Below are 62,825 nucleotides of genomic sequence, written 5' to 3' on the forward strand. Positions count from 1 at the left end.
GTGTCCAGCCTGAGTGAGAGCAAGCCAGCATTTTTTAACCTTGCCGCGGCAGCAAGCTAGACAAGAGGCGTGCACGCCGTGGCCGGGACATCTCGGGCGACCAGCTTAGTTAACCTCCTCGGCTAAGGTTGCGGTGAACCTGCCGAGAGGGTAGCTAGCAACTTGCCCAAGCTTGTGGCGTGCTCTTCTTCCGCGCGAAAATCTGTATAAGTTGCTGCTCCCGTGAGCCGGCCATGTCGGTGTCCTCTGCCCTGTCGTCCTTCCTGTTCTGCTGCTTCTACCCCACCGGCGGCCATCGCCATGGTCACCGCGCCGGCGCGTACTACTACAGCAGCCACCCGACGAGCACCAACACCTTCTACTACCACGACGGGGGCCTCGCCGGCCGCAGGATGGGTCGGAGCAGACCGCTGTCGTTGCAGGTACGTACCGCCGTACCGGCTGTTTGCTCTGTTTCTTCAACGTGCTCTGTTCTTTCGTCAGACATGCATGTGAAAGACAGGGCAGAGTATATGCAAGTACAGCAACTTGGTTATGCGACTACGACTAGACATGTTCAGATTTATTCTCTGCCCACCACTAATGTTTTCGCAGTTTTCCTAACGCTAATCAGTAAGCATGCATTAGACAGCAGTAGTAATCTGCATGTGTAGTCGCAGTCGCATAACAAGTTTGTTGCAGTAGTAAACTACTATTATATCCTTCTTCTAGATGAATAAATATCTTTATTTCGGCGTCTGCATAAAGTATGCACCGAAGCATTCGTTATTACAATGTTTGAGCCTGTTGGCATATCCTACTGTTAATAGTGTTAAACATGATTGAAACAAACTGCTGGTATATCCTACCGATGAACTTTTATGTGAGCCTTTTCATTTCATCCCTTGTTTGTTTTTTCTCTCAAATATAATAAAGACATAAACTGAATCGTATGGATCGATCTGCATGCTCGTCAGACGGTGGAGCTGAAGGTCCGGATGTGCTGCTCGGGGTGCGAGCGGGTGGTGAAGCACGCGCTGACGAAGCTGCGGGGCGTGGACTCGGTGGAGGTGGAGGTGGAGATGGAGAAGGTGACGGTGACGGGGTACGTGGACCGGCACCGGGTGCTCAAGGAGGTGCGTCGCGCGGGGAAGAAGGCGGAGTTCTGGCCCAACCCTGACCTGCCGCTGCACTTCACGTCGGCCAAGGACTACTTCCGCGACGAGGAGTCCTACCGCCGCACCTACAACTACTACCGCCACGGCTACAACGGCGACAAGCACGGCCACCTCCCGGAGCCCCACCGCGGCGCCGACCCCGTCAGCAACATGTTCAACGACGACGACGTCAACGCCTGCTCCATCATGTAATGTAATCCAACGACCGATCGATCGATCGACATGCCATGGCAATGGCATGGCGTGCCTCCTCAAGAATCGATCGATCTAGCGTGCGTGGAGACTGGAGACCACCACGCGCGGGCGACGAGCTGGCTGGAGACCAGTGTGATCATTGTGTGTTCTTTCTAGTGCTCATCGGTGCCTGCCGGCAGCCGGCACTGCCCGGCCCAGGTTGTAGTAGTAGTAGCAGGTCAAGTCACAACAAGTATGCTCATGCATATTATGTAACAGTGGATGCTAAAGTTGCAATATGGAATGAGTAGCTGTGCCCTTTACGGGTTACACGAAGCCAGGGGTCTCTCTATCCACTCAATGGCCCGAGAGCCATGCGTGCCCTTATTCCTCCATTGTTCAGACAAGCCACAAGCCAATTGGATGCCATTATGCCAAGGCATCTCGCTGGCCGCCATAGCCAGACAGCCAGCTACTGCGAAAGGCGCTCGGCTTTTGCTACTTCTCTATAACTTTCGCGCGCGAGAGGGAGCTGAGAGGGTGCACTAGCTACTAGGTAGGTTTGGTCGTTGGCAATTGTGGCTGCTAGTCTGCTACTACACCAGTTAAATATATATGGTCGATAGTGCAGAGTCACAGAGTGCAGACTAGCTGCTCGAAAAGCCTGAGAACTGGGAAGGGTAGTGTTCTTGAAGTCTGTGGTAACTGCACCACTAACTTAGCGAAAATGCAGCCGGCAGCAATAGTAGGCTAGAATACTCTAATGCAGAATAGGGATCAGGTTTCTGGATTGATAGTTACAGTCATACGAACAGAGTTCATCTCCCAAAACAAAAGCAACTTTAAACTTGCTTATTATACAAAAAGAAGTCAAACACGTCCAGAATTCGCCAAATCAAAGTAATTTGCCAACATTTTTTCCGTTGATTCAAGACGTGTTGCTTTCAATATTTTTTCCACATTCAATTTTTTTTCAGTAGTGGTTCTCAACATTTTTAGTTGAGTCAACAATCAGATTCAACATTTTTTGGAAAAAGTGGATCCAACATTTCTTACACGGTACACCAACATTTCTTTTTTTTTCTTATTCTTTTCTTCCCTTTTGTGAGATCATGTGGGTTGAAAATTTGGTTTGGTGATAAAATTAGCAAAGCAAAGTGATTTAGTATTATGGCATATGTGGTGTGCATGTGTTGATTGGTATGCTCGTGGTAGCATAATAATATTTGCGATTTTAATATTTACAATACACTCGTGTGAGTGATGTTGTATGAATTGACATGAGTCAAGCTGGATAAACTTGTTCTCGAAATTGGTTATTTATTTTGTCCATACGTAGATGTGTCCTGAGGACTAATATGACAGTGATAGGGATTAAGTTTAGAGAGAAATCAAGGTAAAGACAGTTAAAAGATCACACGGGACGTTGCAACTGGAATAATGCATGTGAAGATGATCGCACATAAAAGTTAAAGGTTGGCATGGCCCATTGGAGTATGCTGTGCAGAGTGCTAGCCGTGGGCCAGCGGACAAAAGCGGAGCGACGGCCCATGGAGCTATGGCACAAGCGAGACCGAGTGGGCCGAGGTGCATGCGGGCGAGGCCAAGGCCAACGGCAAGCCCTGGTGGCCGACGGGAGGCTCAGGCGGGCTGCATCCGAGTAGGGCTCAGTTTGTGAAGCCGAGTCGACTACGGACAGGCCGAGTCTGGACTATGAAAAGAGCCATTGGTGCTGTTGGCCGAGCAGTAGGGAGTACGGACAGACGGAGACAAAATGCAGATAGAAAGGGTAGTAGCTATTGATCTAGATATCTGATTAAACTGAATTTTGTTGGATTAATTCTATAATTTTATCCAGTTTTTACTGTTAAAATTTTAAAACAATCGGACCTACAGATCTTTTTATACATCATTTTAGTGGCTTGACAGTAGCATGTATAGAATGTAATACATGATTAATTTGTATTTTTATTTAGGTAAATTAAATTTGAATTTAACTATCGTAATCATTTTTTAGGGCAAACATTCATCTCCTCTTATTGCATAATAGAGAGTAATCGATCCTAAATCTTTTCTTTTTTTCCCAACAATCAAATGTTCCTCATTTCCGTTCAATCTTATTGTTTCCCGGTGCGGGCACATAAAAACAATTAACTCAATTTGAATTTGTTTGCTTTGATTAACTTAGCTCTATTTTTCAACTAGCATGCCTATTTATTTTTTAACAGGGGCGGATAGAGTAAGGTCTCGGGATGTGCTCTAGTAGAAAAATAAAGAGAAAATAAACTATTTGATATTTAATAGCGACTGGTTCTACGAATCGCCATCGAATATATCTGATTTTCTTTTATGCTATCTACTCCCTCCATTTAGAAATAGTATGCGTATTTTTTTGAAAAAACATTTTTTTTATTCTTTAACTAAAATTAATCAAATTATAAGAATGTCTAGTATATAAAATTATAAAACTAGATTTATAATTCAAAATGATTTCACACTATATAAGTTTTGTAGCTATAAATAATATATTTTGTAAAAAAACCTTTATCAAAATCTAACTTCAAAGATTGAACCTAAAAAATATATACCTACTATTTATGAACAAATAGAATAATAGTGAGTTTCCTTTCTTTTATGTCATTGTCTTCGTTAGGCAACCTGTGGAACTCCATTAGACATTGTAAAATGACCATTTTGTTACTATTTTAGTATGTGAGTAATTTTCCTCAGTGCCAGTACTGACTAAATTTATGTTGCTATTATGCGGTAAACAAAACTACGAGAAATTGTCTTTCAACGCTTAGTTTAAAGTTTACATGAAATTGTCTCTCAACACTTAGTTTAAAATTTAAACTTGCTGTTTGAATGTATAATATATATTCAATTTATTTTCTCAACTTTAAGCTAAGCTTTGAAAGATAATTTTTTTAGTTTTTGTTTGTCACAAACTAACAACAGAAAATTGGTTAGTAATTCGTAATGGTACGAGGGAATTTACCCACATATTGAAATACGGGCAAAATGATCTCTACGTAACGTAGGTCTACATGCTGCCTAATGGATTCTATGGCATGGAAGGAAAAAAACTCGTTATTGATGGTATTTGATAGCGAATCGTAGAAGCAGCCGTTATTTACTAGTAGATAGTTCATTTTCTTATAAAAAAACAGAAGTACCTCCTTATCGTGGTCTCCGTCTGTCACCGAGTCATATGACACCTGCGACCTGCTCGTCGCCTCGTCGGTGCCTCCCTTTGAGTCGCCATCGCTGGAGATCCCTCTGCTAGGCTGCCGTAGGCACGATGTGAGTGAGACCCGTCGCCGCCTGCATCGTCCTTAGCGGCCCTCATGACCGCACACGACGCTCGCTGGAAAAGCGCCGACACCCGGAACTACGCCTCGATTGACCACATGCACCAGCGTTCCTCGACTGACCTGTCACTGCCCGCGCTCCGCCATACAACCACAAGCGTGGCCACCAGAGGCGCAGTTGCCACCACTGCCACCAGAGGTCCCTAACCGCCCTCGGTGCTGCATCAGATGAGCTTTTTTATTTTTATATTTTTCTATTAAATATTTAAATAAATAGATTTGATGGTAAAATTTACAAAAATAAATATTTAACGTCCTCTGAAAGGGCTATCACGATGGCACTACCATTCCTTATCGTCCTTTCAGAGAGCGAGTGGGGTCCACCTCGGCGCCCGCTGCCCGCCACCCTAACTGCTCTCTCAGAGAGTGGGTAGTGACTAACCGCCTTATGAGAGGGCGGGTAGCCTTTGCTCTGCCCACTGATAGGGCAGATAGTCTTGGTGAAATTTGTTTTTTTAATTTAACGTTTGTATAGTGTAATTTGAAAAATAATGCACATTTATTCGGTGAAAAATATTGAAAATTGATATTTTGGAAATTTTGAATGGAAACGGTAAAAAAGTAGACAAAACGGTATCACGGAGTAGTGATATTTTAGAAATGGTGGATCGCTGTAAATTTGTTGATATTTGTTTATGTATTTGATGTAAAATTGTATCAGTAATTTTTTAGTGACGTGTTGTTGTGAGGATACAACATCTTATTTTGTGAACAATTATAGATGTGAAGCACTCTTAGCATATTACCCGATATGAAGGTTACATACGGTGACAAACATTACATGAGATCCTAACCATGAAGACATAACGACAAAAAATAGTGATATGTACAGTGCGACTAAGATCAACCTAATAGCATACCGCTGCTAATCCTAACATATCTTAGGGAGTGAAAATATGACGAGTTACATTAGATGGTCTCTACTAAGTGCATCTAGGATATTTGTCATTTCTCAGGGCATCAAGGCCAGCCGCCTTAGCACGACATGCCCTCTCCTTCTTCCTTGCCCTCTCAGCTTTGCGGGCTTGAGCCACAGTATGGTCATACGCTGCATTCCTCATACGCTCCTCTTCCTGCCGCTTCAGCCATAGTTCCTCCTGCTATTGCTCGTACTCCCGGTGTGCGTACGCTTCTCTCCTCCACCGTATGCTCATGTCGACCCACCGCTTATGGTCTTCATTTTGCTTAATGTCGAGCCATTCAATGAAGTCACAAATAGATGGAGGAAACTGAAAAAATAAAACAAGATGATGAGATTAGTAAAACAGTGCGTGAAATTAGGAACAAAATGTGGAAAGTGCCACATGATTGATCTATATCGTTATACTGGTGGTACTCATACGGTCCATGTTGAGGCTTGTCGTATTTGTAGTTGGTACACATGAAGAAGCGTAGGTCATAGGTATAGGAGATGTCCTGGGACTCGCGAAGTCTACAAAGGTCGGCACAGAAGCACATCGGTTGTTCGACCCCCTGGGGATGAAAATCCCCCAATGTTTCTTGGGTGGGTTTGGTGGAGCTGAGAAAGATATTGCAGTTGAGAGAGCTGAGGAATGAGTGGTGTATCCATAGATAAAGGTGTGATTATTTATGGTGGCTAAGGGCTAGTGCATGGACCGAGTGCATGTGCTTGGTGAGGGGCTGGAGCATTGGATTCCCTGCTCAAAAATGGAAAAGTTGTAGCATTGATGCTGAGCAGAGATTCATGTGTCAACATACATGTGTTGTCATTTAATTTATGGTTAAAACTCTCCCGTGTGGTCACTTCTTGTTTATAGCCTTCGTCAGGACAGATGTGTTGTCATTTCATGGTTAAAGTTGAGTCGTGTAGTCACTTTGTGTCTACAGATTACGTCAGGATAGAGGTGTTGTCATTTCATGGTTAAAACTGATCGTGTGGTCATTTCGTGTCTAAAGCTAGACTCCCGAAAGATATGTCGTGTGGTCACTTCGTGTATAAGTAGCTTTGTAAGAAATGCTTTTCTAGCTCTATTGTGAACGGTTCATACAATACCGAGGACGATAGAAAGTAGCATGTGGTCACGTTGAATTAAGAAATGCAACTAGTGTGCGGTCACGTTGGATTAAAAAATACAGTTATGACATGATAAGTAGACCATAGAAAGTACACACGTCTGAATATGTAAGACTAGGTCGCTAATCGAAGATGCATCATGAAATGACAGCAGAAGGCCCAGCTCAACTGGGGGACATCATCAGGCTCCGTATCTACGATCCACTTCACGTACGGAACAAGGGTCCTCGACACCAGGTGGCCTTAGCCGCTGGTGAACATAACCTAGCCGAATAACCAAAGCAGGTAGGCCTCCAAGTGCCTCGATACCGAGTACAAGCTAGCCTCCGGGTGCATGTATGCAGGCTACAAGTAATGCAAATGACGATGAGTAAAATATCTTAAAACCCATAAAATAATTGGGAAGGTAAATTGTAAGGTACCTGAAATTGGAGGATCTACTTCTTCGTGGGCCTACGCGGATCCGACAAGAACTTGGGCATGTAGGCGGGTGTGTCGTCAGTCCGCTGAACAGGGGCGAACCGCTAATGCATGACGCTCATCCAGTCTCCATCCATGTCGATGACTCCAACGGCAGCTCCGCCGCAAGGTAAGCCTAACAGATAGGCTACGTCCTGCAACGTCGGAGCCATCTCGCCGCAGGGGAGGTAGAAAGTATGGGTCTCAGACCTCTATCGGTCAACCAGTGCAGCGATCAGCGAGCGGTCGAAATAGAATCGCCTCACCGCTGCCTCAGGGTTCTCTGTCGCTCGGGCCTCCACCAAACGACACAGTGGTAGGAGTCCAGATGCTGCCAACCTGCACCATTTGGAATATAAAGTAAATGTGGGGCATGCAATAAATAAATAAATTGGCACATATATAGTTAATTAGCGACATACAGGTGCTTTCAACGATCGTCAATCGTAAGTAGATCCCCAGGGTCACGTGGTCGGAAAGAAACCCCCTAACTCCGCTGGTGAACGGCAAACAAGAAGTTGTGATGCTTCTTATCCACTGCAGGGTCAAGAAACTCGGGGGTCGATAGGTGTATCATATCTTCATTAAAACTAAATATATATGAATATATTACAACATTAGACAAAAATAATATAAATTGGAACCAAATATACATTACAACCAAATACTTAAAAAAGTCATACGAGCTGACTTCTTGTCTCTTACCATTTTTTTTAACCATGTGAAATAGTTATCTTTCATGGTACTAGTTAGAAGCCATGTGAAAAAAGCTATGCGGCTATAACCGTGAGAAAAAGCAAGTATTCCTATGATTCCAAGTAGGAACGGAGCATAATATCCCATATGGTTCCAAACATGAGTAATATTTTTATAAGTGATATTCTTAGTTTCAAGTTTGGAGCTTGTCTTCGAAAATTCATAATATTTTTATACAAAGTTGGATGGAGACAATTTTTATATGAAAATGGTATCTCTCGATGATATCTATAACTTTGTAATTCATAATATTTTATTCGAAGTCATCTAAGTATCCAAATATAGCTCACAACTAATTTGGCATTCATAACTTATTGGCTCAACTCTTTTCATCGTGGTTCACTCATGGGGCTACCTAGCACTCCTATACTACATGAAAAAGGATAAAACTAGTAATGTAGTGAAATGATAATATGTATAATATTTAGGTACTAAAATATCATTAACATGTTGTATATATGAAACATTTAAGCTCTTCTCTGACTCAACTCGCACTAGAACAAAATAGGTCACCCGTGCCGCCCTATCTTTGCCGGTTAGGAACAAACCGGTACCGACAAAGTATCAATGTCGATTCATAACATTCTGAGCTCGTTCAACAATCGAGCCGAGTTGAACCAACACTGATACTCATTATCATTGCCGGTTCTAGTTACGAACCGGCACTGATACTTCAGTGCCGATTTGTAAACATGAATCATCACTGATATAGGGTTCAGACCCGAAATTTTATTTCAATGAACTTTTAGCTCGCAAGCCCTCACGTTCGCTCTCTACTATCTCCTATGTGTCGTGCACCTCTCTCTCTCTCTCTCTCTCTCTCTCTCTCTCTCTCTCTCTCTCTCTCTCTCTTTGATCCCCTTTCTCTCCTCCCTCTCTAGAACTCTCCTCCTCTCTCATCTTGTGCCCCTCTCTTCTCACTCTCTCGCTGCCAGGCTGAGCACGCCGCCGCCAAGGCCAAGCTGGCAATGCTGTAGGAGCCACCGCTAGATCTCAAGCTGTATGCGCTCGCCAACCTCAACTCCCTCGTCCACACCTTCTGGCTAGAGATCTCCACCAGTGTCCATGCCTTCTGTTGTTGATCCATGACAGGGCCACGATTCACTCAAATTTGGTAAAGGATTCGAGTTCTTGGAGGATCAAAGATGGGTTCTTTGGGTGGGATTTGTTGTTCTTAGGATGGAAATGTGGGATCTTGGCGCTAATTTAGGCGTTTCTTGGCACATGATTTAGGGTTTTGGATGTGGTCGTGGTGGTGGGTTTGTGCCATCGGGAGGTATGGCGGCTGTGGCGTGTGTGGAGAGGTCGACGAATGACATGCTAATTGACCCGAATTGGACTATGAACATCGAACTCTGCGACATCATGAACATGGATCCCAGGTCTGACCAAACTCTCTCTAACTTGTCTATGATGTTTTTGTTCTTTAATATGTATGGATCAGTGTTGATGTTGCATCGATTCAAAATTATTGCTGATTTGCTACTATATTCATCTTGGGAGATTAAGCAGGGTTCCGATGGCATTTTTAGCACATTGCCTTGGTTCCAGTGATTTAGTTGTGATTTCATTCATTATCCGTGGTGATGGAGGGGGAGCTCAGCGAGACGGTGGTGGAGATGGTGAACCAGCCCGGCACCACCACGCTCGTCGTCGGCCTGCATGACAAAAGCTTCCTCTACAATTGAGCGATCAGATTCGATAGAAGCAACCATTCGTTCTATGAATCCAATTTAGAGTTTAGACTTGTGTTTTGAGCCCTGAGCCTGCAAAGTGGTTCCTTCTGAATTATCCGCTTCGACAATGTCAGGCAAGTGCAGTGCATGAGCTTCATCACCTACAAGCCATCGGATTGCGAGTAGTCCGGTAGTGCCTAAGCACAACAACCAGCCTCAGTTTAAGTTGCTTCACCACAGTGAAGTAGCTAATGTCCATTACTCAATGGAGTACATAGGTCCAGTTTGTTTAGAGAGCTTTGGAGACTTTGATTTTCTTGTATATGTTTGTTTCTTTGTCCATCAGAGTGTTGTGTATGTGCTACATATGTGATGTCCCTTTTGTAGACAGTGTGCTAAGACTACTACAACTACAGTTATTGGGTGAACATGCCAGTGCAAGTGTTGGCTATACACAGAAATATTGTATCATGTAAATACATGTATCAAATAATGTAAATGCTATAAGCAAGCTGCATATGTATTGAAATCATTTTTATTTCTAAAATGCAAGTTTTTTAGCTCTATGATATGTATCAATGTCGGTTGGTATTAGGAACCGGCACTGATACTACCAGTTCTTAATACCAACTGGCACTGATGGTGCCAGTATCAATGACGGTTATCAGTGTCGAGTAATCAGTGCAAATCTATTGTCTAGAAAAAGGATCAGCTCTAATGCTAATAATTACATTATGAACAGGCACTAATGACCATTTATGTACTAGTGTCAGTTTCAATTTGGATGAAACATGAAATGATACAAACCTATTGGCTAGATAAAGGATCAGCTCTAATACAGTAATTACATTGTGAAATTATAATATATATATATGTATATATATATATATATATATATATATATATATATATATATATATATATAATAGTTAAGTTAGTTCAAGGTGAAATGATGAAGCATCGATTTGCTTGTTTGTAGTGAGATATTTAGAAATTCATAATATCACTACAGCAAAAACTCCCTTTAGAGGCACTTTGCTTAAGGCATTTTTATGGCATTTGCCACTGTAAATTAACATATTATATTATAGAGATATTTATGGCACTTTAGAACGTGTATCAAATGTAGAGACACTATTTGAGACGTTATGAACAAAGATTGTCTAGAATGGATTGTAGAGGCATTATTCAAGGCATTTTTAAAATTATCAATACAAAAATGGCGTATATGTTTTTTTTTTGATATTTTGTAATTGGTTGTATTTTATAGAGACGTTGTTTGATGCATTCTTTATTCTCTAGAGGCATATTTTTGACGTTTGACGCATCTTAAAAATAACTCATAAGAATAATACTCTGAATATATGCAAGTAGTAATGTGAGGCTGAGTTGGTTAGTAGAACATGTCTAGTGATTATTTATGCACGAGGTCTTGAGTTCGAGGATTGATTACTTCGAAACCATTGTATTATGAGAATATATTTTACACTACAATAAAAATTGTCTATAGCATTGCATAACTCCTATATACAAATGCCACTAATTTTTATAGAGATTATTTTGGAAGTACCACTACTATCCTAGAGTCGACGCATGGGATGATATTTATGTGGTAGTTTAGAAAATGAATATATAATCTCGATGATATCTAAAACTTTATAGTTGACAATCTTTTTATTTGAGATCATCTAGATGTTTAAATAATTATTGAAAAATTCGTGCAACAACAGTAAAGGAATACAATACCCCATCGCAATCAACAATATGTGTTGGGTGAGTTGTTTAGGTTAGTCCACACGGAACCAAAGAGGTAAAATGTTTGAGTCCTTGAAATCACATCAACGCGAAAAATTGTGTCACCATATAGATAGTTGACATGGGCTTCCTAGATGATTTTCCCTTCAATTTTTCAGCATTAAAATATTGATTTTTCTGGAAATAGTATCTCATGATTCCAGAATGGAACCGTTTTAGCTAAGTGTTATCACACGGCTCTCAACCCGTCAGAGATAATCAAGTGATTACCTGTGACCAACTATCTTTTACGGCTTCAAAATCATATGAGATAAGGATTTTCAAATCGTGTGAGATGAGTCTATGTGTGGTAATGCAAATTTAGAACCATGCGTTTGCAAGAATGGAGATGCGGCCTGCCTTCATTGACCACGAATAACTAATGCTAGCCCATCTTCTGAAATTACTTACTCGCTACTCCCTTTCAATTTTGAATTCGGCCGGCATGGATCGAGCTCAAATTAGCTCTCGCAGGTCGTAGTCGGTGGCACATGGCCTCATTATCCGTGTGTCTTTAGCTTCCTTGATTGATGGAGCCATACTGACCCCAGCTTGGAGCAATGGAATCCCCAGTAGAATTTGAGCCGGCTAATCAGTTTTTGTTTTTGTTTTCTTGTCGAATGAAACAACCAGCCCACACATACGACACACAAGAAGGTACTACACGAGTACATAGCCTTGTATTTGCACGTTAGCGTAGAAGCTACTGTTGATTAATCAGATCGCACCTAATTTAATTTGTTCTCTTGCATTGGCAGCCGCTAATTGGATAGCTAGTGATTATTCCTTAGCTTTCCCCTGTCCGGTTGATGCGCCAACGAAGTGGATTGCCACAGTTACACCTTTTCTAATCGACCAACCAGGCAATGCGACAATCTACACACCCATAGATTGTTGGCATGATTACATGAGTAAGTAATGCCACACTGCTGGTCAAAGTCGTATATACATAGAGTGGATCATTGCGTGATTGCATAATTACATGAACCTAACCCACTAATAATAGTAAGGGATAAGAATGATCAGAAGAAATGCAAGTTGGCCATTGAGCATTCTCTGCGTGCTTCGCGCCAACGAATTATTCGGCATCTTTGCCGGAGCAGCTATGTTTAGGCTGTGTTTGCATGCATCTTGTTGTCCGTTCAAAGGAGAGAGAGCAAAAGAAAGCTGATCGTGGAAATGTCTTTTTTGAAATTAAAAAAAAACCAATGTCATGTCTTTTGACTATCAGCAAACCAGGATAGGGCCCTGTGTTCCTGAACCTTGTTTCCTTTCACTTTTATACAAAACAATGTTTTTTTCTATATAACTAAAGTATAACTTCTACCTCACCAACTAAGTATGCACATGGTTATATTCATATCCACAAAACTCAAATGTAAGTGATCTAAACATACATCTATATTCTCAATCAACTGAGCTAAACTCAGTTACTAAACATTAGGAGATTCTTTTTAGGGCTCCAGCACGTTTGAACACATAGATTTCACATGAATTACTACGCGAATTCAAGGAAATTCCCGCGTTATCACTAGTCCTGACACGAACAAACTTGAGATCATTCTCTGAGGCAGTGACAAGCCGGGGGCAAAAATAAGGCATTTGCTTGCCTCGGGCATGATTCATTGATACTGGAGTACTGGACCAAAGAAGGCAGGAACCATTTTGATACATGTGTGGCTCTGCCTACTGGCCCATTCTTAACACATGTGTGTGCCGCTTTGGTTCTCCTGTCACGTCTCGTTAGGTCACCACTCGCTGCCTGTGCCTGACACGAATAATTTGTCCACCTCTCCAAGTTTTTCCTAGTACTAAATAGCCCATTGCTCAGGTTCAGATTCTACTCTCCACACGTGCATTTCCTGTCACACAGCTTGCACAATTGGCTGGATAAGTAAATATTTTCAGATACTATTTAACCACTAAGTACAGTGCAATAGTTATTTTATATCTGCAGGGGATCGATTCAGTAAATTTTGGTAAAAAAAAGGAAGTTTTGAATTTGCTTCGTTTGGCGAACCGGAAAGAGCAGTAACAGCAGAGATACGCTAGCCGACTTGCTGTGCTTCAGAAGTTCAGGTCATCTGCTGCGTGCAGACCGCGGCGCACGTAATCTGTTGCGTTTGCTTGCTGCAGTGGTAAAGGTGAACGTCTCGAGATGTAAATTTAACCTTCTTTTCTCTGCTTCCCTGCATGGAGACATTGGAGCAGGTAGATGCAGTTACATGATCAGTTGATCACCTGATAAAATTTTATTACTGTCGTTGATCAGCTATTTCCATTCTAGGAGAGGAGCAGCATTTTTGTACGCACTACAAATGAATGTTCGAGAGCTGCTAATTGTATTAATAAAACTAGTTTGATGGACAGACATGTTCGGTTAGTTAAAGAAAAACTGAGCAAAAATCACATACACAACAAGCAAATTGCTAAGCTAATTTAGACCCAAAGCACCACAGCAACGACCTAAACACATGACCAACCACTTAGCTAAAACTAGATCAGAAGTGGTCCACAACGCTGTAGAGCACAAGAAAGTCAGATCGAATCCCAGACAGCACCTTAAAGGAGGGTATAACGTCAAAGACGTCGCCATCACCAATTCAAAAATTAGAATTGGGTTTTCACCCAAATAACCTCTCAGAGTAGGTAGGGAACAACACAACACTACCTTCAAGGAGAATATAACGCTTAAGGGCATCGGCATCAACGACCGGAAGCTAAACAAGGCTTTCGCTTGGTGCTCCCTCACCTACCACGATCAAAGGGGACAAAATTCAGTCGTGCCAAAAGCACATCGCGGGCGCTAGTGATGCGCCGCCAATGACACAACCGTCTAACCCTTGAGTTATGCATAGTCCAAGAAGACATCGTCAAGTCGAAGAGCTCCCTGCATGCTAGATCTGGGGAATGACAGATTTGGCAAGGGGAGGAGCAAGTAAGATGTTGGAGAGGCCTAGACAAGGATGAGCGTTGCAAGAAGAGGACCGAAGTGCCAATGCCACCATCACCAAGCTGTCAAGCTCGTGGGCCAGATCAGGGAGAAAAGACCGATCTAGCAAAGGGGGAAGCTAAAGGGCATAGGGAGACCCGAACGACGACGAGCACCGTGCACTGAACACGCCACAACCGCCAAAGGCCACCTGCAGTGGCTACACTGACACTACATACACCAAATTGGCGAACGCTAGACCCAAGCCATCTAACACGCTGACGCATCAAGCATGGGCTAGACAATGCGAAGGATCACCATCGCATGAAACTTGAGAGAGAATAATAGAAGCAGTGGCACAATGAATCACAAGCTACACCATGATCGAAAGAAACCACAATGAGCATAAAATGCTAGGACCTCTGACTATCTAACATCTAAATGGAAAATGTGAGAGGCAGACCCGCATCTTGGCAATGATGAAGAATGAGTAGATCTGACCAACCACAAGCTTCACCATAGCATCACCACAAGCAGACTGCCATCAAGTGGAATCGACCAAACCGCCTCGAAGATCCCGTGAGTCTCCATCACGTGGATATTGATGGCCACAAGAAACATATGGTCGTCCCAAAGAAGAAAGTGGCTGCTCACCTGCGCGATCGCACTGAAACCTAATGGTGGCATGAAGAAATGGCCGCCATGCAGGGGTCTGCCCGTCTAATTCGTAAAATCACCCCCAAGCACAAGCAATGTGCCATAGCATGCACATGCACGACGACAAAAGTGCTCGCCCTCGAGATACTACCGTCACACCTACTCAGTGCATCCATGGCGCCCACCTCTTCAACATATTTAGTCAACAATAGGCCCACCCACGGCAACCATCGATGTCATGACAACTAAGGGTCAGGAGGAGAAGCTAGCGTTGCTCGTCAAGCATGTCAGCAACGACGACAACATCATGGATAAGGACCTCAAGGAGAACAAGCATGTCAGCAACGACGACAACATCATGGATAAGGACCTCAAGGAGAAGGGATTCAATGAGTTCCTTCTAAAGAAGCAGACATGCGGCGCCAATTGGAGTCTTGACACCCCCAAGCCTCACAAGGGCCTCTTGGCCAACCGCCTCACCACTAACAAGTCGGAGAAACCGGACGCCACACAGTCATTTACTGCGGTGGGCACCCAGGCCACGCCACAACTAACAATTTGTAAGATGCCCAACAAATACATTGATCTGCCCAATGCTTCTTGTTGTGTCCGTGAGCTAGGCGCATGGCTACAAGCCTGCAGAGCTGGCCTAGGGACTAGCAGCAACTCTTGAAGGCGTCCATATGGTGGCTGAAGAGTGGGACATAGACATCCAGGCTCCCGTCCCCGAAGAAGGACGACTATAAGGAACAGTGATATCCTAAGATGGGGGTGAATTAGGACACTTAAAATTAATAGTTCCAAAAATTTCACAAGATAAATATATATCAATTTCTATCTAAATATGATATAAGTTTATCTATTGTGTCTACTCTACCGCTCAAGAGGATTATAACATACTCTAGCAAGGTAAATTGTAAGTATATAAATGCAGAAACGCAAATAAGGTAGAGAGACAAGCTCAACATAAGATATTTTTATCCCGTGATATCGGTGGTACACAAGCCACCCCTAGTCCATATTGTAGCTCCACAAAGGATATGCTCTTGGTCATCAAGTCTCTTCCGATCACAACTCTTGAGCTACAAAAATCAAGATAAGATCTCAAGCACGATAAGCCACCGAGCCACCAAGGCAAGATCTCACCACTAATTTCTCTTCCGGTCACTTGTATGTCGTCTTTATTTTGAAGCTTTAGTCGCAAAGACAAGGGCCTCTATATCCCGACACAATTTTTTTCCTATTACTCCACACCAAGTTAGAGGGTCAACAAGTTAACGGCGAGTCACCACGGCTCCAAGGCGTCGGTGTACCTCTCGGTACATGGTTGGATCACTCCTTGATCTACTCTCTAGGTTGTCACACCTAGCAACACTTCTCTCTAGGTCTATAAGCACTAATCACTCTCTAATAGTGTACTTAATCGTCTTAGATGAACACTGTAAGCACTTTGATGGTTTGGATGCTTCTCAAGTGTATATAAACTTATCTGGACTCTAGCACCTTTAAATGACTGAGTGGGTGGGTACTTATAGCCTCAAACCCGCCAGCTAGTTGTTGCTCTAACAGCTCAACTTTGCTATGAGCATCGAATAGTCCGGTGTAGATATTTTGTACGAGCACCGGAACATCTGATGTGTACAACCTCAGAAACTAGCTATTAGAATTCCACTCAAAACCACTATGAACACCGAACATTCCGATGTAACTACATCTCCATCACCGGGCTATCCCGTGAGCTGTCTCGAGCCAACCAAGCCACTTCTCTTTTTCTCTGCAAGAAATACTCCGGTGTGTTCAACTCAAAGCGCCGGACTTTTCAGTCTATTGATCTTCAACTCACTTGAAAAAAAAATCTAATGTTCTATTAAACGCTCTGGTGTTTTTACTCTTCTAACATCGGACCATCCGGCGAGATGATCCTCACCCCCCGTTAGAAATACACCAGTGTGTTCACTGGGGCATCACTGGACCTTCCGATGAGTGCAATTTCACTAAACTCCACCGACAGAATACTCCAGCGTTGCCAAAGCTTTTATCATCGGATCATCCAATGAGTTCAATAGCATCTGAATAAAATACTCCGGTGAGTGAAAACTCCTCAGCATCGGACTATCCGATGAGAACAATTTCTCTAGAATTTCTCCAATTCAATTAAACTTTGTCCCTAGCTACTATGATTTTTTCATATATTGTATCTGTGAGACCTACTAACATATATTCTTGACAAATATGCTAGTTCTGATGACTATATTATTATAAATCACTAAAATCACAATCATAACTTAATAAAGACATATTCGCGACAATGACATGAGGATGAGGCCTTCCACTAGCAGGTAGGAGAGCATGCAGAGGAATGGACGCCTGCTGCCGAAGTCAAGCGAAACTGGCCATGGAGCCTCGGATCTAAGGGATAAAAATGGGAGAAAAGAGAAAGGAGAAAGGAAGGACGCGGGGAAGCCAGCTTTGACTCCCCCATTGGCCGTCGTCGTTGTCAACGTTCGGAGATGACTGGTCGTAGGAGGGTGGTTTGGTGGCTGACAGGGTCACCCTCGGGTTGCCCATAGAGGCGACGCCAAGGCCTTGAAGTTGATCCCTGGTAGAGGTTTAAGTCCCCACCCTATCCGTCGGGTCTCTATTCGTCATGTCTCGGTTGGGGCAAGACAGGGCGGGGCACCAGCTAGGATGGGGCAAGACTAGGCGGGGCGGGTCAGCCCTGTCTCGTCTCGGAGTATATGTTACATACATATTTAGCGGGTTTATTAAGAAGTTTATTATTCTTTTGTAATGAAAATTTTAGTAAATTAATACATATATGTAACTATTGTCATGTTATGTTAGATCTCGTGAATCTTAGATGCAGTTTTTTTTATTGATTTGTATGTTGTGTTAGCTATTATCTCCTAATTAAACTTGATCTAAAGCTTTTAATAATTTTAATCGAAGCGGGTCAAGTCAAAATCGGGACTCCATGGGATGAGATGGGACAAGAAAAAATTTACCGATCTCGAGTCAGGACAGAACGTTACAGGACAAGAGACATGCAAGTAAGAACAGATACAGGCAAAACCCACATCCATTTACCTCCACCCTCCCGCATTCAGCTCCATCGAGATCTGTAATCCCGGTCATCCAGAGTGAGTTTTCACCGGACCAAAGGACTATCGGTTCTTCATAAGACCATCTCCAACCATATTCCCTTCTTTTCGTTCTCTTCCTAATTTTCTTCTCCGTTCTCATTCCCTTTATTTCCTCTCATCTTCAATAGCTTCCTTTCGAGAGAAATCGCGAAGGGAAAGTAGAGAGAATCCCGTCCTGAAGGGAATAACCTTGTGAATTTCTTCGTGACGAGAACCGTGAAGGGAAACCGTTAGAGCACTGAAGGGAACGAAAATCTCGTCGTGAAGGGATTCTGGACCCTGAATGAAAATCGTTAGAGATGATTAAAAAAGTCAAACAAATGTACTGAAATTCGGACTAAGTTAACCATTAACAGTCAGGTGCATATTTTATTTTCTCTGATATTTGCAGAACAAAACTGAATTTATGCACCCATCCAAACACGATAGAGCAGTAGAGCACACAAAGATTTCTTTTGTCTCACGAAATAGGGGGAAGGATCTAACCAAATCTCTACTTGCAATTGCTAACGCACAAACTCCTGCCGCTCAAATGAGCATTAATTAATCCCATCACCACTAAGCGCACTACCACTATAATAATACTGGTAAATGCAATTAGACATCACGAAATCACAACTCCACGAACTCCCAATCCCCACTTCTTAAGCTTCCTGTCTCGGCGGCCTTCTCTCCTCCTCATCCAACCTCCCCTACTCCCACTCCACCTGGCCTCTTCGCCACCGATTCAGAGCTTGCCATTGATGGACTACGAGCGCATCCACGAGCCGCTCCCTCGTCAGGTCCCCATCTCGCCGCGATCCCCGTCTGAATTTGCTTTCTGAGTGCTCCATTTTTGGATCTTGCTTGGGTGCTCCTCTTGATGTGGTGTTGGGTGCTTGCAAGATCAAGTGGAACTTGGCATTGGCACCGATGATCTCGTTCGGATTTGTTAAGTTTCGCGCCTTCTCGCTCGTCTTGGATTCGTTATGTTCTTGGACAAAAGATTGAGGCTTTCCGTACTGTGTGTGCCTCTTGAGGTGTGACTTTTTAATGGTGAGTTCTTGGAAAGGAGGCACGCCTGTCGTCGCTGAACTCGATGATAGTTCAAGATTTTTGCCGTTTGGACAGATTCCTTGCAGAGCTCTTTTCCTTTTCCTCCATTCTTCTTTCGAATTCGGCTGGCGCTTTGGTACTTGTGTGGCTAAATTCGACGCGCATTTCGCTGAAAAGTTGCAGCTTTGTCCTGCAAACTGATGCTACTCGGCCACTGTTCTTAAATTTGATGGTGATTCGGTGCCGTAGCTTTCAATGACTGGCGGTGGTAAAGATGGGATTGGGATGTGTCGGACATTTTGGTGCACGCTTCACTAGAAAGCTGGGATCTTTTTTGTCCGTTCCGGTGTGATTCCAGCTTTGTTCGGTTCCAATTTGGCAATTTGTTGGACCATTTTACCATTTCGATTCGTCGTCCGCCACATTTCACCCTTTCTTGCGGCCTCATTAAATCTTTTCGGTATTCTCTTTGCCCCAGTCGGCTGGATTCTCCCCAGCTAAGCTACGAGCGATGCTTCGCGGGCTAGAGAAGCATCAGCGCAACGGCGAGGACACATCGCCTGAGGCCAACGACTCCGGCGAGCTCGACGACCGGAGTAAGTCCATCGCCTGACCAATCATCAAACTGTTGCATGATTCAGCCTTTACCATTTGCTGAACACTAGTTATCTGATACTGGATACTGATTGCGTCGACAGGGAGCTTGGAGTGCTCCACCTCCACTGAGATGTCGAGCAACAGTTGCAACAGATCAAGAAACCGAGCTCCGGACGACGACAGCTTCGACTCCGAGAGCAGCTCATCGGGTGCGCCAACGGTGAAGAGGTCGGCGGCGGTGGCTGCGTTGCTGCCGCCGTTCTCTCGGCCAACTCCGTCTAAGTGGGACGACGCTGAGAAGTGGATTTCCAGCCCGACATCAAACCGTACTGGCCGTGTGGGCGCTTCCACTGGAACTGTGCCGAAGAAGTCAGCATTGGCATTTCCCGAGCATGGAGGCCGCCCACCAGCCGTTGCTAAGGTGGTCGACGAGGTGCCCACCAACACTAGAGCCTTGGTTAAGAATTCAGATGGTAAGCAAGAACTCCTCCATGCTTACTATTTTTTATTCTACACATAGCTGTGATAGATTTTGTTCTCTAAAATGATGCGGTGATGAATTTTGCCTTGCTGAGTTGTGATTTTTTATTCTACACATACTTGTGATAGATTTTGTTCTCTAAAATGATGCGGTGATGAATTTTGCCTTGCTGAGTTGTGACTTGCGAGAGACATATTAATTTCTGGTTGGTGTGATTGGAATTTCAGCCTATTTTGTGTTTCTGCACTTTGGAGGTTGAATTAGCAGTCTGTTTATAATTTACCATGCAGGGTTGAACTAAGGATCATTTATAATTTCTTTTAACAATTATTTAGAATATTTGGTTGGCAAATTTGAAGTGGTGGGCGCGGGGTGAATTTGGGACAAGTAAAGCGTAACATCATAAGTTGCTGGTGCAGAAAAGTCTGACTTTGATGTTCAGCTGTTCTTTTCATCATGGCATGCTCTTCCGCTCTTAAAAAGTAGCCTGTAATTCGTTCACCAACCCATCATTTTTAAAAATGCATAAATATGACAGCTTAATTTAGCTAAATCCGCCCACAAACTAAATGCTTTACTTATATACTATCTTTAGAAAAATGACTACTAGGATAAATACTTTTTCAGACCAGTATAAATTTGCATATTAGTTGTCAGCTGCTACAATTTAAATATGTCAAGTTTACAGAGTACAGAATAATGTATCATCAGTGCGTTTCTATATTATTGGAATATTGGTAAATTTCATTGCACTTTTCGATTAAAATTCTTGCTGTACTCTATTTGCAGGTCTCACTCAGTCCGATTTATTTAAACCTGCACAGAGTGCTTCAATCGTTGACGAACCAGCACCCGCTGTTAGGTCTGTCTCAATGAGAGACATGGGAACAGAAATGACTCCAATTGCTAGCCAGGAGCCTTCTCGGACTGGGACACCTATAATTGCATCTAGTCCAACTTCCTCTCGGACACCAACTCCACAATGTACCGGAGAATTTTGTATCAGTAAAATTGACTCTAACAAGAAGGAGATGTCTGAGGAGGAGCTACAAATGAATACCAGACAGGAAATTATGGATCTTGGCCAGAGGCTAGGCAAGACAACTATAGCCGCATGGGCAAGCAAGGAAGAGAAAGCTACTGCAAATTTCACTAATACTATAGCGGATAAGTCTGTCGATATCAACAGGGAGACTCGAGCTGCAGATTGGCAGGAGGCAGAGAAGGCAAAGTATCTCGCGAGGTATATATTTATCCTTGTGCTAAATGTTGATGGGTACTGGTTTAATTGTAATGTCATAATCTGATCATCATCAGAGTACCATTTATTTCTAGAACACAGAGAAGATTTGCATGCTTTTCCATGAGAAGATTAGGGGGTTTGATACAGAAACGCTGACCAGGAAGGGCATGAAAAAGTACAATAACACAATAATAGCAAAATTAATCTTCAGATCAGTGGTGATATAGAACTGCAGATTCTATGGATTACAAGCTAGGTGAAATCGAAGGTTGCAAAGTTATGGAGGTTCATAATTCATTGTTTCTCCAATCTTTAACTTATGTAGGTTCCAGGGGGAGGAAGTAAAGATCCAAGCTTGGGAAAATCTCCAGAAAGCCAAAATTGAATCTGAAATGAAGAGGATAGAGGTAAACCTTCCAATTTTCTGCTATTTATTTCATGATCTAATACCCAAGAAGCCATAGATACTTTTCACTTGAAACCTATGTCTGCAGTTTTCTAGTTTTAAATAATTAGTAAAGTACCATCACTCCAAGCAAAATCAGACTTTTCTGCGGTCAGGTTGAATTGGAGGCTACGAAAATACCTGATTTCTCCAGCTCCAGTTACTTAATGTTGTATGCCATGCCTGAATCAAAACAATTTTGAAGGAATAGTTAGGCTTCCTAGTGCCCACTGTATGTCTGTATTGGCACTTCCATTGTCTTCTGGATAGGAAAGAACATATTAGCTCATGAATTTGATACGTTGCCTCAAGAGAGTCGAATAGAAACTCAGTTTGCAGTATCTGATGGAACCTTCCTCTGAATTCAGGCCAAGATAGAACGTAAACGGGCGCGCCAGCAAGACAGGCTCGCTAACAAGTTGGCAGCAGTAAGCCACAGAGCAGAGGCGATGAGGGAGGCAGCTGAGGTAAGGAGGAGCCAAGAAGCAGTAAGAACAGAAGAGCAGGCAGCACAGATCCGAAAAACCGGGCATATGCCTTCTTCATTCTCCTGCTGGTGCTGGTGCCTGTGATCACCTGCCTATAACATGATCCATGATCTTTGGGCAAGGTAGATATATTGTTCATTGACGACCTTGTAATGTAATGCCATTGGCTCATCTTCTCGTCAAGGGAATGCAGAGTGTCTCGCCATTTTTGTCATCTCTATGCCCCAGATCGGAGTATATCGACGTGCATAACTACATGTTTTCACCACGATTTAAATCCAACCAGGAACACCCGGTACAAACGTTCGCTGTCTCCGTGGGCGAGAGGCGGCGGCCTCCCCTGTGGCCTCGGCCCGCCATGCTAAAATCTTTGTGCCACATGCGACTGCGATCTTTCTGCCTGCGACAAGCTCTTGCTCTGGAAGGAGGCGGTGGCGGCGGGCCGCGGACATTAGCCATGGCCCTGCCTAGTTTGCTGGTAGCCCGGCCGAACCTCAACTCAATGTGACTTCACCGGACAGAAAAAGTCCAATTTACCTCTCTCAACTCTTTTCGTGGTCTGCTTTTTTCCCTCTCAAGTCGAAAACTGAATTTCCTTGCTCCCGTAACTTTCAAAACCAGTCGTTTCGATTTCCCACGACGTTTTTTAAGCAGTACTCATGTCACCTACACTTCTAACTCAGCCATGTTTTGGGTGCACAGAGCGATTGCTAGGGCTGATTTGAGTATCTCCTGCAAGTTTAGATCTGGCGCGTTAGTTTTCACAAATGATATAGGGGCATTTGGTTTCATATCAGATCAACAAAAGATATGCAAATGCTAACATTTTATTGTCCCAAGGACTTCTAGTTAATGTACAGAAATGAGCTCCTAAAACTGAACATAAAAATTGTGCCAGACAAATATATGCAAATTGAAATAAACAATTCAGGAACAAGGAATGACAGAAGAAGTGGTGGAAGTGTGTTAATGCACCTTGCACCATGTTGTTCAACTTGGTCAGTGTAAAATTGGCTAGAGAAACCAGAGAAGGAGCTCAAGTAATAATAAATACTCACCCTCAATATTAGAGCAGAGCTTGATTCATGTTAGACTCTAACTGTGACTCAGTAGATAACAACATGTGTGAGTTATTCAACAAATGGATCATTGAGGCTAGGTTATTCCCAAGCATCACCATGCTAGAGACAATTAGAAGGAAAGTGATGGTTATGATTCAAGAGAATAGGAGTAAATCAGAAAGATGGATCACAAAAATATGCTCCAACATATATAAGAGTCAGGCTTCTGTCATGCAATTCATAATGGTGCTAGGCAATTTGAAGTTAAACATCATGAAAATAAGTTCACTGTGAACTTGGACAAAAGAGAATGTTCATGCAGGTACTGGTCACTATCAGGGTTGCTATGCCCTTATGCAATCTCTGCCATATTTTTCAGGACCAACACCCTGGACGATTACGTTGCCAACTGTTATTCAGTAGAACAATTCCTCAGCACTTATAGTCACTGCCTACAACCAGTAGAGGACATGAACAGTTAGCTAGTATCTGACAGGGAACCACTCAAAGCTCCTAAGTATGTAAGGATGTCAGATAGGTCTAAGAAAGAGAAGAGAATGGAACAAGGTGAGGGTCCCAAAGCCATTAAAATGTCAAAGGTAGGAACAATGATCAAATGTAGAAAATGCAAATGTATTAGTCACAATGTATCAACATGTGAGAAGAGAAGTAGTGATGCTCAGTCAATTGCTGCTCCAAGTGCCCCTCACGTTAAGGTTATTGCTGGTCCAAGTGCTACACATGGCTAGTCTGTTGCTTCTGAAAGTGCCATGCCTGCTAATTCGGTAGTTGCTCCAATTGTCATGATACTTCTGTCAAACACACAACAAAGCTCAATCAACACAAGGAAGAGGAAGGCAAGTTCAGTTACAAGCTTGCAATATGAAAAAAAAAACCAGTACTTCTAGGAAACAACTAATTATTGTCACTTTGATTAATTTCTATTTAACAACTTGTTCATTATGGTAATCCTTTTTTTTTTGCTACAGACAACCAAGAAGATGTTGTCCAGCTGTGCTACAACTAAAGTTGCAACATGATCTGGTGGCTTAGCTTCTATGAGCCTAAATGCCTTTGTGACTATGTCACAAACTAGTTCCAGTATAACCATCAAGATCAATTCTAGCAAAAGCAAGTGCTTAAGTTTTAACTCATGAGCTAGCTGGGCATAAACCAAATAAGACCAGGACTGGACCACTCCTTATGTTTCCTCCATGGGAGTCTGTAAAACTATGACATATGTTGTGATGCCTCCATTTCAATAAATTTGTGAACTGTGATATAGGATTCTACTACAACAAGCTATATTCCTAAGCTGTGATATACAGTTAGGACTTATGTGTCAAGAAGTTGTATTTCGTTCTTATGTTATTGCCAGACTTGTGGCCACTGTGTGATGTGTTATGTGACATTGCCAGATGATATGTTATGTGACAATATTTGGTGTATCAGATCTGAATGTGTGATATGTTATTTACTCATGCCATGATTACTTTCCAGGGATAACCATGCTTTTTATATCTCTTTTGGATTGGTCAGATTTGAAGTTGCCCCTCATTTTGCCAACATTTGAATGATTAAGGGATTTATTTTGTATTATAATTGATCATAAGACTAGTCATTAACATTTGTGTGATACAGGATGATGAGGCTCAGCTATTACCAAAATCTGAATGAAAACATAATATTTTGCACATTCCACCTGTCAAAATTTCCAAACCAAATATTCACGAAGCTATTGTCACGTAACACACCATCTGACAATGTATACTGGCCTATTACCAGGACAATTACAACAAGATATGCTAACATCACTCCTAAGAACACAAATATCTCTTTCTCTAACTTACGGATCCTAGCACTGAGCAGTGCATTCTCAGCTTCCTTCTCCCTTGCGTAGCGTCTAACTTTAGCCATCTCCCTCAATGCGTCTACGTCACTCCATTGCTCATTTAGCTTCAATGTCGCATCACCAAGTGCCGATCTCAATTCATTCCTCTCCCTTTTTAGTACCCTGATGGTGTCGTGTAGATCAATAAGAACCTGGCACAGGAAATTAGTCGTCCCCTGGTCGTACCAGACAAAGAAATTGCATCCTCATGCGTGCACTTCAAAACAAAGAAATCAAGCCGAGCGCGAACCAAAGACAAATCCATCCACAACAGATGGAAAATTCATCGATATCACTCACCCATGCTCGCTCACACTTCAGGTACCTCCGGGCAGGGTTCTTATTGCTCCACGAGATCCATCTCGTCGCCTTCTTCTTGCACTGACACACCACCGGCGGCTCGTATTGCAAGGGTCCCTCCCTGTATGGGATGAGGGACGATGAGCTCACAAGATTACAGCTCCAACCAGACGACGAGTCCGAGCTCCAGGTGGGGGTCACCATCTGTACCGGTGATCCACCGGTGAGCCCTAGGTTATGGGTGTAGAATGGGGAATGGGGGAAGAAGATGCGAAATCAATTTGAGACCGGCAATTTAATTTCAGTGTTGTGTTGACATGGCGATTTTGCAACGTCACTTTGTCCATATCGCCCAAAACACGGCTGAGTCAGGAGGGTGGGTGATATGTCGGACAAAACCGCTCTAAAAACCGTCGCGGGGAGTTGAAACGACTGGTTTCAAAAGTTGCAGGAGAAAAAAAAAATCCGGTTTTTCACTTAAGGGGAAAAAAGCAGACCACAGCAAAAGTTAAGGAAGGTAAATTGGACCTTTTCCTAACCAGACTTTTCCTGTATCTGCTCCCGCTCACACTGCATCCATGCATGCATGGGCTGGAGCCGCTCGTCCTCCCCTCCCCGCGCACTATAAATGGCTACGAAATCTCAACGCACAGCCCCCAAACCCCAACGACTCGCTCCTCCCGTTCCATTCCATTCCATCCCCTTTAGCCGGCCCGATCGATCGATGGAGACATCGGCGGCGATGGACCACTGCACGGTGCCGTCGCTGTCGGCGGAGGAGAAGCGGCGGATCGAGCGGGTGGCGCGGTGCGTGGCGCGGGACCGGGACAGGGACCTGACCGAGAAGCTGCTGTTGCGGCTGCTCCGCATCACGCGCAACGGGCGCCGGTGGGGGTTCCTCGCGCCGGACCACCCGCTGCACCCCTACTACCTCCAGCAGAAGGTATCCGAGCGCTGCCGCATCCTCCGCCCGCGGCCGCCCACCGCCGCAGACCGGTGATCCGTCTCCTAGCCATCTCCCATGCATTGCATGCGGACGTGCAGAGCAACCATTAGTCCCAGACGCCTTGTCTTCTTCTCTTCTTCTTCTTGTTGTTCTTCTTCTGGTATATGCACAGATTAGACAGCATCTTGGACTAATTCTTGGCATGATATGAGGTCGGAAGAAACATGCAACCGTGAATTCAGAACGACATTGCTGTGCTGAATTGCGGCAACGATGCCAGCGCTGAATCATTTTTCAGATTTGGGACGAAGATACGTGTGTGAAATAATCAGAGGTGCGGAAGTTTGGATGGAAACGCCGTGCCTTCTCCTGGCAGGCGTGTACGTGTTAATATAGGCGAGGAAACTCCCCTCGCATGGATTACAATTGGTTTGCATGTCTTGCGGTGATCACAACTAACTCTATCTAGAGTACAACAGATCTAACTAATAGCTGATCAACCTTGCACGTCATACAAACACAAACTCTGAATTACATTTGTTTATCTAACACTCCTCCTCAATCACAACCGCGTGAGAGGTTGAGATTGTGCTTGAAGTTCTCCAGCTGTCGAACAGTCATTGCTTTGGTGAATCCATCTGCCACCTGATCACCGGAGGGAACAAAGTCTATCTGCAAAAGATTTCTAGAAACTCTTTCCCTAACAAAGTGATAATCAACCTCAATATGTTTAGTTCTAGCATGAAACACTGGATTAGACGAGAGGTACTTAGCTCCTAGATTATCACACCACAATTTGGCAGCCGGTGGAGTATAAATACCAACTTCTTTTAATAATGTCTGAATCCACATTATCTCTGCTGTTGCATTTGCAATGGCTTTATATTCTGCTTCGGTGCTTGATCTGGAGACTGTGGCTTGTTTGCGTGCACTCCAGGATATTAAATTTGTTCCAAGAAAAATAGCAAACCCTCCAGTAGACCTTCTGTCATCTAGAGAACCTGCCCAATCTGCATCTGTAAAACCACTGATCATCATTGAATTAGACCGACTAATCTTGAGACCTACCCTCGTATTCTGTCTCAAATACCTTAATATTCTTTTTACTGCTGTCCAATGAACCTCAGTAGGTGCATGTAGAAATTGACATACTTTGTTAACAGGGAATGCTATATCAGGTCTGGTGAGAGTTAGATATTGCAGAGCACCAACTATACTTCTGTAGTTTGTAGCATCTTTAGTACCCAAAGGAGATCCTTCAAACGCAGATAACTTCTCACTAGTAGAAAGTGGTGTGCTAACAGGTTTACATTCTGACATATTTACTCTTTTAAGTAAATCAGATGCATACTTATCCTGTGTTAAAACTATACCATCACGTACCTTGCTCACTTCAATTCCAAGGAAATAACGCAATTCTCCTAGATCTTTCAATGCAAAGTCCTGTCTCAGATCATGTAACAGACTTGTAGTGGCTTCTGTAGTTGAACTGACTACTATAATATCATCAACATAGATCAACACAAATACTGTTACTCCTCCTTTGTTAAAATAAAACAAAGAAGTATCTGCCTTTGATGCACTAAAGCCAAGTTTAATCAATTTAGAACTGAGTCTAGCATACCATGCTCGTGGTGCTTGCTTCAAGCCATAAAGAGCCTTGTCCAATTTGCATACAAAGTTGGGCATTGTGATGTCTACATAACCAGGAGGCTGTTTCATGTATACTTCTTCTTCTAGTATCCCATGGAGAAAAGCATTTTCTACATCTAGTTGCCTCAAACTCCAACCTTTTGAAACAGCAATAGATAAAATAGTCCGAATTGTAGTCATTTTCACAACTGGACTAAACGTATCTTCGTAATCTATGCCATATCTTTGTTTGAAGCCTTTAGCTACCAACCGAGCCTTATATCTGTCTAGACTCCCATCAGCTTTAAGTTTCGTTTTATATACCCATTTGCAATCTATGACGTTGCTGCCTTTCTTAGGTGGAACCAAGTGCCAAGTTTTATTCTTCATTAATGCATTGTACTCTATATCCATAGCTTCTTTCCAATGTTTGCTAATTAGAGCTTCTTCTACACTGTGTGGTTCATCACTAATAGCAGCAAGACCATAGCGAATACGACCATCAGTAAATACCTTAGGTTTCGTGATTCCATCCTGGAGTCTGGTTCGTGGCCGTCCTTGTGAAGCTTGTACCGGTTCTGGAGCTGCATCCGATATAGGATCCGAAGCCTCCGGCGTAGAAGATCCGGCTTCAGGCGGCGACGCAGAGACTCCAGAAGGCGACGCAGAGACTCCAGAATCAGGCTGGGCAGATCGGACAGATCCCGAGTGGGATTCTATCGGAGTAGCACGGTCCCCCCCTGGCGCCGGACTCCGCGTGGCGTCCGCACGTGGAGACGAGCCCGGATTGGCCCATGTGTCGCCGGAAGAGGTGCCTGCCGATCCCGGAGCTGCTTGGCGCGGGAAAAAGGACGGACTCGTGCCTGTGCCATCTCCGGATGTTGTGCCCTGTGTATCATCTGTTTCTCCACAAAAATTATTAGAGTTTTCACCATTAAACATATGATCAACTACAAATTCTCCCCCTATTGATGGATTAAGCAAGGAAGGAGGAAGAAGAAGAATTTCAGAGCGAATTCGAGCGCCTGCATTGGCATGTAGTTTAGCAAAAGGAAAAATATTCTCATCGAATATTACATCGCGAGAAATATAAATACGTCCTGACGTGATATCCAGACACTTAAAACCCTTGTGGAGATTGCTGTAGCCAAGGAAGGCACATTCCTTAGACCGAAAGGCAAGTTTATGCTTGTTATATGGGCGCAAATTCGGCCAACAAGCACATCCAAAGACGCGCAAAGCTGAGTAGTCAGGTTGGGTATGGAACAGGCGCTCGAGAGGGGTCTCAAAATTGATGACTTTGCTGGGTGTTCGATTGATGAGGAATGTAGCCGCAAGGAAGGCTTCATCCCAAAATTTGAGAGGCATATGTGCATGAGCTAAAAGAGACAACCCTACTTCCACAATGTGTCGGTGTTTTCGCTCAGCGGTGCCATTTTGTTGGTGAGCATGAGGACAGGAAACTAGGTGAGAGACCCCAATTTTTGTAAAAAAGGAGTTCAGTCTCTCATATTCGCCTCCCCAGTCGGTTTGAACAGCAATAATTTTTCGACCAAAAAGCCTTTCAACAAGATTTTGGAAATCTTTAAATTTGTCAAACACCTCAGATTTGAATCTTAAAAGATAAATCCAGGTAAATTTGCTATAATCGTCAATAAAACTCACATAGTATTTGTACTTGCCCACAGAATCTGGCGCAGCACCCCAAACATCAGAGAATATGAGCTCAAGAGGATAGGTGGAAGTACTCGTAGATGTAGGATACGGGAGCTGATGACTTTTTGCTTGTTGACAAGCATCACACACAGAACCTTTGCTTGAATCAAAAGAATATGGAAATTTATATGTTTTAAGAATCCTTTCAACAATAGGAAATGCAGGATGTCCTAAGCGACTATGCCATCTATCAAGTGGCACTTTATTGATTCCAAAGACTTGCTTGGGCGTAGGTGCAGGAGGAAGGGGATACAGCCCCTTTCGACAGGGTCCCTTAAGAAGAGTGCTCCTCGTGTCCCGATCCTTTATAAGAAAGAAATTGGGGTGAAATTCAAAGAAGACATTATTGTCGGATGCAAGGCGATGAACAGAAATAAGGTTCTTTTTGGTAGAAGGAACATGTAAGATGTCATGAAGATGTAGATTACGATCTGGGGTAAGAATTGTAGATTGACCAATATGTTTAATGTTCATACCTGCACCACTAGCGGTGTGGATCTGATCAGCACCATTGTATCTGTCACGGATAGCCAGCTTCTCAAGCTCTCCTGTGATGTGGTCGGTAGCACCTGTATCGGTGTACCAACTGTTGTCGATGGTGTAGGAGTTCATTGCAGCCGCCACATGTCTCTCTTCTGGAACGTAGCTTTCATCAAACCGGTGCCAACACCGATCTGCAGTGTGGCCGGTTTTGAAGCAAACTTGACACTGTGGTCTGGAGTTGCTACTGTTGGAGCCACCACGGTTGGAATTACCGCGGCCAGTACCTGCGCTGTTGCCTTGTCGTTGATTGGTGTTGACGCTGTTGGTGTTGATTCGTCCGCGTCCACCAGAGCCCCGGCCACGGTTGGTACTGCGGCCACGGCCAAAGCCTCCTCCACGACCACCTCGGTTGGCCATATTGACCGAAGATGCAGAGTGACCATTGCCTAAAATCTCCATGCGAGTCTCAAAAGCAAGAAGTTGAGTATAAGCATCTCTTACCGACACAGATTCCTTGCTTGCAAGAAGGGCAGAGACTATGGGATTGAAATCTAAGTCAAGCCCGGTGAGGATGTATGTCAAGAGCTCTTCATCTTCAATTGGCCTGCCGGCAGCCGCCATCTCTTCTCCAAGGGTACGCATCTTGCCGACGTACTCCGTGATGGTCTGGTTTCCCTTCTGCGCCGTGGCCAATGCGAGCCGTGTGTTCACAGCCCGAGCTCTATTCTGCGACGAGTACATTGCCCCGATCGCAGACCAGAGATTCGCCGCCGTTTCTTGAGCAGCGACTTGGGAGAGAACATCTCGTCCTAGGGAGCCGAGGACGAAACTCAGGACCTGTTGATCCTTGGCATACCATTCATCGTATGCTGGGTTGGGGATGAGAATTTCCTTGCCGGCGGCATCCTTGCCATTAATCTCTTCAGCAGGAATTGGTGTTGCCCCGGTAAGGTGTCCCTCCAAGCGCGATCCTCGGACGGCAGCGAGTATCTGCGCCTTCCACATTGCGTGGTTGGATTTGCTGAGTTTTTCGGTGATGGCGACTCCCACCAGAGGATTGACAATGGCGGAGGAGGAAGCCATGGTGGTGGTAGATGGATTTCAGTTTGTGGTATTGGCTCTGATAACCATGTGAAATAATCAGAGGTGCGGAAGTTTGGATGGAAACGCCGTGCCTTCTCCTGGCAGGCGTGTACGTGTTAATATAGGCGAGGAAACTCCCCTCGCATGGATTACAATTGGTTTGCATGTCTTGCGGTGATCACAACTAACTCTATCTAGAGTACAACAGATCTAACTAATAGCTGATCAACCTTGCACGTCATACAAACACAAACTCTGAATTACATTTGTTTATCTAACAACGTGCGCTTAATCCGCACCAGATATGGGAAGTGTCCCCGTATGAATCGAGGAGCCCACTGTCTTCAAACCTTGGCTATACGTTGTATATACCGTGAAGCTATGGGGTAATACTTTCCGTATCGATATTCATATATACGAGATCTGGAGTTGTATATACCGTGAAGGTATGGAGTAAATACTTTCCGTATTGATATTCATATGAGTTATGGAGTAGTGCGAAGTACCAGCTGTTGAGATCATTTTGTTCGAAGTGCAAGAGCAAAATAAAACAAGCCCTATGTGGTCAACGTCTGCTGGATCCTTGTCTGGATCCAGCGAACACTGCTCTCAACATTTTCTAAAACCATCAAATAATTTTCAAAAGTAGTTCAGCAATTTAAAAACATGACAACAATTTTAGAACCTATTTCAACATTTTCCGAAACCTGTCAACAGTTTTGGAAATCCAGTTCACCATCTTTTGGAGCCAAGTTAAACAATTTTTGAAACCTAGCTCAACAACTTACTAGACCGGTGTGAAGCATGAAAGGGAAAGTGTACCGGAGGTAGAAGCAGTGGCGAAGCTAGTCATTGCTATTGGGGTAACGTGACCCTGATTAAATTCTATAAATTATATGAAAAATTAATGTTTCTTGCTGATTATTTATGTTGTTGATCTTGTCGCGAAAAGATGATAATCTTGACGATCTTCCCGGCTAGCTCTGCACCGAGAAGAGCATTGGAATTTTGTTGACCGTTAGATTTGTAAGATCTCAGTCACCTTAATCTAGCAGTTCTTGTAAAATTAACCACTGGATTGATGGCAAGAGTAATAGATTGTATATTGCCATACAAACGCTGCAGAGATCAATACGAGCCGAGCTCGTCGGTGTGTAGGCCTGAGATGCATGCCATGGCACCCGGGATAGGACACAAGTCGGAGCCTGCGTGAGAGCGGAGAGCGCGCGGCAGCGTGAGGAAGCTGAGGAGGGCGTCGACGAAGTCGGAGCCTGCGTCAGCACAGAACGCGGTGACGCGACCTGTCCACGACGAGCTTGATCTTGATGGCGGTGGCCATGGACGTGCAGCAATGGTTGCAGAATCTAGTCCTGGCAACGGAGCAAGCCGGGGTCGTATACAGTAAGAATGTATCCGATCTAAACCTGAATTAAAAATTCCGATCCGAACCTAAACCACAATGGGTGCAAAATTTTCCTCGTTCCGAACTCAACGGGGACATAAAATCCGACAGAGATCTACGGGTGTGACCCTTAATATGAAAAATACTCAACTATACAAAGTCTAATACTCCCATTCATTTACTTTTAGACGCGCGGATTTGAAATATTTGGCTAAGCCTATGTTTATTTCAGCTCATAATTATAATAAGCTAGCTTATTTGTTCGGAGCTGAAACAAACAGCTAGTTTATTTGTTCAGATTATTATAAACTGAAGCTCAAATTATAATAATCCCATAAGCTATGTAAATGAGCTTATTTCAATTTATTTTGATCTTTTACTGTACTGTCCATCAAATTTAAGGAAAATTATTCGTTAATATCACTCCCACACCATACACTTGAATTCCCCGCCCCCTATTAAGGGTATTACAGACTTTTATCAATAATCCAGATTTTAATAATTTAGGTTGCCAAACACCTCACAGCTTATTTCTCTCTAATTTATTATAATATAACTTATTATAATTCATCATCTATAAGCTAGTTATTATAATCGTGAGCTGAAATAAACAGAATCTAAATAGCAGCGAGAGCGAGGAGCAGTAACAAGCGGACGGGTGCCAAGGTGGCAGGAGCCGGAGGCATCGAGGCTGGCGAGAGCCGGGGAGCGAAAGGCGGCTGCAACTATGACGGAACGGTGGAGAAAGTGGAGGATCATGTGGAGCATTTTAGCTAGGTTAGCTACTTAGCCAATTAATATTGTGCTAGGCTGGATTGGCTAGATCCATTTTCGAACACCTTGTAAATGAAAATTGACCCTATCTCTACCCGAGTTTTTTTTATTTTTATATTTTTTCGAGTTTAAATTTAAATAAATAGATTCCCGGTGAAAAGATTTACAAAAGTAGGCGCCCACTGCCTTCTCAGAGGGTTGCAGCCCTCTCAGAGGGCGGGTACGGGTGCTAACCGCCCCCTGAGAGGGCGGTAGGCCTAACCGCCCCCTTAGAGGGCGGCAAGAGGGGCTAACCACCCTCTCAGGGGGCGGTTAGGCCCTGGGGGGCGGTAAGCCCCTAGCCGCCCTCTGAGAGGGCGGTTAGGGGCTTTTTTCATGTGAAATTAATTTTTTCCATTTTATCCTATAAAAATGTATTATTTTTGTAATTGAAGAAAAAAAAGAAGGGGTGTAAGAAAATTAAGAAATTAAATTTGGAGTAGGTTATGTAATAACGGGAGGAAAAAATCAGTAATTAGCAGTTGCAGCATTTTACGTGGGTATGGGGTGCGAACGAGGACAAACATAGTATTGAACACATGGTGAAAACATTACAATACACTGTAACCGCGACGACATGATGAGGAAACAAAGGTGGCATGTACGGTTCACACTAAGACCTTATTAGTGCGCCGATCCTAATCATAACATGCCTTAGGGAAGGAAAGTATGTCGGGTTACATTAGGTACTCTCTACTGCATGCATCTAGGATACTTTCCCTTTCGGAGGGCATCGGGACCTGCCGCCTTAGCATGGCGGGCTCTCTCCCGCTTCCGTTCCCTCTCAGCCTCTCGAGCCTGAGCCACGGTACGGTTGTGCACCGCCTTCCTCATGCGCTCTTCTTCCTCCCGCTTGAGACGAAGTTCCTCTTGCTGTTGCTCGTACTCCCGACGTGCGTACGCTTCCTTTCTACAGCTCATGTTCATGTCGACCCACAGCTTCTGTGAGTCATTTTGCTTATTGTCGAGCCACTGAATAAAATCACAGAGCGGTGGAGGGGACTAAACAAATGGAACAAGATGAGCGGTTAGTAAAAGAGGGTGCGTAATCGGAAGAGATGAGGCGGACATCTGTTACCGTACCGGTCGATAACCAGTTGTTGCATTGCGAGGCTTGTCATACTCGTAGTTGGCACACATGAAGAAGCGTAGTCCATAGGTGTATGAGATGTCCTGCGACTCGCGGAGCTTACAAAGGTCACTACATAAGCACATTGGTGGTTCGAGACCTTCAGGTACGGTAGTCCCCCAATGTTTCTTTGGTGGGCTCGATGGAGCTGAGGAAGACATTGCACTTGAGAGATATGAGAAATGAGCGATGCTTCTCCGTAAGGAGGTTTGGCTACTTATAGTTGGGGGAGGCAGGAGCATTGGATTCGCTCTTAAAGAAAGGAATTAGGGCATGGGCGTAGCTGGCGGGAGGAGCATCGGATTCCATCTTGAAGAATGTGACAGTTTTGTCGTTGCCCATGGTCAGAGATTCCACGTTTATTGGTACCCATGTTGTCATTTACTGATTTGAAAAAGCTGGATAGTGTTGTCACATCTTGTTTAAAGCCTGCGGCAGGAGGCATGTGTTGTCAAGTCATGGTTAAAGTTTAGTGGTGTGGTCACTTGTTCATTGAACGTGTCTGAATATGAAATGCATTTACGAAATGCTAAGTTGACCATACAAAGTGAACGTGTCTTAATACATATGAGCACATCACGAAGCGAATACGCATATGTTAGTTACAAAAAATGTAAAATGCTACTCATGCCTCCCTCGTTGCCGTCGTCCGTGCGCCCCATCGTGGTCCCGATGCCGCTGGTTAACCCTCACGTGACCCCTGAAGTAGGTGAGGGGGTCAGGTGGGCCGACGTGTCTGGTAGGCCTAGTAGGGACCACCGGTGTCGAGGGCTCGTGGTGCGTGGGCTGAGTCCGAAGCGGTGCATTGGAAACCTGGGACCGCTGAAGGACGTCGTAGTCAGGTGTGCCCCCGAAGAAGTCACGGACGATGTCGTATGCGGTGTCGGGGCCAGCCTCATCCTCCTGACTAGGGTAGAAGGACTGTGAAGGCTCGGCAGGCGTCCATGTGTACTGGCTGGAGGGGCCTGTGAACAAATAATCACGTTAGATACGAACAATATGGTATTGAAAGTAGTAGTAAAAAATGTATAATTGTACCTGCGTGGTATGACGGTGCAGCAGAAGAAGGCCACACTGACGTGTCGTGGTACGTTGCAGGGGGGTAGGGTGTGGGGCCGCCGAAGACTGAGCCATCTCTACATTTGAAAGACATGTACATTAATACATTGAGAAATAAATACAAGAACAACATACTTCGAATGCAAATTAACCGTACGCGAAATTAACACATATTAAAATGGTACAAAACTAGCTGACCTAGACAACATGTGCATCACCGCCTGCACTTTTGGGACAATATTTGTAAGTGTGACCTACTTCATTGCACTGACTGCATCGCTTAATCCTAGGGCCAGCCTCAGATTCATCCATATCGTTACGAATCCGTCGAGATTGTCTTTGGCCCGGTGCGCTCTTCATCTTTCCCAAATCAGGCACATATATTCTTGAAGGCCCTGGGTTACTTGTAAAAGTGTCAACAATATCGTAACCATACAGCTCCTGGTTCCAGGTGTTCAGTACTTGATCTTTCATGAAATATTATGACACATATTGCCTTGGAAGCATATGGTGCTCCGCGCACGCAGCTATGACATGTGTACAAGGTTTGTGGAGTAATTGTGGCTTCTGACAACTACATATGCATGTCCCACTCCTTAGCACACACTCTTGAACATGCCGCTCACGTCTACCCCCCCTCCGACCCTTATCCCGACACAGGACATTGAACCTGTGCTCTGTTGTGCCCTCTTGATTTGCGCGATGCATGTGGACCTTCCTATTTGCCTTCTCCATGTACTCACATAGCATCCGGTCATAAAGCATACGATTGTCCTCCATTACAACCTTAGCAGCTGCAAACCGATCAATGAAGTACTTGCAGGTGCCATGCAAAATGCCTTCTACAATTCCAACTAGTGGTAGGGACCTCATTCCTCGCATGACCCAGTTATAAACCTCTGCAAGGTTTGTAGTCATTACTCCATACCTGGCACTACCACTGTCGTACAGCAGAGCCCATTTTTCATTGGGCTCATTGCGTATCCACTGTGAAAAGCTCCTAATAGATGAGCCAAATCTCCGTACAATCTGTGGAGTATCGGTTGGGAGCCGACCGAGAGCTATTGGTTCCTCACGGTTAGGTGCGGCCTCCGCAGTTTGTTTAAGAGTCAGTTCATCAAGTCTTGCCCATAATGCATTGAACTTACGTTGTCGGTTCTGACTGCACAACTTCTTGAAGAGCTTCATTAACTCTTTGTTTTTAAACTGTCTGTAGAAGTTCGCACCCATATGGCGCATGCACCACCTGCTTTTGAGATCTGGCCACTGTACTGGTACACCCCGTCGCACGCTACCGTGTTTCATATCCAGCAAAGCCTGCAACAATCCTGCATGTCTATCATGAATGAGACACACATCTGGTCGGTCAAGAACAATTGCATGCTTCACCCGCTCTAGGAACCAATACCAGCTGTCCCCATTCTCACTCTCCACAAACGCAAACCCTAGTGGCAGCACTTGGTTGTTACCGTCGACCCCTATTGCAGACAATATCTACCTTTTGTACTTCCCAGTTAGGAATGTTCCATCTAGGCATATGATGGGTCGGCAATATCTAAATGCTTTGATAGTTGCACCGAATGCAAAGAAAGCACGCTGCAACACTCCTTTTCCGTTGTACTCCACATCAGTAGAGGGGTAATGCTTGATATCATAGTAGCTGCCTGGATTTCTTGCACAAATTGTGGCTAATTGACGAGGTAGATTGTGATACGAATCTTCATATGTACCGAACCTAATCTCAATAGCCTTTTATTTCGCCCTCCATGCCTTCGCATAATTTATTGTTTACTGGAACCTTTGCTCAATAGCACGGATTATTGATCGTGGCTCATACCTTAGGTTGTCCACAATCTCTCCGTACATAACATTTGCAATGAAAGCAAAAGACAGGTTCCGATGAGCGAACTCTATTTCCTCAATATGACAATTATGTTCCTTAACTATTGAGCATTGCCAGTAGTCTGCCCATTTCCCTCTAAATGCGTGTACCCGCCAAGGGCACTCAGGAACCAAGCACTTCACATCGTACTCTCTTTTACTTGATTTAACAATCTTGAATTGCCTACGAAGAGACAACGACCAGAATTTCACAGCATCAATAACTGCCTCTTTTGTAGGGTACATAGCACCCTGTGACACCTCATTCTCATGGTATGGCCACGGTGTCTGGTCAGCCTCGCTAACCACCAACTTCAAAAATTCTTGATCCCGCCACTCTGCAGGAACTGCAGCATTACCCTCCTCATCAGAAGAATCCCCCTCGGCAAGGCCTTCCTCCAACTCTTCATCCTCCAAATCCATATCTTCAATGATGCTAGGGATGTGCTCCCCTTCATCAGCTACACCCATCGGCTGCAGGTCTGGAACATCACCAATCTCCTCTCTGGACCCTACATTAGCCGCCTCTGACTCATCTTCCATTGCCTCACTTGGTCCTGCTACTGCTTCTTCAGAGTTCACCTCATTTTGATCTTTCAGGTATGCCGCAGCTAATAAAACAAGCGGCATGCCACGTTCATAGCATATATCTACATACTGCCTCCAAGTTGATGTGGCTTTGATGGGAACAAGCTCACCAAAGTATCCATGACTAGCACGGCTCAGAACACCTTTCAACTTCAGTTCATATTGCTGCGGATCCAGTTGGAAAAACCGCATGAGCCATTTGCACACCCCCACAATAGTCCTCTCATTAGCCTTACTAAGCCCCTTCATAACATGGCGAAATCTAGAGAGATCTACACCGTTGGGACCGTACATAATTTCACCCTCACCATAATATATCTGAAAAATTAATTTATCTCCCATTCCTGGAAACACCCGCAAACATAACACATGTTAAGACAACAAACTATATTTCTGATTATCGGATAAAATAGTTTTTAAATGCTACCCTAGATTCGCAAATTATCATCTACTGTTGACTCATACGTCCGCATGTACAAGTAATATACTATAAACTATATACTACAAACAACATACTGAAAATAATATACTACAAATAATATACTACAGGTAACAAATTGAAAATAATATACTAAAAATAATATTCTATATTCAACTATTATCGTGCAATTTTCTAACTAAATTTTACAATTTTCTAAACCCTAGATCTAAATATCTAAAATCTATGTCATATACTACTACTGCATTAATTAACAACAATAAAAAGGATAAAAAGATTGACTTGAAATTTTTTTCCAAATCCGCAGCCCAAATGCAGCAGAGCTTCGCCGATCTCTCTTCCTCCCCTCTCCTCTCCTCTCTTCTCCTCTCTCTTCTCAACTTTTCTTTTTTTTCCGAATTTTATGGTTTTTTCTCCAATTTTCGGGATTTTTATAGACTCAGGGCGCAGGGGGCCGGCGCGGGGCGGCGGGCGGGAGGAGCCCTTACCGCCCTCTGAGGGGGCGGTAGGCTGTGGGCACCGAGCGGGAAAGCCTACCGCCCTCTCAGGGGGCGGTTAGCACCCGTACCCACCCTCTGAGAGGGCTGCAGCCCTCTGAGAGGACGGTGGGCGACTACTTTTACAAATCTTTTCATCGAAAATCTATTTATTTAAATTTAAACTCGAAAAAATATAAAAATAAAAAAACTCTCTCTACCCGACCACTAACCGGACCCGTGATCCCCATGGGGCCAAAATTGCACATGCCTCTCGTAGGAACCCGACCCACTCTTATCTATTGTCAGGCCTAGCAGAATCCGAGGAGACGAAGAGTTGTATTGATGTTGCAGGGAAACGGTAGCCACGCTGCTCGGCCTCGGCGCGCGCTCGTGCTGGACAGAAATGCGGCCAGGCCCATCGTCTCTCTTGCCTTGTCAGTCTGGAACTTGGATCACTTTGCAGCTCACCACGGCACGTAATATTCACCAACTCCAGCTCATCTCTCTCTCTCTCTCGTCGCAGGAGCAGAATCAGCAGAACCCATCTTCCTCCACCGCCCATCGGAACCCACCGCCCGCGCCTCACGCCCTCACCTCCTCCTCCTCCCCTTCCAGAGGCCGCCCTGGTAAGTTCTTATAATCCAATCCACCTTGTCTCCTCTAATCTACGAGCAGTTACTCTGATTCCACCCAACCCTTGCCGTCTCCATGGTTAGGATACTCCGCAATTTCTTGAGACGTGATTAATCGCAGTTTTGTTGTCGCCGTAGAGTTCTCGACGCATCTGACCGAATAATTCCGTTCACCGAAAAGTTCCGTTCCTTGTATGCGATTAGGTTGAAATGTCGTAATCTTCATGCGACTGCCGTACATGCCCGTGATCTTCATTGGTAGGGTTGTCAATGTCATGATCATCACGTAATCGCGGTTTAGACGGAGACGAAGGTAAAGCGGGAAATAAACAGTCATCGCCACGGTCTTGTTCTACCATTTTTCAATTGTTTAGGACCTGGTGGGTCCCGATTACTCCAAATTCCCCTTCAACTAACTCAATTATACGCTAACATGACTTTTTCTCTACAGTTGTCGAGTCTTGGATTTTGATGATCCCTTATTTGCTCATAATTCACAGTATACCACTTATTTCCTGCTAATACCTGCTACTTCTCGGGAAAAGATTGTTAACTCCTCCAATTTGGTTATTCACGCAGATGGATCCTTTTGAATCAGAGGGTGACTCCAGGAAATCCAATAAGCCTAAATGTATTCGCCTCTTTCTTTCCCCTTCCTCCCTTGTATTTTTGTTATGCCTTACAAATGCATGCTGTGTTATCTTAAGAATTTTTGGATTAAATATTATTTGAATAAATTGACAAGTGCAGCATAATACGGACATAAGACTGGCTCTTTCTGTGTGCAGATTCTAAGTTTACACAACAGGAGCTTCCAGCATGCAAACCACTTGTGACTCCTGGAATTGTAACTAGCTATCCCACTCACCATTTTTTTTTTACCATTTTCAAATATATGTTTGCTGTAGTATCTGACAAATTTATGAATACCTTTCATGTGATGATATATTGTTATGCATAGGTCATTTCTGCCTTCTCGCTAATTGGCATCCTATTTGTCCCTATTGGTCTTGCGTCGCTTTCTGCATCACAAAAGGTAAATCGAAATATGTTTCGACCACATTCTTTGTATTTGTGATTTTATATGGTGCATTTATTTATTCTGTTACTTGACTGCAATATAGATTGTCAAGCTGATAGATAGATACGATACAAGCTGTGTGCCTGTGGCTGACAAGGTTGGGTTCATTCAGAATTCCAAGACTGTCAAATCATGCACAGGAACACTAACTGTGAGTATGACAGAAAAAGTTGGATTTAGTTGAGGCGGTAAGTGTGATGGATTGCCCTTATTTATTGCTCATGCTGTTAAGATGCTGTCTTAGATCTTTTTAGCTCACCAAAATTTTATAAGAAATAGCTGGTTATTGAATGCTTTTTAGGTGCCAAAGCATATGAAGAGCACAATCCACATATATTATCAGATTGGTGACTTCTATCAGAACCATCAACGGTATATTCTTGAATCAAATATTCTATTAAAAAATTATTGCTTTCATTTTTGGATAAGCTACTTTTTTACAAGAAATATGGAAATATTTTTTCACCTTTGGATGATCCCAAGATATTTTGCTTTTTTATGTGATACTGTTGAATTAAATACCATGTATACGTTTATCTACCACATTAGGCATTACCGGGCATGTATTGACTTTCATGGTGTCATGCCAGTACAAATCATGCTGACAATCAGACCTTTTTTTCGTCTCATTTTTTCGTAGGTATGTGAAAAGTCGCAGTGATAAACAGTTGCGGTATAAAGAGGCTGCACACTTGACAAAAGATTGTGAGCCTGAAGGTAATAGTGCTGATGGTTCTCCGATTGTTCCATGTGGCCTCATTGCTTGGAGTTTGTACAATGATACATATACAGTTTCGATCAACAAGAAGGCTGTTGAAGTGAATAAATAGGATATAGCTTGGCAGAGCGACAAGAATAAGAAATTCGGCAGTGATGTTTATCCCAGTAATTTTCAGAAGGGGAATCATATAGGTGGTGTTAAGCTAAATGAGAGCATACCAGTATGTGAGATAGTTCCTCTATCTTCAACATTGAATATTTTCACCACCTCCATTTCATATATTTTCTTCTAGATTTTGTTCTAATTAAAATATTTGCCTTTCCATTTTTCTCTGTGATAATTGTTTAGTTGAGTGAGCAAGAAGATCTCATTGTTTGGATGAGAACTGCTGCCCTCCCAACTTTCAGAAAGCTTTACGGCATAATTGAGACAGATATTGTGGCAAATGATCAAATAACAGTGGTTATACAGAACAACTATAATACTTATAGTTTTGGAGGGTCGAAAACATTGGTCCTTTCAACTACATCTTGGATTGGAGGCAAAAACAACTTCATTGGTATTGCATATCTGACTATAGGTGTCTTGTGCCTTTTCCTTGCAGTGGTCTTCATAGTTCTCTACATGGTTAAGCCAAGGTACATTATGTTGTTGCCAGCATAATGCTTGCTACTATATCGTATTGGACATAGACATACCCTTTCTTAGACATGTTTTGAAGTTTTCAACCCTCTCACATCCCAAGAGCCTCTGTTATTATTCTGCCACTTGAATGTATTTCTTAATTCTGTCACTTGTCTGATTAGATTAAGTCAAAGCAGTTATCAATTCTGTTAATGTCGATAGAAAATCATAAACATGAATTGCCCTCTTGAACATGCTATATTATGCAAATGGTTGTAAGTTCTATTTTTTTTAAACCAAGTTGTAAGTTCTAATTGTTGCAGGAAGCAAATTTACATTTGATTCTTTTCAGGACTCTTGGAGACCCCTCATATTTGTCATGGAATAGAGATTCCATGGACTATCCAGACTAATACAATGGAATCTTTTATTGATGAGAATAGTAGAGCATTTTAATGGGTAAATATCGTGCACGTGTATATCTGGTTGTTTATTCTTATTCCTACTCAATTTCTTTGCAATAAGCTCATAGGCATGAGAATACTATTTACTTTAGAGCCATAATAATATAATAATGATGGAAACTGTATTGTACTAATTTTACCTGGCAATGCAAGATTTGTTCCTGAGTAAATTAACTAAAATATAATTATTGTTGCAAATTACTCTCAATTCTTATTCCAGCTCTTATTTCATAATTCCCTATCTGTATCACACAAAGCTAGTGCCTCCAAGTGGCTAATATTATTTCTGATCATGTGAAGTCTGATGAGCTGAAGTTATCCTGTCTTCTGTGATTTGTCTGCTTGTAACCTAAATACTGTGACTTATCATTAACTTAACTGTACAAACAGTTCGTACATTAATCTTATAAAAAATGTAGGATGGATCATTCAAGAAAATATAAATACAAATGCAGATATGATATTGGGTTATTGGATAATTACATCAAATCCTTTAACTTGGATAACTTGGTATTGGTTTTTAATCACTTATTGAATGATCAACAGATCAAATAACCATTGCTGCTCAATAATTTTTCTTTTGAAGAAAATTCAATGTATCTTATCAACTGTGCAATCTAATCCTTTGAACGAACACTTTTGTTCAAACCAATTTGTCAGTGGCCTAGAACACTTCTACCAATCAGTTGCCATTGTTTGCGAGCACAGTAGCTTGAAAGGTTCGTCATATTTTTCTTTTCGAGAACTGAAAGTTCTTCATGTTCATTTTGCTTCATCATTGGCAGGGCAAGATTGTAGGCTCCATGGGTGTGGATATGCTCCTAGTGCACATTTCAGGGCCAATTTCTGTGACCCCTTCATCCTGCGTAATTATAGTTTTGCTGATCAATAACCTTGTTCTGGATATGTCACTAGTTAATTAAATGAAGAAGGCAGCATGGAGAGAAGGCAACCCGTACCTTTGCAAGGTTTCTGAAGTAAATTGTTGTGTAGTTCCCTGTTGGGAAGAAAACTTCTATTAGATCTGCAAGAACCAACTGGGGCTGGGAGATAGCTCCATCGTACCAATCTTTAGGAAAAAAAAGGGAAAATCCATTAGACCATTATATAGGTAAAAGGTATGACATTCGAGTTTGAGCATGGTTATTTTGCTGATTAAAACAGAATGAGAAAAATAAAAGAGCAACAGACCCGCTTATTTTCTTGAGCATAGAAAAAAGAGGATAACTTCCATTACCAAGTGTCCTGGAATCTCCGATTCGTTTGTCAAATCTCCATATTCTGTGGTTCGCCACAAAACTAAAACAACAGTCGTGGCTAACATTAATATTCTCCAAAAATGTGGATAGTTTGTATTCTGCAGGCTCTGAAGAATGTGTCTGATCTATGACCACGTCCACTGTCTGGATTATACATGAACCAAGCTTGAAGTTAGATGCTAAACAAGTTTGGAGTCATTAAAAAATCTGTCAAGTAATAGAACATTTGTGTTTCAAAGAAATTGTTTATTTGATATAGTCAATTAAGTTTATTTTGAGTTTTAACTATGTTAGAGTGAACCTCTTTCTGTCCAAAAGAAAGAATGGGTCTTTTGTGCATCATCTGAAACAGTGAGCTGGTCGACTTCTAACAGTACGAGGTTCAATATTAGAATCCATACGATTAATACTCACACAAAGAATAGCATGAAAGTTGTCCATATCCTCTGGATCTGAACTATTAAATCTCTTATTTGTAATAGTTGCGTCAACAATTTCTGCTCCTGCATCTGTGAGATACTGCTCATGAAACCAAACATGCATGTCAGTTACCCACATTAATTTTGTTTATTTGATAAATTTAGTCTGCAACTGCTGCAAGCCTGAAATAGAAAGCGAAGTTACCTGTAATTGGTAACTTTCTTTGACAAATGTCCACATTCCCTACAGTGGTAGATGGAGCAGGTTTGATGAGCATTATTAAGCATGATTTATTCTAAAATTTGCTTAAATGGACAAGAAATTTACGGTTTTATTGGTGTGGAGTTGCATACCTGTGTGTATTCAATCCATGCTACTATAGGCTTGAATCTTGTGCTAAGGTTTGCAGCTGCTTTTTTTAAGCATAAATAGTTTGCCTTTATCTGCATTGGCATGCTAGAGCGATGAGATAAATAGTCTGCAGGTCCTTGTACAAATTGCAGAAACTCTAGTACTCAAATAATTTGGCAATATTAGTTAAACCGCTGTTGATTGTGGTAATATTAGTGAGCTAATAAAACATCACTTTCTTGCATAATCATTCCAATTCAAATAGAGTTATATTTGGTGGTCTTAACTGCATCATATACAGAATTAGCCCTGTCTTCGGAGTTTGTGAAAGTTCCCAAGTACTTGATCCATTCAGCGCTCTTGAGAGTGAACCATCAGAGACAGAATATTAGTTCTAGGTATACATAACCATCTAAACATTCCAAATGAGGCTCAGATTCCAGTTATTGCTTTACCTGCAATGGTGTATCCTCCTCTAAGGGCACAAATGCTGCAAAGTTGCAACCTTTATCTTCATCTATATTGTTCATGAAATGTGCACTAAACTGCGTGAGTTTCTGTGCATCGGTCCTATCCACAAGTTGTATATTTCCACCTGTATAAGATTGGAGCACACACGGAGAAGCAACTTGATTTGATGTTATTCCCTTCAGGTTTTCTAGCACTCCGAGTAGCTGCATACATGTCGAAAGTAATCACGAGCTGAATGTAATAGAACATTATAAGTGTAAAGCATTTATTTCTGCAAGCCCGGCTCTTTTTTCTCCCAGATTTCTGTTGCTGCTGTTGTTTCATTGTAGAAGAGGGTGATGTTTTGTTGAATATTCTGATATTTGTACGTCTGAGTTATTCATTTTTTGGGATTTTTCTTTCTAGGCAGAAGGATCCCTTGGACTATCATCACAGTTTGTGTCCTGCATTGCTCACCTCAAAGAATGACACTGCAGACAAAGGTGGAAACAACATTAATCCGATCAGTCACGGATGACATGTATAGGAAAAAAAGAGGCAGTTGAAAATACTTGGAAACAAACTTGACCCACTTATTCATTTGAAGGAAAGAAAGCACAGGGTGAGCTTTCCTGTACTTATATATTTACCTTGGCGCTACTCGAATGAAACTGATGATAACAAGTGAATACATTGGACGTGAAAAGTTCAGAAAAAAATATTTCTGTGTTTGTCTGAATAATTTACCACAGCTTCAGCTTGGCATGTACTACTAGCTGTACGTTATCAATCTTACAGTGTGTGTTTCAAGGAGCTGTTTGGAAGAAGGGGTTGCTCAATTTTGCATAAGCACGTGCTACTACACTACTACTGCTACTACCTGGAGAAGCCGTTGTGTCGATGGAGAAGTTGGCGAGAGGGATAACGAACGACTTGATCCTCCCCGTGCAATACTTTGTCTTCGACGCCATCTTCGACATGTTCTGTACACACATGCACACTTCTCATACTTTTTACTCAGCGAATTAATAATAACAACAAAAAAAATACAAGGCTGCAACTCGAAAATGCTGGCGGCGGGGTGGTGGCGAGAACTCGAGTGTGTACCTGCATGAGAAGGTAGCTCTTGCCATCGCCGGCGTTCTTGATGACCTTGAAGCCCTGTCCGTAGTATATCTGAAACATCCTCGCGGCCTCCACCCTGGAGACCGGCCCGGCCACCACCGGCGCCGCCGCGGCCTTGGGCTTCTCTGCCGTGGCCGCGGCCGCGGCCGCGGCCGCTGCAGCGCGCGTCCACGGCGAGAGCACCTGCCACAGCGCCGCCCAGAGCAGCACCGCCTGCAGGAAGCTGCAAGCAGCAGCCATTTCCCTCATCGGTCGCTCGATTCTTCGAGCTTGTGAAGAAGGGTCGGGAGGAAGTAAGAGAGCCCGTGAGCGTGCCGCCGAGCCAGACAGACAGGGCGTACGTTGGGAGCCTCTCTTTGTCACGGCTCGGGATTGGTAGGATTCCTGTGATTCTGTGAAGCGGTCGGATGCATGAGTTGGCGGGCAACGCATGTGCTGCCGCTGTCGCACTGCAAATTTGCTGCGACGCGTGCAATGGATGGATTGTTGCGTTTTGGTCAGTAGCACAAACGAACCAGACCATCTATGGCCTGGAGGCGGTTGTACCATACCCACTAGAGATCAAATTTCAGGTTTATTAAATTCTTTAGTTATAGATGATGTTTCCACCGACAGTGAGATATATATGATGAGTTTGTTAATCTTCAAACTCTATATCTCTAATCTTCAGTAATCGCTAAGTGAATATATATATATGGTGCGTGTTGTCCTAAGGTTTCTAAGAAAAAAGTAGCACGAACTACCAGTCACCCCTGCAGTTTGCCAAAAATATTGGGAATCCGTGGGGCGCACAACCCACACCAGGCCAGGGCCCGTATTTTCACCTCATTCCAGCCCATACCTTTGCGATCCCATCAGGCGGCGTCCGGCCCATGTTCCCCGGCGCCATCTGGCCTCTTCCTCCTCTCCCCGTCTCTCCCCGTCCATTGCCCAGGCGCACCGCACGAGACCAACGGGAGCCGACGGACCTAAACCCTAGGTGGCGGCGCGGCGCGGCGCTGCGAGGGATTTGCGGCGGGCGGGCGGAGCATCGCCTCGCGGCCGGAAATCAGCGACCGGTGGTCTGGCAGCCTGCAAACAGGCGGCTGCGGGTGCAGAGCTCTAGAGCAGGCGGCGACCGGCCACTCAGCCAGGACCCAGGACCAGGTACATGACTCTTCCCCAGTTCCTCCATCTAGTGATTCGGCCTTTGCGTGAATCGATGGAGTTCCCTCGATAGTTGCACGTTTGGTGTGGAATCCTAGCAAATCTGCGAATTAGTTGTTGTGATGTCAAAACTGGGCACGTCCAAAGGAGGTGGTTAAGTCTGAACTCAAGTGTGGTACATGCCTAATTACAGTAGTTGAGGCAATACTGACAGTGACATAGACCCATAGTTCGGTTCATTTGTGGTAAGTATAAGGTAGATGTTTGGTGGCACTGACTCTTCTGTTAGATCAGGTGCAGAATTTAGCTGAGGCAATTGGCAAAAGCTTGCTCTTTGCTGTTGTTGTTTCAGCTGGCCGTCATGGATATTGTAGGGTGACCATGGATTTGGATCTCGTGCTGTTGTGTAATTGTGTGGTCTGTAGGCTGGTCACTGGTTCGCTGGTAGCAACAAGAGGACTGCATTTAGCTTGTTTTACTGTTTAGGTTTCTTTGTTCTTGACTCACTTGTGTGCATTGTGGAACCTTTTCATTCATTTGTAATTGGGTCACTCCCATGTCTCAGCATAAAAAAACTCATTTTGCCTTCTGAATCCTGATGTGCTAAGAAAATACTTGTTTGTTGTTGTTTGATTGAAAATTTAGCTACCGCGGTTGGAAAAAGTGCAGTGATATTTAGCATAAAGTTAGATATTTTGCAACGCCTCTTCTGTTATGTTTGACATTTAACAGTAGAAGCTGGTAGAACTTGTTTTTTCATGGCTAGTTACTTGATTCTTTCCCTTCATGATGATGATATTCATCCCCCCCCCCCCTGATCCATTGCTTGGATTAAATCTTCTCTCTTGTTTTTTTGCGCTTTTGCTACGGTTGACGGGTCAGTATAACAAATTTGCAGTTGTATATAGTTTTGGGCATTCACTTACATTCTTGTATGGGTTATGTTATAGCTGTATCACGAAATAAGAAACCTAATTTACCTGACCTTTAGATAATATATGCTCCTTTTTTTTGTCATAGCACTGTGCTGATCTCGGTTATTGGATCCATCAAATTGTGAAATGCTTGCCAAAGGGAGGAAAGTAGCTGGAAGGGGTGGAGAAATGTCTGCACATTATGCATTTGGACCGCAGGAAGATGATGCGATTATTAAACACAGGCTTCTGACTAGGACGACAACTACCAGGGGTGAACCGCCGCTAAAGAAGCTTCAGAAGAAGTTCATGTCCTTTGCCACTGAGGTTGAGAAGGACACAGATAACCTAAGTGACACTGAGAGACTGTACAAGGCCTTCCTACAGGAAATTAACACTTTTGAGCTGCCTCTTCAGAAAAGCAAGGCTGTTGTTGATGCAAACATTAGGGAGAAGGAGAGCTTCAATGAGCTGCAGATTGAGATCGAGAGACAAATCTTGCAAGCTCAGACTGATATTGAGGATCTTAAGAAGCAACTTGAGAAGAGCAAGATCGAGAGGCAGCACAAGGAGGAGTGTGAAGCAATCCGAAAGATGATTTCTTTGCAGCCTCCACGGTCAGAAACTGAGAAACTTATTGCGGATCTTGAGAAGGAGATTGGTGATTTGGAGGCCGAAAATGTAGCATGCATAAGGACTTTGGAACTAAGGAAGAAGCAGTTTGCTCTTCTTCTGCATGTGGTGAGTCTGCACTCAATATTATTCTCCTGTCATAATTGTGTTTTTTCCATGTATCTAATAGTGGCGGATATGAATAGTATGCTCGATTGAAATTGTTAAGGTACTAGCTTCAAATATGATGCTTTATGAAATCCAGGTTCTGCTATCTACATATACATATAGCAGTATCTAATTCAGCCTTCTGTAAGTAGATTGATCTACGAATATCTATTCATATGTTTGTACCTTTTACAGGTTGAGGAATTGCAGATCTCGATTGAAGATGAGCAAAGGAGTATAGCAGATGAGCTGAGAGCCGCCGCCGAAGAGCAGAAGATGAGCATAGAAGAAGGCAGCGGTGGTGCCTCAGATGCCATGGCTATAGACTGATCAGCAATCCTAGTACATGTGTATCTCATACCCTGCTTGCTCAAATGCGCTACATGGTTTTTTTGGACAATATGGAATCGTAACAACTTGGTGGCATTTTTTTGGGGGTAATGTATGTCTATCTTGCAAATCCAATCGTATGCTGCCTGTAATCAATTGTAGAAGTGTTTCATTGTACTATGAAGAAAAGTATACATTGTTGTGTAACACATGCAGCTCTCCATGTTCAGATATACTCGCCAGTGTTTTGTTAACTCTTCAGTGTTGATGTACACTGACTAATCTGCTTCATTATCATTCTGGTAGAATACATGCATCTATCTTCAGTATTGAGACGACTTTCTGAGAATATTTTTTCTTTACGACAATAAAGGTGGTTTATGAAATATTTTTTAGCCTAAAATAACTACCACTAAATTGGTCGTCTCAAGTATACCATATTTGCTTACCAAGCTCAGTTTTGTTCATGGTGAACTGACAATTTTGGTTTGTATAGCACACGAAATTGATTGACTAGAAAGATGTATCGCACTTGAAATGTAGAGGATTATGAAATGACACTGCCATGACGAATTGTGCTAAACATCGTGTATTGATGTGTGTTTGCACTTACAAGTCATAAACAATATTTTGACATACAACAGGGTTATACTTCAGACGTCAATACACGGACGAACAAATAATGGTTACATTCTCCAGTTATACACCGGTTAATTAATTTATGCACGAAGATTATGCATCTCCATGCACCAGGCACCTGATACCGAGTTTGTAGCATAATAAGAGACGTATTTTTACACGAAAGTCATGAGAAAAGACCTTTCAGTGACCTTTCAGTGATTGCACCCTGGACTGCGGATGGCCAATGCAGATGCCAGAAATGCCCATTTCCCACTAAAAAACATGCTGGAAATGCCTTTGCTCCCCTTGGAGTGTGGAAGAAGCCACACACTGCTTCCATCACAACCGGATCCCGTCTTCATCAATTTCTTCGCCTTCTTCTTGACCAACTCTTGCTCGGTAGTAGGGCCTGTGACTTCTTTTGGTGTTAAAAGGAGTGACACAATCTGCAGCAACTCCCTCACTGATGATGTACCTTTGCTGCCTAAGGACCTTTGGTATGATGACGGCTTGGTCAGGAATTTGTCGCTGATGAGTGCCTTGAACTTGCTAAAAATGGAAACCCTGCCACTAACTTTGGCCGGAACACTAATGGGGAAATGGAACTTCTCGGTCGCCTTGCTGACGTCGCTTGCTACAGGATTCAAGTGGAAGCTGACCTTCTTCGATGGCTCAACGCGGTGGAAGAATGTCTTCGCCACGCCGACCCTTGAGACGAAGAGCCCGTGCTTGACGTCAACCTTCTCGTATAGGTCGAAGGATGCGTTAGGGTTGACGTCATCGAAGCCAATAGCAAAGTCGTCAGGTTGAGATTGCGAGAAGATGGGGGCAGTGTCTAGGCCGCCTGCGTCAGTGGGATCGGTCAGGTGACCGGCTTCTCCTGCAATCTAGCTCTAAGTTAGCGCATGCATGAATGTCTGTGTTACAGATTTACAGTGCCCTTGCTAAGAGATGAATTACTTCAAGTGGAGCGCATGTTGCACCAAAAGATTTACATACCTGAATTGTCAGCAATGTCTGTTATGGGATATTGTGTGATGCATTCTGCTGGATTGCTCTCATCTCCTTCTACAACAATCTGCTTGAGAAAGTTGAAACATGTAAATACCAGCCTCCCATAATTAATATTAAGAAGGTGAGAGGATATGAGCATATACATGCACGTATGCGATTATCATATGGAGTCGATTAATTACCTCTCCTAGGTCATTGTTGTGCAACCTCACTCCTCTAAGGTTCTCCACTTGCTTCTTCTCTTCCTTGATGAGCTCCTGCTCCATGTCAGCGATCTCAACCAACCTAGCTGATTCACCAACATGGACCGACTTTGAGGCGAATCCTGCAGACGTGCCAATGCAGCCCATATGGTAGAAATTGTCGGCCTCCTCTTTTGCCTTGACCCCGAGCTCAACGAGGGTGGACAGCTCGTTGATGTAATTGGTGCCGGCGATGCTTGTGCCGGCACCTGGCCACATTTCTGAAAGGTGGCTGCTGCTTGAGCCTTTGATTAGCTCCTGAGAGGCCGATCCGACAGAGAGGAACTCCTGAAGAATGTCAACCTCGTTGGGGTTACTGCGGAGTACGCTCGTCTTTGTGTCGAGGCTGACGTCCTGTGGGAAGTCCTCTACCTCCAGGGCAGGCAAGGAGAGCCTGTGCTGCAGCCTTGCACACTCCAGCGCAACATCCACCTGCATCGTATATATATATGATGCACCAGTAAGCACTTTAAGTATTCTTTGTCCGTATTATATTACTACTGAAACACTAGCATTTCTTCCTCTTCACATACCTTAGATGGGAGGCACGAGAAGCTGGAAGAAGCTGGATTCATGAAGAATGGATTGGTGGCATTAAAGGCGTCTTCGCTCAGGAACTGCATCCATTTGCCATCCTCATGAGACGCACTCATCTGCATCCCGAACCCACCATGCATGGAGTCCATTGGCGCCTCTGTCGGAAACGAGAAACTGCTGCTCTCAAAGTCATCACCTCTAACGTCACTGGACAAGTCCTGAGTTGGGGAGCGGTCGACACTGCTTGGCATCCACTGAGGTTGCTCGACGTGGTGTACTGCGCCGTAATGTTCTATGATCTTTGGCCCGGGCGCTGTCTTCTTGAACACTCGGCACAATGCGTACGCGTCCTGTGAACACAGAAAAGCAAAGAGTTCATACATGTCAGAGAGGTCTAATTAAGCTATATCAGTCTTACTTAGTGTGTTGCTTCATACTATCTAGGTTTAGGGATACAAGAAAATAAGATGTCGACAACACATGTAGAACATCACATATGAGTAGTGTTCATGGTTTCCAGAAGTAAGTAAATAGATTTATGCATTTGTAGTAATGTAGCACCTGTAAGCCAGTGTCAGTCTCGCATTCTCTCTCGTCAAGGCGGTACTCATGCATGACCCAGTCAGTTCGAGAACCATGTGGAGCGCGGCCACGGTAGTACACCAAGGTCTTCTTCATACCAACCGGACGGCTATGCGAATTCACTTTTCTGTCCTTCCCAGTTGCCTTCCAGTATCCAGATTTTGTTGCACGGTTTGTCCTTGACCCATTCGGGTACTTGCGATCTCGAGGGCTGAAGAAGTACCATTCAAGGTCTTTGCTCGGAAGAAAGGATTTTTCTGAACATTATATTAAGAGAGATGTCATACAAAAAACATACAGCACAAATGCTACAATTTTATATGTCTATGTGATAATCATTATTAGACCACTCCCAATGCTAATTTCTTAGATATTAATTAGATGCTCACCTATGCAAAAAGATGATGTGGTGAGTAATTTAAAGATGAAAGAGAATGAGCTTATTTATTATGGAAGAAACTAGCTCTTTGAGCAATCTTAAGTGATTATGAGATAATAAATTATTTTGAGAGACTTTAAGAAACTAGCAATACACATACATCTATTGGAAGCTTGCTTCTTAACATCAATTTTTTATTCTCTCTTTTCTTAGACATCACCTAAGGAACAAAGTATTGGGAGTGACCTTAGAGCTAACTGTAGTACTCAAAGATTAACCATGATAGACTATCGTAGTTGAAAAAAAAATTTAGACCAAGATCACTTTATATCTTGGAGGCTGTGCACTTTTGTTCATCTTCTTGACTTATGTCCATCTCTCAAGTCCCTTTCTTAATCTCTTGCTTTATTTTTGCCATTCAAAGAAGATAAAAGAATCATCTTTATTTCTCTTTTCGTTCCTTGTTTTTTCAGCACTCATTTAATACAATGCTACAAGTAATTTTTAGTGAACTGACAAGCTTGAAAGCGAACAACAAGTGGATAAAGAAAATACATCTTTTCTTCAAATCTATGTGTGATTGTGACATATGGTCCAAAATATATAAGCTTTAGCTTTGTTGTTACTGGGATAAAGGATTTGTTTTCCCTTTCAAGTAGCTCAATGCATGAACATAGATATATATCTACGTGGTCTTACACTTGGCAGAATTTTGTCGTGCCTTATGGTTTTTTCAACAAAAAAGAGCAAGATCTATCTATATTCCTCCTTTCGGTGCACATAAAATGTTGGAAAGTAAAAAAAACAATTTCATAGTATGGTTAATCTTGTTTTAATTCAAAGCTAGAATGTTGGAATGTGGCTTTTATAAACATGTTCCCTTTCTTTTTTGAAAAACAGAAACAAAGCCAAATATGCTTCAATCAACTAGCAATTGGAATGCTATCAAAATACTGAATAAAATAAATATATATTTCTTTCATGAAGAATACGCTAAAATAAATACATAACGCCAACATATTTATATTTAGTTGCAATTTGCAGGAGCTAGTGATACATGTCAACTATAGTAGCTCGGTGAAGTGCCCATCAAGAAGGGAACATGGGGTTATTCTTTCCTCAAGAGCAGGGATTGCAGTTTCTTGGGAGAGAATAATAGTATAAGAATTGAATAAGATTGCTTAGAGTCTGCACAGCATGGCATCCAATATAAATACTGGAGCTATATATGTATGCACTTTCTGTGGAGGAAAAAATGTAGGATGTTCAAACCCTATCCAATGCAAATACAGTAATTAATCACACTAGAATTATAACCATTTTAGATAATTGAATGTGTTCCATACCTATACTACTTAGGAATATTGCTTATGTCTCATTCAAAGCAGATAATGAAGTTAAGAATACATATCAAGTAAACCATGATGAGATAATGCTAATTTCAATCATCAAGAGTCAATATGAACATCGAGGTCAATAGAAGAAGAAAATAATATGTATACCTGGCAAATCCCAGGGCTCGCACTTGTAGAGATCAACCTCCGGAATGATTTCGAGCTCTATCTGTCGCCCGTTGATCTTCCTCTTAAGGTAGTAGATGATGAGTTCCTCATCAGTGGGGTGGAACCTGAAACCAGGAGGCAAACTGACGGGTGCCATTGCTTTCCCTGCCCTTTCTCTCAAAACTATCACAGCAAAAGTATGCTTAATTGGAGTTCGGAAGGCAGCTGGCAAGGCTATCCGAAGGAAAAATGTGGACAGCCACACCAACCTTGATCACTAGCTATACGAATGAATGATCAGCTACAATGTACAAAACCTGAGGCATGAAATAACACAAAGATGTAAGTTGCAGAAAATTAACCAAGATCGTTGCATATGTAATTAAGAGGTGCATCAGTAGAGAGGATAGGAGGAACAGGGAGGAGACCTTGGTGCTATTGGCTAATGGCAGATGCAGCGAAGGAAGAGGAGGGAGGGAAAGGGGGAGGGGAGGGACTGTGGCTTTATAGCAAAGTTTGAGGGACTATTTTATGTTAGGCTTCTTCTCGTCTTTCACATGAAGCTATATAGCTCTCTCTGTCTCTCCCCCGTCCCTTTGGCTTTTGCTTTCTGTTGTGTCTTGTGTCAATTAGCTTTATAACGGTGAATTGAAATATCCCAACCTTCTCTTCTGGTCTTTGGCTGCCAAAGCGAGGGGGGTGTAGCTGCAGGATTGTAAGTTTGCTATTGGCTGCTTTGTGGGCCACCAGGGGAGTGCCTAGTCAGCTCCCGTTGGAAAAGGGTGAGGAACCTAAGGTTGGTACTCGATTCCCGCGCGTTTCCCCCCGCGAGACTCCTCCTTCCCTTTGACGTTTACGTCACGTTCACACACGCTCCCCCATGTAGATTTTGCCGGGACCCCGCGCGCCTCGATGTGTGTGCCTGCGTGATTAGCAGCTAATCCATGCACTATACTCTAATACTTTGCCACGAGTGATTAACTGTCTCTCAACTGAGTAGCAACTCCGGGCTAAAGTTTACCTGTTCTTCTGTTCTGGGTATTCGAGAGTGAACACCGATTTGGCAATCCTCGCTGATCGCCGTGATGGCTGCATGCATGCCGACAGTAATTCTGGTCACCTGCCAAAACAATGTCAAGAGAAAAGTCAGTATCGCTTAGTTCCAGACGAACTCACGAATGCCAGCAGAATATGAGTATTTTGTCAAAGAGCATTATGAAGAATATGACTGCATGTAAGAACGATATGTGAAAGTCAAGCTACGACAGTTGAATCGTTCGTAAAAGGTTCTGACTACAAATAGCTGGTTCACTAGTGAAATCTACTTCTCAGAAAACTAGTTCTGACTAGAAATAGCCGGTTCATCAGTGAAATCTACTTTCCAAAAAACTAGTTCAGCAATTGGTTCACCACTGAAATTTCATTTGTTGCCATAGGTGCTCAGCTCTAACAAAAATGCAATGCCCATGAGATGAAAGTTTTAGATGACACAGTTGTTCACCTCAGTTTCCAACTCACATGCGTAGCTACCAGTAATAGTACGACATGCATGCTCAGGTAATTATGTTGCTAACTCGAATTCAAGCATTGGAACCAGCGTCACCAGAAACCCAGAAGCCTAAAAAATACTCCATTGTGCTCACCGTCCACACTGGAAGGACTGAAAAGGCTTCTGTTGGAGTTAGCGAGCAACCAAAACGACTTTATTCACATCTAACTCACACTTATTTCATTTTACTGAATTTGGAGGTAAAATAGCATCTCCACAAACCACCGTCCTTTACCGAAGTCGGCAGGAACAAAGACTAAGAGCTATTTTTCCTCAAAAGATCAAAAAAGAAAACTGGGCCAAATCAGAACATCTGAGCTGAATAAGACGTTTTGTGTTCTCCGGTTGTCGACAACACAACCGATTGGTCGATAATCCAGTTATAACCTCCCAAAAAACCGGTCTCAGTATCCAATGATGGTGACGATCTCTTTCTCGGCAGTCAGCACTCAGCAGTTAACAAAAGGAAAAGGTGCTGCGATAGCCAGACTTTCGACACGTTCCCCTGCTAGGCCTACATGGCAAGTGCAAGAGCTGGGACCCCGGCGCTTTCGAGGCCCCAACTTGCGGCTGCTGATGCATAGCTTGTGGGCCACTTTTCCTTTTTATCAATCCATCCGCTCCAACTGTAGGTTCCTTTCCCCTTTTCGAGTTTATACTTCTCCCCACCTTAAGCTATTCTACATGTACATATACATACCAGAAATATCTATATATAGTGCTGTGCCTATGTGCAATATATATAGCTCTCGTCTCAAAAAAAAAGTGGCATGCAACTCTAACTAGAGTAACCTAATTATAGGACAACCAAATGAAATTACCATCATAATTGAGTATAAGTTACTAGATTCAGATGGCAATGCACTGGATTTTGTTTTATCGTCACACTCAGAAAACAGGCAAAACTATTAGTACTATAAGTTACCTAGTTGCTCAGTTTATTGATAACCGTGCTATTATGATTTGTGGCTCTGATGCAAAAGTTGGATGAAGAAGGTGTACAAGTCGGTCGATCCAACAGCCTAGAGTGAACAGGAAGAGTACAAATGACGCAATTCATTTCAAATTAAAAAGTGCAGTGTATTAATTAGCAATTATGAACTAAATAAAATGATAAAGTACGATTAGCCAGCTCGATTCATATGGAGGCTCAGATCTCCACAACTTCACATGTCTTTTAAGGAATGCAGGCAGAAAAAGGGAGATTTTAGTTCACCTGGACCCAGCAAATCAGCTCATGTATCGTCACAATGATGCCAGAGACAAAAATTGCGTACTGATCAAAGTAATGATTACAGTCTCACTACTATAGAACAGATCATAAGTAACGTCTCATCAGTGTCGATTCGAGCGTAATCCATACTATTGATATATCAATACCGGTTCTTAAACTCTCACATGCGAACCACGATTGAGGCGCCACGAACTGGCCCTGATAGTGCTTATCAGTGTCGGTTCTTGACGTCTCAATTATTACTCGCGAACAGGAGTTTTATCAGTGCCGATAGGAAGTAGAACCGGCACTGATATCTCTGTTATATGTATATCCAACACATAGCCGTTCTTCTCGTTTGCTCCATTCAGTCTGACGTCACTCCTCCTCCCCGACCATCACCTCTTCCCCGTCCGTAGCCTCCTCGTCGCACGTCGGCTCGTCACCTCCTCATCCTCGCCCTCGTCATGCGTTGGCCCACCGCCTCCTCCTCCTCCTCACGCGTCGACCCACCGCCGCCTCCTCGACGTCCCCACGGCGAGCAGCAGTGGCAGTGGAGGTGGAGGGCGTAGATCTAGGCAGCGTGGAGGCGGCCGCTCCATCCTATCCGGCCGCCCAGGTACGGATGACCACCCTCGTACTCCCAGCCTCTAGATCCTCAACGGCGTATCCCTTTCTACCCGGAAGGGCCACGAAACACCTGTGTTAGTTCTCAAATTCAAGTTAGCAAATTGTAGTTAGCAAATTATAGTTAGCAATTTTAGTTAGCCAATTTAGATCCTAAAATTAGATATGTATTTTAGTTCAAAATATATTGGCTTATTATTAGATGTGTATGTCATGATATTAGATGTGTATCGCTATATTGGTATTTTAGATGTTACTATCACTTCCCAGTGAGTAACTAGTTTGGTACTTCCTTGTTCTACAATTGATGGTTTAACATAATTACGAGATTATCCACGTGTACCGACTGATATGGCATTGATGTTTTAGATACACCTGCATGCTCAGAGATGAAAATATCTTTGCTATAAATTACAAGAAGGTCAGTTAATATTGCAGCTTGCAGTTAACAAATTCAGAAACTAGCATGTCGATTGATGTAGATACTTCCTTATCTACAATGGCTACATGGCATTATTGCGGACCTTGGTGGCACACCACCTATGGTAACGATCACATTGACTAATAACAATAAAATAAAGATCACTATCTCTTTTAGAATTATTTTTCCTAAAGAAGAATATATCACTTTAACATCATCAAGCTCCGAAACAAACCAAAGACTTATAGCTGAAAGATCTGCTGTTCATGCGCTTCTACAATCGATTAACCTGCAACTTGGATACATATTTTCGAACTACAGCTATTTCAAATTGAAAGCGCTTCAACAAAATGAGGATGTGCTTGCAATGACTCCTATGCTCTCACGGTTACATGTAGCTGAAATGGTTGGTGACATAAATCTGTAGTTTGTAGCTAGGATTATTTCAATAATATTAAAAAATTTCTCTATATTGTTGCTCTTTGTCTTCAGGATTTTTACTAGAACACTCAGATGTGGATAGATCGTAGCTTGACTTCAATCTTATGTCTTCTTGTCCAGTAGTGGAGGTATACATTACTTGGTCCTCAATGTAAAAAGATCCAGGAAGGAAAGTACCAGTCACACCTTAAGTTTCAGTGTGATAGTAACAATTTTGTTATTTATAGAAGTCTAATGGAATTTCCGTTTGAAGCAACAGCTAGTACACTCATTTATGCACTGAATCATTTTGATGTAATATTTAGAGTTAAAATTTTAGATATCAACTATGTATGTAATAGTATTTGATGTAATTTTAGAAATGCATGCAATTTGAATTAATGTATTAAGTATTTATCGTGACTTAAATATTAGAAGAATGGATGCATGTGTATGTGATGTATTTTGGATTGTGCAATTTTTTTGCTACTGAATATGTATCAGTGCTGGTTCTATTTTAGAACTGATTATCAGTGTCAGTGTTAGTTCGTAGTTGGAACCGATACTGGAGTAGTGATTTTCAGTACCGGTTTCATACCCAGCACTGATAGTCATTGACTATCAGTGCCGAGTAATCAGTATCGGTTCAAAACCCATCGCTGATGAAAATTTTGAACTGACAATGATGAGATATTCTGCAGTAGTGTCTTAATCACCATGTATTCAATTCAATTCAGAAAACCGTTTTGTCTTCCTCAACAAAAAAGCATCGTATTATGTCTTTATTTTTGAAGAAATAGTTACTTATATTTTATGTCTTGAACATTGAGCTGTAATTCAGACAATGGAACTAACGGATCAAACTTTCTTGTACTTCCCTGGAGGTTTTCAGGGTTCAGGCCAACAGCTGTTCGACAGTACTAGTTTTGATAAAGGCAAAATTAAATGAGAGAAACTAAAAGATGAATGAGAAGCGATAAAAGATGAATGAGAAGCGATAAACTAAATGTCCCAAGGAATAATTCTTAGAGCTTTGAAGATGGTGTTGGGATCAGACCTTGAGTGCGCACATTGTCATCCATCGAGATATGGGTGGCCTCTGCAAGCGGCAAGCAAAGTACTTCAACCTGGATACAAAAATAATTACTATGAAGATATGCTGAGATATATTCCATTCAAAAGCATTTCAAGAAAATTATTTAATCACAAAGGTCGCAGAGCTGAATGCAGTGTCGGTTCTGATTATCAGAGAAGAGGAATCAAAAGAAAAGAAACCACAGCAGTGTAGCCGAAAGGATAGGCCACCCTTAGCCTTCCCACTTTTGAAAGCCCAAAAGTAGGCCATTGTTCAAGTACTTGGCTTCCATAGGAACTGTTAGTACCCAAACAAGGAAAGAGATCTGAATACCTTGCACCAAATGATGAAGCAATATGATACGGATAATATAACTAGAAACAAAACGTTATATGTTTCCCATGTAGACAGTTCTTGGTGTTCAATTGGGAAGGCATAAAGTTCCAATTTTTTCTGTAGCAGTCCAAAACACCAAATTCGGTTCCCAGTAGTATCATTTTCTTGATTGTGATGATTAACGACCACAGCACCATATCTACCCCGTAAAGTAAGTAGTTTAGGCAACTTGCATACAATTTGTCTTTGTCAAGTTATGTCACTACGTGAAGCTTTCGAATAGTTCACTACGGTTGCGCGGGCTACGTTGTTGGGGCTCGGTTTTTTAGCTAACGCAGATGTTCAGTCATATGATTGTTTTTCTTTTGTATTAGTATGATTGTACGTGTTTTATATGATCTTATAACTAGATCCTCCAAGATCGTTGTTAAAGACTCTATATATTCCTCTTCTTAATACAAAGATACACAGCTTTCATATGTATTAAAAAAATAGTTCACTATACGTTGCTGGGGCTCAGTTTTTTAGCTAACGCAAATGTTCAGTCATATGGTTGTTTTCCTTTTGTATTAGTATGATTGTACGTGTTTTATATGATCCTATAACTAGATCCTCTAAGATCGTCATTAAAGACTATATGTTCCTCTTCTTAATATAAAGATGCACAATTTTCATAGGTATTAAAAAAAATAGTTCACTACTACTCACTGATTGGCCGGACTAGTGATTGTCATGATATGTTCATAGTAAAAATTTTCAATATGACAGCATGACGGCATGACATGTCCAAAGTTAAACTTTTCAGTATAAATGCATGATGGTGCTATCTGAGGGCAGCAAGAATCGGTTGAGCACTTACTCAAAAGAACACTAAGCAGGAATCTAAACTAAAAATGTGAATCTCACTTGCTACACTACAAGCTAACTGGCATGCCATAAAATCAAATGCCAATGCTTAATGGTATTCCATAAAATCATATGCCAATACTGAACTCAACACCAGATTACACTTGTACCCCATAGCAGAAAAATTGATGTGAAATCCTTGATACATGATAAAGCATGGTCAAAATTTCATAGCAGACCTACTATGAGAAGTGACCTATGATATGTGAAAGAGCGGCCTCTTCCTGCGACCGGAAGAAATCGTCCACTCCAAGCAGGTTTGCCTCTGCTACAGGGTCACCGTTCACCTCAGGGAGGTTCACGACTGGCGTTTGCCTCGGATTCCTCCGACGGGGGCACCCCTTCGGACAACTAGGATAATGACGGGGATGATTATCCTGGGTTCGACCGGCACTACCGGACCAATCTGTGGCCGAAGCATACAAAATTTCAAGATCCGTCGAGGGAACAGGGCGCCGAGGCTGGTCCGGATGGCACTGTCAGTTTCCATGGTGAAAGCAATTTGCTTCCTTCTGGCGGTGCCCTTCGGGCTGCGGTGACGCCATCTGTGACGCTCGGCCAGAACGATCGTTCACCGGTGGCAGATCTGGCCTGGTCCCAGCGGGGACCACTCCGGTTCGGTCGTTTCAATGCTGAGTTGTCTACACCCTAATCAGGGCGCATTCTGTCGCCTGCAAAAGCATTCCAGGCAAGCTCTTTGCCGCCTCTGCTGTCGTCATTGGCCCATGCAACTGACCTGCTGTCCTGACCCTATGGTCTGCCGGGTACCACCCACGATTTCCTTTGACCCCATGGTTGTGGAGTGTAGCTCCCGTTCTACCTATCTGCGCGTGGATTCGTTGTCTGCGGATGCCTTCCTTGTGGTCCCTTGTGCCACTTCGGTGCTGAATTGGGACTTGATGGTAGTGGAGGCTTCGATGACCCGACCGGTCCTGTGGATGTGGTCAAGGCGCCGATGGGGCGCGTGGATAAAGTGGTTCACATGCCCCTTTCTGCGGGTGTGCCCGTGACTACAGGATTTCCACCAGGTCGCTACTGTGTCACCCGTCACATGTCTGAGCAGGAGGCTCATGTGGGGATGGCCATCCACCTAGGCATGTTCCTACGCCATCTGTGGCCTTGGTCGTCCCTCTCGTTCCTCTACTCGATGCGGCACTTCTAGGTACCGACACGCAGGGGGTGGCAGTGAGCGACCCTAACACTATCGCATACCTCTTTAGCCCTACGCCACCCTTCGTTCATGATGTGGGCATGTCTGGGCTATCCCTTGGTTGCACGGTGTACACTCCTTCGAGTCCTTCTGCTTTGTTCCTTCGGGAGCCAATGGCTTAGGACCTGCCGGCCAACGCTGTTGCGCACACTTTAGGAGGCTAGCTGCCATCGCCCAGGCCACCGCGGGTTTACACACCCAAGACGTGTACCCTGGTCTATCATAAACGTCATTCTCCTGTGGAGCACGTGACGTCGACAAGCCACCTATACAATCGGACATGGTGGAATTTGTTGCTCGGGTGACCATGCTCACGGCTGCAGTGCTTGCGGCGTCGCCTATCCCCCAGGCGCTGGGCCAAGCCTTCGTTGTCCTTGGTGGTCCCTAGCCAATGGAGCAAGCACCTGACGAACAAAGTTCACGCTTCCCAAGCAAATCCTATCTGAAGGGCGCAGTTTGTTCTCATGAAGAAGTTGGGTATCATCGATGAGGGAGAGGTCAATGATCAATTAGCGCAGAAGGACTACACGGCCCTGTTTAGCAGACCTC

The 62,825-nt window shown here is 43.2% G+C and overlaps 6 protein-coding genes, 1 non-coding gene and 1 pseudogene across 10 annotated transcripts in view; 5 read left to right on the forward strand and 3 right to left on the reverse strand.

The window, feature by feature from the left end:
• Positions 1–1,644, forward strand: part of LOC133914533 (heavy metal-associated isoprenylated plant protein 30-like) — a 1,728-nt gene extending 84 nt beyond the window's left edge. The window contains exons 1-2 of the mRNA XM_062357632.1: positions 1–422; positions 957–1,644. The exon at positions 1–422 is cut by the window's left edge and continues 84 nt beyond it. Of these exons, the coding sequence (XP_062213616.1) occupies positions 234–422; positions 957–1,349 (582 nt within the window). The 5' untranslated portion in view covers positions 1–233 and the 3' untranslated portion in view covers positions 1,350–1,644. The remainder of the gene's footprint in view (positions 423–956) is intronic.
• A 16,953-nt stretch (positions 1,645–18,597) lies between these two features.
• On the forward strand, positions 18,598–22,664 carry LOC133917062 (uncharacterized). The gene is made up of 6 exons (XM_062361016.1): positions 18,598–18,936; positions 19,668–19,785; positions 19,888–20,259; positions 21,057–21,510; positions 21,836–21,917; positions 22,324–22,664. The coding sequence occupies exons 1-6, from the start codon at positions 18,898–18,900 to the stop codon at positions 22,525–22,527; spliced, it is 1,269 nt and encodes a 422-aa protein (XP_062217000.1). The 5' UTR covers positions 18,598–18,897; the 3' UTR covers positions 22,528–22,664.
• A 3,755-nt stretch (positions 22,665–26,419) lies between these two features.
• Positions 26,420–26,695, forward strand: LOC133914909 (uncharacterized). The gene has a single exon (XM_062357874.1). The coding sequence runs from the start codon at positions 26,420–26,422 to the stop codon at positions 26,693–26,695; it is 276 nt and encodes a 91-aa protein (XP_062213858.1).
• Positions 26,696–30,936: 4,241 nt separating this feature from the next.
• Positions 30,937–31,075, reverse strand: LOC133917171 (small nucleolar RNA Z247). The gene has a single exon (XR_009909581.1). It is a non-coding gene; the product is annotated as a small nucleolar RNA Z247 (small nucleolar RNA).
• An 8,609-nt stretch (positions 31,076–39,684) lies between these two features.
• On the forward strand, positions 39,685–46,038 carry LOC133917064 (ALA-interacting subunit 1-like; annotated as a pseudogene).
• Positions 43,292–46,969, reverse strand: LOC133917063 (uncharacterized). 3 transcript variants are annotated; one of them, XM_062361018.1, is made up of 11 exons: positions 46,455–46,969; positions 46,228–46,330; positions 45,825–45,838; positions 45,353–45,571; positions 45,185–45,256; positions 44,900–44,989; positions 44,751–44,789; positions 44,541–44,645; positions 44,059–44,270; positions 43,827–43,936; positions 43,292–43,729 (listed from the first exon to the last, which is right to left on the reverse strand). In XM_062361018.1, exons 1-11 carry the CDS (start codon positions 46,902–46,904, stop codon positions 43,725–43,727), a joined length of 1,419 nt encoding a protein of 472 aa, XP_062217002.1. In that variant the 5' UTR covers positions 46,905–46,969; the 3' UTR covers positions 43,292–43,724. The 3 variants fall into 3 exon arrangements, with proteins under 3 accessions (XP_062217002.1, XP_062217001.1, XP_062217003.1); XM_062361017.1 differs by having other exon boundaries at positions 44,105–44,270; positions 46,455–46,966; XM_062361019.1 differs by lacking the exon at positions 45,185–45,256 and having other exon boundaries at positions 44,105–44,270; positions 46,455–46,967.
• Positions 46,970–47,329: 360 nt separating this feature from the next.
• On the forward strand, positions 47,330–49,971 carry LOC133917065 (THO complex subunit 7B-like). Of its 2 annotated transcripts, none has more exons than XM_062361020.1 (3): positions 47,330–47,618; positions 48,693–49,273; positions 49,508–49,971. In XM_062361020.1, exons 1-3 carry the CDS (start codon positions 47,345–47,347, stop codon positions 49,640–49,642), a joined length of 990 nt encoding a protein of 329 aa, XP_062217004.1. In that variant the 5' UTR covers positions 47,330–47,344; the 3' UTR covers positions 49,643–49,971. The 2 variants fall into 2 exon arrangements, with proteins under 2 accessions (XP_062217004.1, XP_062217005.1); XM_062361021.1 differs by having other exon boundaries at positions 47,473–47,618; positions 48,639–49,273.
• A 504-nt stretch (positions 49,972–50,475) lies between these two features.
• LOC133917067 (NAC domain-containing protein 54) lies at positions 50,476–55,114 on the reverse strand. Its single transcript, XM_062361022.1, is given in 8 exon segments — positions 50,476–50,790; positions 50,793–51,143; positions 51,263–51,341; positions 51,460–51,951; positions 52,053–52,406; positions 52,618–52,895; positions 54,520–54,836; positions 54,948–55,114. Coding segments are annotated over 7 exon segments (1,899 nt in total). The 5' UTR covers positions 54,677–54,836; positions 54,948–55,114; the 3' UTR covers positions 50,476–50,602.
• Positions 55,115–62,825: the final 7,711 nt, after the last annotated feature.

The sequence above is a fragment of the Phragmites australis genome, chromosome 4, assembly GCF_958298935.1.
Source record: "Phragmites australis chromosome 4, lpPhrAust1.1, whole genome shotgun sequence".
NCBI classification, from domain to species: domain Eukaryota; kingdom Viridiplantae; phylum Streptophyta; class Magnoliopsida; order Poales; family Poaceae; genus Phragmites; species Phragmites australis.

Excerpts from the sequence above, each read along its gene's own strand:
- LOC133917062 (XM_062361016.1), top strand. The coding sequence starts at position 18,898 with ATGGACTACGAGCGCATCCACGAGCCGCTCCCTCGTCAG. Across the intron at positions 21,511-21,835 it reads AAGGCAAAGTATCTCGCGAG|GTTCCAGGGGGAGGAAGTAA; the intron begins GTATATATTTAT and ends TAACTTATGTAG. Across the intron at positions 21,918-22,323 it reads CTGAAATGAAGAGGATAGAG|GCCAAGATAGAACGTAAACG; the intron begins GTAAACCTTCCA and ends CTCTGAATTCAG.
- LOC133917065 (XM_062361020.1), top strand. The coding sequence starts at position 47,345 with ATGTTCCCCGGCGCCATCTGGCCTCTTCCTCCTCTCCCCGTCTCTCCC. Across the intron at positions 47,619-48,692 it reads CAGCCAGGACCCAGGACCAG|GGAGGAAAGTAGCTGGAAGG; the intron begins GTACATGACTCT and ends TGCTTGCCAAAG. Across the intron at positions 49,274-49,507 it reads TTGCTCTTCTTCTGCATGTG|GTTGAGGAATTGCAGATCTC; the intron begins GTGAGTCTGCAC and ends TACCTTTTACAG.
- LOC133917063 (XM_062361017.1), bottom strand. The coding sequence starts at position 46,904 with ATGCGTTGCCCGCCAACTCATGCATCCGACCGCTTCACAGAATCACAG. Across the intron at positions 44,271-44,540 it reads ACTTTCATGCTATTCTTTGT|ACAGTGGACGTGGTCATAGA; the intron begins GTGAGTATTAAT and ends TGTATAATCCAG. Across the intron at positions 43,730-43,826 it reads ACTTCAGAAACCTTGCAAAG|GATGAAGGGGTCACAGAAAT; the intron begins GTACGGGTTGCC and ends ATAATTACGCAG.
- LOC133914909 (XM_062357874.1), top strand. The coding sequence starts at position 26,420 with ATGGAGACATCGGCGGCGATGGACCACTGCACGGTGCCGTCGCTGTCG.